The sequence below is a fragment of the Dipteris shenzhenensis genome, chromosome 14 (genome assembly GCF_047967505.1).
Source record: "Dipteris shenzhenensis isolate YYH24624 ecotype China chromosome 14, Dip_SZ_1.0, whole genome shotgun sequence".
Classification (NCBI taxonomy): domain Eukaryota; kingdom Viridiplantae; phylum Streptophyta; class Polypodiopsida; order Gleicheniales; family Dipteridaceae; genus Dipteris; species Dipteris shenzhenensis.
In genome coordinates, this window is record NC_141609.1 from 56,691,201 (window position 1) to 56,763,289 (window position 72,089).

Below are 72,089 nucleotides of genomic sequence, written 5' to 3' on the forward strand. Positions count from 1 at the left end.
AGCAGCATTTGCACACATCCGTGGCCAATGGTACATTGGGCACTTCAATTTTTAATGAGCCCATCCTACATGTGACAGAACGGGCACATTGTCCAAATGAAGGCACCATTCCTCCTTCCACTATTCAATCACTTGGACTATCTATGGGTCTATAAAGCCCAAGTGCACACACTTGTACTTTTAGTGATTCTATTTCACATGTGGCTTAGGTACCCTTGGCCTCTACTAGCAACACCCAACAACGATGATCTGATGTGGGCTTACCTTTTACCCAAGGATACTTAAGCTCTACCTCATCCATCACCCCCGGGGACCTAACAATCTTCTACTTCTTGCAAAAGGAAAAGTCGTTGACGATGATACCCCAAGGCTCCTAGATCCTCTAACTTGAAAAGATCATAAATGCTAGTTCATGAAGTGTTTGAGATCCATGCAGACACAAATGAAGAAGAGCCAAGACAATGCGTTGAGCCCCGACCAACTAGAACCCAGCCCAAGAGGTAACAGGCAACCAGTTACCCTGGTCACCTTTTATAGGAGACCAAGTGGTGAGATCTTCCATGCAAAGAGACTTCGAACAACAAGGATAGGCATCAAGTCACCAAGTAGATGGTCAAATAGGAGCTAGTGACCTAGAGAGGTTCCTGGGTAGAAAATATGAAGGCAATTGATAGAGCCGCCTAGTAGAGGGGGACTTGAGAGCTATAAACTGAATCATTGTAATGTAGGGATGTCCCCTTGCTCTTTTTCCTTTGTGAGCGGTGAGTCGTCTTGTTGCTAGAGTGAGTGCTCTGCCTCAAGTCAAGGCATGTGATGATTCGTGCAACACTTAGTTGTTTGTATTAGCTATGCCCTTTTCATTAATACAAGTGGTTTGTTGCATATTGATTGCTTATCTCTTTGCTCGTAATAACTGCATGCTTCTCAACCCATTTTCATACGATTTCGCCCATGTAGCATCAACCCTTCCCACTCATTAGTTCTTGACATAACTCTGCAACACATTTTCCAAGTAGCTCATGGAATGCAAGAGCATCTTCCTACCAAGTGTTGTGAATGCACCGATCACTGGGCACTGAAGTACTACTCATGAGGGAGCAAAACCGAGCATAAAAAATGGTGCTACCACGATCTTTTGTGATAAGCAAAGTTCCATTGCCGTGTGGCAAAGAATACAAAAGATCATGAGAAGTCAAAGCACATTGATATTTGCTGCGCACCCCCAAGGTAGAGGTCACAAAGGTGGTGGCATCTGAGGTGGTGGAGCTATTGCGTGCAACCTCTAGCCTGCAAGTAATGCAACTCCATAAAGAGTAGTTGTGTTGTAAGATGTCCCAAGAAGTGGGAAGATATGATGGGTAGGCATAGAGGCAAGTAGTAGATGCTAGAGAGCAACCAACCATAGTCTAGTATGGCATGGGTACATGGGGAGGGTGTGACCTTGGGGGAGAGGATACAATGGGTGAGTGGAAGAGGAGCGAGAGCTCGAGACTAGGGTGAGACAAGGGCGGTCATCTGAGAGGCTTGAGGCCTAAGAAGTTGCTAGTGGATGATGCTAAGGACAAGGCAAAGGCAATGTTGAGAATGATGATGCTACAAATGTAGATCTATGCACAGTAGTGCTATTGGTTTTTTTTTTTTTTTGAGAGAGAGAGAGGCAACACGAACACTGAAGCTAAGCTACATAGGAAGCATACAATAGATGCCAAACTCATACATTATATCCACTAACTACTCATTAAATCTTTAGAAACAATAATATTATTTGTTAGCACTACCCCTCACTAGAATCGTCTCTTAGGGCAACCTCTCTAACTTGTGAGTTGTGTGTTTATTTCTTTTTTTTATTTCTTAGCTGGTTTCTTTTGCCGTCTTGGTTACTTAACTTTTTTTATAAAAGCTCTCTTCTATTGCCATTGTTGAGGTATGAACGGTACATGGGTCATGAACTGTTTAAAAGATTTTGCCTAGAAGCAACAAACTTCCAGAGACTGAAAATAGAAGACAGTGAAATGGGCAGCTAGAGAGGGGAGAGCGCAAAAAGGCAATTGTAGTCCTAGAAGCCAGATTTGTTGTTGCATGAGAGAGAGAGAGAGAGAGAGAGAGAGAGAGAGAGATTTTGAATATTGTGGCAACTAAGAAGACCATTGAATGCACTAGTGCCTTACTCTTTCTAGCCGAAATTGCAGGTATATTTTCTGGAAATGTTTCTTTTCCTGGACATATAACAGCAACCAAGATGTAGATTGCATGTGTCAATCGCTTTACCTTAAAGACTCTTTTAAGAATTTCTCTAGAAGCCAAGAGACTGTTAAGGGTACAGGAACTAGGCTTTTTCTATAAACTGTCTCTATTGACTTCCAGAAAGATTGTGTAGCAGTCCTCAGAGAAGATTCCACGGAATAAAAGCCTACTCTAGAATATGCTATGTCCGAATTGCCACCCACCCAAAGATTGCATCTTAGATTTTCTTAGACAAGGCTTCTTGCAGATCTTCCCTTGCCTTTCCCAAGGCATCATGAAGTTTTTCTGGTAATTTCCCACCAGCTTGAGCAAAATTGGGCCTTCCACCACCACCACCACCACAAACACGAGCAATTATACCAACAAACTTCCCAGCATGCAGCCCATGTTGCACAACGTTGGGTCCAAATGCTGCTACTAAGCTCACCTTCCCCTCATCAGGACAGGAGCCTAAAACAATAGCTGACTTCTCACCCAGTTTATTGACTAGATGCTCAGCAGCAACCTTCAGAGCATCAGCGTCTATATCCTCCAGAGCTCCAGCTACTAGACTGCATAATGTCACAAGCTAAATGATATGGTGAAGGCAGCTCCATAGACACAAAAGGGAGTATGTAATCAGAAACATTATTATCACTTTGAAAAAGCCAAATTCATTCTCGCTGTCAGTCTTGTTTGATGCAGATCAAAGAATACAGAAAAATATACGAAACAAGTTAGTTTAAAAGAAAAATAAGTCACACCCCAAGGTCTCCACAATGCAGTTTCCCTGAAATTACCTGAATTGAGAGGAACCCACGAGCACAGCTGAGCTAGCAAGCATCTCAACTTTCATAATGGCAATTTTCTCCTGCAACTCTGCCAATTTACTTCTAACAGACCTTATCTCCTCAAGTAGGCTAGTCACCCTTGCTGGTAGATCCTCTGCCTTAATCTGCTAAATATGCACGGAGAAACAAGGTTGTCAAATAGACATTCAAGCACTTTATTCCTTTCATACAATCTTTATAGCATTTCTTACTCTTAAACCTTACTATAAGATGGCTTCCACACAAGTAATCTATGAGAAACACAAGAATTATCCACCTCTGACTTACCCTGTGCCTTCTTAATTTCAAAGGCAGTTGCAACAAAGAAAATTGTGTTATTTTAAGTCTCAGACCACATTTACATCAGGAAAAGTATTGTGATTTCTGTGAATAAAAAAGCATCTTCGGTTTTTTTAATATCCTAAAAAGTATTTCTTGACCTAACTCCTGTTTCTATGAACTTTTGGTTGGGAAAATTTCTAGTAAACAGCCTCACCTTTAGAAAAGAAGTTAGTTGCTTCACCATGCCATCTCTGGCAATAGCATATTCAACAAAAGCAGGACCTGCAACTGCCTCAATACGCCGGATACCTGATGCTATTCCCTGCTCAGAGATGATCTTAAAACCCTGAATTTCAGAGGTGTTATTGACATGGGTTCCCCCACACAGTTCCAGTGAAATGCCAGGCACCTCAACGACTCTCACCTGTCCATCAGGCATAAAACCCTCAATGGCATGATGTGAAGACAAGAATTTAAATGCCCACACTAATGAAGACAGCATGATTTGAATCAGTTGGCTCAAGACGACCAACCTCATCACCATATTTCTCACCAAACATTGCAATAGCTCCAGCCGCCTTTGCTTCTGTAAGCTCCATGACCTTTGTCTGCAATGGTACTTGCATGCATATCCAATCATTTATGAAGTTCTCTACCCTGGTAATTTCAGTTTCGGTCATAGGCCTTGAAAGGTTAAAGTCAAAGCGCAATCTGTCAAAGGACACTAAAGAACCTGCTTGAGAGGTATCACTTCCAAGAATCTTTTTTAAAGCTGACTGCAGCAGATGTGTGGCAGTGTGATGTGCCTGAGTCAAAACAGTTGTGGGACAAAGGAGAGTAAGAAATGTGTCCAAAGCGATAGAAATTTAGATTTGTGATTACTGATAAAGATTAACAAATCCTTCTGTAAAGATCCTTACCTTTTACTAGAACTTCCTCATGAGTCCTGATTACAAATCTCAAACCGTTTTTGGTCCATTGTTATCAAGAAAGTACATTGAGCATAATTTAATGTCATGCCTAATAACCTCTTGCATACGACACTGGTACTTCGCAAAGTAGCCATGCAAAAGAAAAATACACTGGTGGTCTGTACAAGGATACACACAGTACCTGAGCACATACAAAGATATACACAGTACCTGAGCACGTTTTCTTAGCTTCTCATCCACAGTTGCATCCACACTTGCCCCGATCCAGATCTTACCCTCTTTGACAATGCCCTTGTGGAGAAACAATCCACCGCCAATCTTCTGTACATCCATGACAGAAATACTACAAGGGCCTCCTTCAACGCTTGAATCTTGGATAAAAAGCAATCCACGATCACCATTTTGACCACCTGATTCTGCATAAAAAGGTGTTTTGTCCAGGATTATTTCAACTTCTTCTCCTACAAAGGCCTGATGCACAGGCAATCCTTCTGCTAGAAGAGCTACTACATGGGCTGACATTTGAAGGGTAGTGTAGCCAACAAATTCAGTATGAGGAACACTGGCAGCAATGTCAGCCACAGCACAACCAGCAACAAGCTTTACAGTATTGTGGGCGGCCTGAGATTGCCGTCTCTGAGCTTCCATCTCTGTTTCAAACCCTTTCAAGTCTACCAACACTCCACGCTCTGCAGAAACTTCTTCTGTGATCTCCACAGGAAACCCATATGTATCATACAAGGTGAAGATGTCCTTCCCTGATAACAACGGCTTAACATCAACACTGTCATTGACTTTTGACAGTGCTTCTAGTAGCAGCTCCTCCAAGAGCTTCTCACCTCTCTCCAAGGTTTGGACAAACCGTATCTCCTCTCTGCGCAGCTCCTCATAGATGCGACTAGCATTCCGTTTCACGTCTGGGTCGACATTCACACTCATTTTCACAACGATTTCTGCTACCTTGGGCAGGAAGGCCCCTTCACGGTCACCTTGCCCATCTCCCTTAATTCCCAGGAGCCTGCCCATACGAACCACTCTTCTAATAAGGCGTCGAGCTATGTAGCCTCTACCAATATTAGAAGGGGTCACTCCGTCGGAGATAAGGTAAACTACTGCACGAGAATGATCTCCAATTACCTGCCACACTCTTATACATTGCTTAGAAAAACACTCCAAAGAAAAACCACCAAGCAACAATGTTTTTTACCTTCTTCTAGATGAACAACTCTACAATTAAAACATTATTTTTCTCACTGGAAATAGATAATGACACTGTTTGTGATTCACCCAGTGGGTACTTTTAACGCAGAACTTTAACATACAGGACTGTGAATTGCAATTGTGTAGCTGAACTGAAGAGCATATTCTCAGTGCCTTATCAGTCTAGCATCAGTTTGATTTTAACTCCTATAGGAAACTTAAAACACTTTTCTTAGATTTGAATAATAGCCTTAAACCAGATCCAGGTTACTAAAATGTGGTGAATATAGACTAACTACTCATCATCGCAAACAAATTCTGGTTAAGAAGAGGGCTAAGTTTGCAATATTACTGTGTGAGTTCAAGAGTAAAGCCGAATACAGAGAGAAAATAGCTGCATTACCTTCAGCAGTCTTTTTGTTTGCTCTGTCCCATTGCTATATTTCACCCCAGCCAGATCCGCTGCACGTTCCATGATAGGATAAATCAGATCTGTCTCATAGTTGTTGGGGACCTGCATTGCAGAAAGATAAATTGAGGAATACTCTGCCTGGCCAAATCATAGGAAGAACCAGACAAGTTAGGGTAAAGTATATGAAGGCTTTTATAAACAAAGAAAGAGCACCATCACTGCATCCTTCTTAGTCAAACCACTGCATATCGTTATGAGAGACAGACAACTCTTAAAGAGTGATATTATCATCAATAAAGATGCCATCCTCATGCCTCGCTCAGGAAGCCTTTAGCCAAAACTCTACAGGAATAATCCAAGATGAATAAATTGTACAATGCAAGAAATTGATACATTTAATTTTCCAATCTACTAAAAGCAGAGACATACTATCCATGTATGGGTCTGCCAATGCCTCAAAAAGAAAAGAAAGACAAGTAAAACTGTAAGCCTACAAAGTATAAAAATAGTAGACCTTCTGAAGAATCTGTGCCAGCCGCTCAAGACCTAGTCCTGTGTCTATATTTCTATTTTTCAATGGCTCTAAGCTTCCATCATCTTGTCTGTTGTACTGCATAAAAACCAAGTTGTAAAATTCTATAAACCTCGAACCATCTCCTAGATCCTGCAAGAAAACGGTTCCAAAGGCAAACACAAAACTGTCGTCAATTCATACTTAAATCTGTTTCTATTAAACAAAATACATACGCAAAACAATTCATTCTATATATGAATAAGCCATGTTACCACATCAGCAGTTCCCTTCTCAGGGTGAAAATCGTAATAGATCTCTGAGCATGGTCCGCATGGACCCGTGAGACCACTGGACCAGAAGTTATCTTCCTCCCCCATGCGCTTGATCCTCTCTTCTTGTACACCTACCTGCCATAATATTTTACACTGAGCACCTTCTTTCCGGGCATCTTTGTAGACAAACTGGCTTCTTGTTATTCAATCAAGAAAACATCATTTTCTAGAAATATACATACATACATATATATCTAGGTGAATCCAATAACATGCCCAAACTCATCCTCTAAAAATACAGCACACAGTGCAGTTTCAATCTCATGATATTTTCACTCATAAGGTTGAAAACCATAAACTCCATCACGCATAGTAGGGACTAGCTATTATGACACCCCACTGACATCATCAGAGCCCAACATACACACATACATGTATATGTACACACTTTTTTTTGGGGGGTAAAAGAAACTTTTCATTAAGAAGAATGTATATTTATAGCTGTCCCACAGTGGAAAAGCTACCACTCAAAACTAAAACACACACACACATTTTTTGGGTAAAATCCAGTTGTATTTATATTAGAAAAAACAGGGGACAGCCATCAGAAGATCTTATTAAATGACAAGAAAGCAGGATAATGAAGATCCTGCACATGGAGGCAATCATAGAAGGATTGCCACAAAGATGCCCGGAAAAATGATACTTAGCGAGGGACAGATCATCAAAGACCCTATGATTGTGATCCTTCCATAGAGTCCATAGTCCCTAATAACAAACCCAATACAAGAGAAGATCATATCCTGACAAGATGAAAACCAAACAGCCAAAAAAGCCTACCAAATCGAGTAGTAGGGAAACGGGCTTAAAGATGCTGCAGTAGCAAAAGCAAAAAGTTGCGAGATCCAGGCAATGCCAAAATAAATGTGGCATTGACTCCAACAAGGACAGGCATCAGCGACAAGCCGTGAGAGCAATATGTCGATGAGCTAGGATCTATCCAAATGGAAGAACCCCAAGCAAAACTCACCACCATAAGAAAAAATGTTGCTGAATAGGAACTTTGCAAGCCCAAATTTGTTGCAACCTTTTTTGCCACCACCGAGAAGTACGTGTCATATACCAAAAATGTGATTCACATGTAAAGAAACCCAAGGAGGAGGCAGCAAAATCTTATACAATGATGCAACCATGACATCAGCCAAGAGCAAAGAATGGCAAGCAGCATCATCCGATTGGACGGGGTCTAGAATCTCAAGACGAGGCACTAGCTGAAAGCCATGAAGCAAATGCAATAGGGGTTAATAGTGCTGTCCCAGACTGTACTGTTTGATTGCCTATATCACCATACCAACATCATCAAGCACATCACCCACAAGAGAAATTCCTTTGGACCAAATGAAATAAGAGCGGCAAGGCTCCTACAATGCCAACGGAGGTGTAAAGACCTTTGACAAATGAAGGCTCTCAGCACACAAAGAGTTTTCTGCAAGGGTGTCCTTGCCTTTTCATTTAAGATGTGAGAGTATGTGTTTCCAATCAGAACACAACGAGTGACAGAGGAATGTCCATTGACCCTACCATCAATGTGACTGTCACGAGGGCGCGATTTCTAGCACATGCATGTTGGCCTCCATGTGGGCTGGACCCTGGGAAAACAAGGAGCAAGGGCATGGGTTGCTTGATGTGCTAGAACCCCTAGCAAATTGTGCCTTGGGGGTGAATTTGGGGGTTTGGGCCCAAGAGGGGGCAAAGAACCATTAGGATCCAAAGTTGGTCATTGGAATGGTCCCCATAGAAGGGGCAAGGGGTAAATGTACCTTAAGTTGGTCATTGGTATTGACCAACTAGAAGGCCTGGGGCCAAATTTAAAAACCCTTGGGGGCAATCTAAAACGTGGGCTGCCACGTGGCATGCCCACGCAGATCAAATCGAAAAGGATTACCTTGGAAAGACCTGGGCTGGCCGATGGGCATAGGGAATGGCGTGAGCTTGGAGGCTGGGCGCATGACGAATCCGGACGTACGGGAGCTGAGCCAAAGGTTAATCATGCGGGTGCAAGGAGGAGACCGCCGGTTGCTAACCCGTACGGACAAGTGCTGTGTACGGCCTACGTAAGGGCATGGGCACCCTCGAGGCGATTTAGCGTGCGTACGTATGGACTGTGTACCAGTAGGTGAAGGCAGGTGTGCGTAGTCTCCTCACCAAGGGCTGATTGAACGGAAATGTAAGGTACATCAATGTACGCGAAAGGAGTACGGATTGTCTGCGCTGGGGATGACGATAGCGTATGGAAGCCTTGTATGACTAATCTTGTATGGTTGCTGCATACAAACTGTTTTGTACAGCTGAGTATGGGCTGTTGAAGGTCTTTGTATAGCAGAGTATGGACTATGAGCCGGGCTTGTACGATCATCGTACGGAAGCTGTCCGTGGCTAGCTGTACGTGCTGACATGGCAGCATTTGAGTGCCTTCTCCTTTGGTTGTGACCTGTTCGGAGAGGCCTAGTTGGCAAGGTGGTCCACTGTGGATGCCTGAAGTTCAGGTTCTTGCTTCCGAGGTTATGGGCTGATCAATTATGCGCTTACCCATTGCTTGGGTACTACAGTGAGTCCATGGACACCCGTGGCAGTGAGGGGAGTTGAGTGACCCCGTATGGGTTGCTAGTAACAAATCCAAGCCTCATGCACGTGTACGGACAGAGATCAATGCCTATTGCCATTGGGGTGTGAGAACAGAACCTAGCAAGGTCATTGCGTGGGATATTGATGCCTACTGAGAGGAAGGAATATGCATTGAATGCAAGTGGGATCGAATTCATAGTGAATCCTATTTGTTGGCTTTGGTAGGTAACATATTCCGAGTGGAAATATGTTTTTGGTTTCTCTAGGAGATATGTCACGTGCAAGCAGTGGTTGCTAGGCAAATGGCACATCGTTGGTACACGGGAATCCATGCTTGAAATGGGAAGTATCCCCAGAATCCAAAGTGGGACGATACAGGTGTTATTGCCATAGTGTTTGTTGTGTTGCGATACCAGTTCTCTTAAAGGAAATAAGTTGATGCATCGAGATATGTGCGACCCATAGGGTGAGAGACTATTGGTCATGACAGTCCTAGATAGTCTTTCCTTTTCTGCTTTGAGCAGATAGGTGGTTAATTGGGCACTAGTGACAACTATGGGAAACTGTGTGGCCAAGTGTGGTTACTAGTGACAGTTTCGGGCTGTGTGCAAGCTTTCTAGAATAGGAATGGAGATCTATTGCCAAGAGGTGAGAGTAGTGAACAATAAAGGCTATGCAAGGTATGTGGAATGCCGCAGAGGTAAGAAGGAATGTGCCCTTTATGTAGCCTGCAATTATGGGCCTCTCACTTATTTAAAGAAATACCAAAAGGGGCGCCAAGGTTTGGGGGCCAATCTATGTCTTTGTCTCGGTGCAGGGGCACTCTAGCTCCCAATCTGTTGGTTATACTTTTGTTAAATTGTCATTGTAACAGTGTAGGCTGGTTACTTGTTAGTTTTACTGCCCTTTAATTTATTGAAGGCCACTTTCAGTGACCTAGAAGAAAATCCCATTGGGTCAGCTTCCAACAACCAAAGACTACAAAAGACACGTGCAATAGCAGATGTTGCATCATATAGACCCATGGCTGATCGCCCTGCATGAATTGAAGCATCAATTTTCCCCTTGTGAGCTACAATATGCATATAAATATTGGGAGTATTCAATCCGCCATGCATTTTTTGTGAGCAAACCTGATCCACAAAAAGTAGCCTGAGGGCTTTACGTTGAGAACGTGATCTTTGAAAAAGCTCCATGATATTAGACATGAAATAGGAGATATCCTGCTTAGCAAGCATCATCAAGGGCAAATAAAACTGGACGTAGGCAGCCAGAATTGAACTATGTGAAAGCGGACATGTAATGGCCGGATGGCCAGCCTCCAATATTTCGATTTCTTCTTCATCTTGTGAAGCACCCAATCCATTTGCTAGTAGCAAGTGATTGTCCACCCCAATGGATAACCAAGATGATGTTCAAGTAGCATGGGTGGAACTATCTCCCCAGTCATAAAATATGATGCCAATCTTTCCCATGCAAAGGAAAAAGATTAGACTTTTTAAAATGTACTTGTAGACCAGCTACCAAACCATATAAAGATAATGCATGCATGAGGCATGAGAGGTCCCTTTCAGAAATTCTGAGGCTGAAAAGAAGAAATCGTTGGCATAGACTTGTGCAATCAATGGCTTTCTTCCATGTATCTCCAAACCATACAAGGCACCTATCGCTACTAAGTGATCCATATATTGAAGCACAGTATGAGTAACTACGGCATAAAACAAAGCAAGAAGAGGGAAGCCTTGCCATACTTAACAAGAAATAGTCCATTGATCAATAATATCACCAGCCGGAATACCAGCAACTGTACTGACTTGATATAACCAAATAAATAACATGCTACATTTTTTCCCCAAATCCCAAAGATTCATAATCTAAGAGAAGAAATCCCATTGTACAGTATCAAAAGCTTTAGCAATGTCCACTTGTAGTAGTAGAACATCCTGCTCAGTGTACTTCCCATATTCAATCCCACATGAGCATTGGCAATATTATCTGTAATAGGAATGAAGCCATAATGAGGAAGGTGTAAACCCTGAAGCAAAGAACCCTTGATACAAGCCACTATCGTCTTAACAACCAACTTACAGATGACAGGCATGAGTGTAATGGGCCTCCAATGGGCCTCCAATCTGCAAAAGACTCACACAAACATTTCTTGGGGAATAGTTTGATCAACCCTTTCTTCCAACTGGCTGGCATTTGCTGATTTCCCAGCATGGCTAACCATACATAATAGTGCCAGAGAAATGGCATACCAATATTGCAGAAAAAACTCCAATGTAAGGCAATCCCAACTCGGGCTTTTCCATCTCCCACATGATCTGATGGCATCTTTCAATTCACTTCCCTTGAAAGGAACTTCAAGTTGCATAGCTTGATGAGGAGACAGACTTGAAGTGACATGCTGAAGAAATTCCTGCCGTGCAGACATGAAAAAATGTGACTGAGAATCAGTCTTCCCAAATTGCCACCTCTTGAGAAAGGCAAGGGGATTATTGATTCTACTCCTTCATCCATAGGGATCCTCCGCACACCTATGCTAGGAGCATCCTTGAGGAATTCTTTTACACTTCTGGCAGACATGGCAAAGTTTGATTTAGAGGACGAGTTTGTACCCTCTACCCTTGGGGAGCACTTCATTCACAACACCATGGATAGAGCTTCCCCCTCTAAAAGCGTGGGAGTTCTTTCCCCAGTTGACTTCCCTTCTCTTCATAGGAGGAACTTTTTCCAAGAAAGGGATATCTCCGCTACCAGGTCGGGTAGAGTTTTTCATCCGGCCTCTTCCTCTCGTCGATGAGAATTGTCAGTTGGAACATTCAGGGCCTTGGAGGTGTACCTCACTGCCGCCGTAGGCAACTGATTCGTAACCAACTTCATCCAGGTGTTACTGGGGGGCCCATTGATGTCCTCATGATTCAGGAACACAAACTGGATGTCAAGGATTATGCTAAGCCAGGTAAGCTTCTTTCAGGGCATACTTTTTTGTCACCCGCCTTGGGCACCATGGGAGGTACTTGTATTTCTCTTTCTTCTTCTATGCTACCCTTGGTGATTGGACATGGGATCATAGTTCTCTCTAGAGCTCAATGGGTCATTCTTTTGATTGGTGGACATAAGGTTTGATTTCTTAAATCTTTATGCCCCCAATTCAAGAGGGGACCGTTTCCTTTTCTGGAAGGGGTGCTTTCTTAATCAGGCGTTGCAGAGTCTTGGATCATTGGGGGTGATTTCAACATGGTTGAAATGCCCACAGACAAAAGAGGTGGTAGGAAAGGTGGCTTACATTCCTTAGAGAGAGCAGCCAGGGATGCCTTCCTTTTTTAGTACAATGCCAGAGATGCTTGGCATGATGATGCTTTTCACACTCAGCCACATTCACTCCTCTTTTCTTGGTCGAACAAGAGGGTGCAGATGCCTATCCATGCACGAATTGACAGATTTATGTGGATGATTGGGCTCTCGACAGAGGTGGGACAGTATGCATTACACCTGGGGTGTCCACTTCATATCATTTTCTAGTTGTTCTGTATGTTTCAGATCCTGAGGTGAGAGGTTGCTCTACTAGTATCAAGATTCCAGATGCATTCTACACAGAGGAGGGCCTCACAGAGGCTGTTTTGCAAACTTGGGTTTCTCACATGCACGATGGGCTGCTTTCTTCGTTAGATATAGCAGCAGCCCTCTCAGATATTAGCGACTTTTATCACTCAGTTGCTCAGTTCACAAGAGGTGAGATTCTTAGGCGAGAGATAGGTATCTGCCAGCAATTGGTTGCTCTTCAGAGGGAAGAGCAGAAGAGGCCTACAGATGCTTGGGTTCAAGAATGCTTGGGTTAAGGAGCGCCTTGATGCAGCAAGAGCTCAACAGTATTCACTGTTGGATCAGGGAGCAGAGTATGCCTTTCATGCCAGGGATTCATTTTGGACCCAGACGGGAGGTAGGGTCAACAAGCATTCTTCTCTACTCTTGGCCCTACACATAAGGGAGAGCTTTTCTTAGATTGTTGACTTAGACGGAGTTTAGCAGACACATCCAAATACCATTTTGCAGGTAGCTACGATTTCTATGCCTCCCCTCTTACACCAGATCTTGACACTTAGGCCAGAGATGATGCTCGAGGTATTATTTGGCAACATTTACCTATGTTGGTGACTGGAGATATGATAGTCTCACTTGATGCACCATTCACTAACATAGAGTTCAGGACTGCTCTCTGTGCCCTTCACAAGGGAAAGTGTCCAGGTTCAGATGGCCTTGCACCCTCTTTCTTTATTTCATTTTGGAATCAAATTGGGGATCACACTACCTCAGCCCTATAGGGCGTTTGGGACTTGGGTGAGATCCCAGACTCACTTACTAAGGGCCTCATTCATCTTATCCCTAAAGGGAGTTGCAGGAATTTAGTGTCGTAGTGGAGACCGGTCACTTTGTTGCGTACTTTATACAAAATCCTAGCAAAAGCAATCAGCTTACGTCTGCATCCCTTTCTTCCAGATCTTATACATGATATGCAGACAGGTTTTGTGCATGGCAGGAGCATCTTTGGTAATATCTTCTCATTCTGGGAGGCTTCTGAATGGGCCATACATAATGGCCATAGGCTTGCCATTCTACTCCTGGACTTTGAGAAATCTTATGATAGAGTAGACTCGGGTTTTCTAGAGGGTATCCTCTCCAATGGCTTTTGGATTAGTGATGAGGACACTCCAGAGTGGGGGATTGACATAGGATTCACTTGAATTCAGAGGGGTGTTTCCATCATGTACTTAAGATGCAACGTTGGGGTAGGCATCTCTCCAGCATAGTAGTTTGCTCCCGTGCTGGAGAGCATCAGAAGGAAACTCATTTTTTGAGTTCCACCTGATTTGACCTTGCATCTAGGGTAGTGGTTGTGAACCAGGTATTATTGGCTACTGCTTGGTTTGTTTGCTCTTGGTGCAGATCTAGAGGTTGTATATCTCAGCTCATCAAACCTGTCAGGAACTTTCTTTGGAGTGGCTTAGATGGCACCTCAAATGTTGTAGCCAAGGTGGCTTGGGAGACTCTCATTCTCCCAACAGGGGAAGGAGGTCTATATATTATTGATCCGAATTTGCAGTGTATGGCCTTGCTCTGCAAATTAGTAGGAAAGGATTTTTTCCTCTGCACCATTCAATCTTATACACCTTCTCACGGGGGAGATTGGATGGACAGCTCCAGATGGATTTTTACTTCAGCCCATCTTAGGTCTCTCCCTCTTCCCCTCTCATGGCTTCCATTCTGAAAGCTTGAAGCAGCTTGAGAGACTCTCTTTGGAGAGTTACACCCTCCTCTCGCGAAGAAATAGACAAGCAGCCAGTTATATGAAATTAATCCATATTGGATGAGCATGGTAGAACACTGGGCGTGTCAAATTATTTGCAATTGTCTAGATGGGAGAGGGGACCTGCTTCCACTATAGGTGCCTAGAAGGCTTTTAGACAACTTCTAGAAGATTAGAGACTCATATCAGGTGGCCACCTCAGAGGGAGTGCAGTCAGGATGCAGCAGATAGAGGCAGCCATACCAACAGAGTGGATAGATACAGATGACTTACCGATCACAAAGTCCACTTGCTTGGGAGTCTTTTCGAGGACGGGTGTTCCTTTACAGGTCATTGCCTCTTGCACAATGCACATGAGGAGACCCTTGTCTTTGATGTTCAATCGGGAGGCAGACTTCTCATATCCTCAGATGATATTCTTTTGGAGGTTGCCTTCCAGTCTGTTAGAATTGCAGGGTACATGGAGTGAGGCACGGATTCACAGTGGTATCTTGATCTTGACCCTGTTCCCCTGGTACTTGGGTCTTGGAGACTCTGGTTATATGGTGGTCCTCCCATCAGGTTCTTGCAGTGGGACCCAGGGGAGTGGGAATGGATTGATGAAGAGCACCGAGAGAAGAGCTTCCCCTTCTTTCGCTACACAGTTAGAAATGCCAGGAGATTTCAGCTTAGCAGTAGAGGTTGGAGGCCCTCCAGAGCTCCTGATTGGGATAGTTTCATATTTCTACAGAGGTGCAAAAAAACTTTTGGAGGAGGCGGTGATGCAGGCCTGTCTGAATAGAGGATACGCCTCCCTTGCCCGACTAGAGAGACATTCACATTTTCAGGACCCATGGACCAAGGTTCTCCTTTTTGACTCCTTGGTCCAACTTGCGGGCATGTACGGCAGCACTTGCTAGGGGTCTGGCACAGAGTGGACTCAAGTGGAGAGATTACACGTTCTCTTGTTGTCACGGATGATCAGCAGCAAGCCATATGTCCCTAATAAGATCATTCAAGCTAATTCGGGGCTTCCCCACTACAGCTAGATGCGGCATTTAGGACTATCAATTATCTATACTGTGTGCGAACATATGGCTCCTGTACTGCAAGGCAATGCAGGATACCTTCGTTGGCATTAGCATCTTCTATGGCATTGGCAGCTCAGGGTAATCAGAGATGCTGGTATGCACACACATGAAGATGGTTTGAGAGATTGGGTTTCCATAGAGACAGATTGCCTCCCTTTCAGTATAGCATTGATGCCCTGTTTGTCCCATTTCGGGGCAACGAGTTCAACCCAATCATCCGGGAGGATCTCTTACAGCTACACACATTGAGGACCTAGTTGACACAGACAAAGCTTCTTGTGAAGCTTAGTTTCTATCGAAACCACTACTTGCACAGTTATGAGGAGGGTTTCATTATCCCACCATACACCCAGATCCACCTACCACACTCGCTCAAGATTGCCACTCGACAGTTCCGTGTGTCATCGCACCGACTGCATATCGAGAGTGGGTAAGCAAATGGGATCCCAAGAGAGAGTCGTATCTACACACTATGTGATCAGCATAAGGTGGAATCATAGGAGCACTTCTTCCGTTGCCCAGTCTACTATGAGATCCGTGGACGATACCACTACCTTTTCAGATCCTCTCCAGACTCCTCTCATACCCAAACAAGAGATGCTTGGCCGCTTTCATTCATGAGGCGGTCCAACATAGGGAGCGCCTCATCAGATCACGGAGCCATGAGTACCTGGTCCATCCTAGAGTATGATCACAGAGTTCTTCCAGTCTGAGCATGTTACCCCCCCGGTCACACATAGTACAAGAGGCAAGAACCCCAAGAACAAGATGCGGCACACACACCCGACAGAGGACAGACATATAGATCACACTCACCGACATTTCTAGGGTACGGCCGACAGGGGTTACCATGACACTCGTAAGGCATCATATAGCTACCAGGAGGGCACGACGTACCCCTCATTCAGATAGCAAACAGCAATCTATCACAAGCTTCTTGCCTAAACTATCTAGTCCATCATCGGGTGTATCTTGACACTTGATCAGACTGCATCTTCCGTGGAGATGTTGATGCCATAGATATTTTATGACTAGGGTGACATGTATGATGATATCATTGACCATGTCTACACAATTTTCCGTAGCATGGGTTAGGATGCTCACTTAGTAGCTCCACCCTTTTGCTCATTGTATCAGGTTTTTCTATCAGTCTCATAAACCCATCAGTCTTTAGCAGACCTTAATAAACTTTCTTTCTTTCTTTCTTTCTTTCTTTCTCCTTTCCAACTCAACTCTGTTTCTAGGAAACTTGCACTTGTTACTAGTACCTCGCTCTGTATCTCACTACCCTTTTCACTTCTTTCACTCTTCTCCTGCTTCCCTACTTCTCCTCGCCCCTTTTCCTACGCTTCATTTTTTTATCTAGAAGTCATTCAATAGTATAGGGAAGGCAATTTAATGACACAAGACTAAACAAGGACTGCACCAATGAGACTAGAGTAGAATTAAAGCTTTCCATGAAATAGAAGGAGGTATCGTATGCTCCGAGTTCACCCACAACTATAACCTCTAGGGACTAGGACAGTTCAACAACTTAAGAACCTCATCTATTTACCCCTGCACATAGGCTACAATTGAGACAAGGGGCTAATTGTGAGACCACTACATAAGTTGACACACTAAGAAACACATTCATCTTACGCATAGGAATATGGTATAAAAATATGCGGCATGCTATACTACCCTTAGGATAGTAACCATGGGATATAACCTTTAAAATTTTGATTTAATGTGTAACTCTCGCCCCTGCCTTTCATTAAAACAAGAACGTGAGGGGCTGGGAAGCTATCATGAGCATGCAGGCCATGAAGGCTTGCCTCATCACGCCATATTATTAGCGCCTCATCATCATCCCTGAAAACGCTCACCCATAGGTGCTCAAGCGGCAGTTCAAATCTGCAGATGAACATAAAGCCTTATCAAATAAAGGTTTGCGCCTCTTTGTGCCTCTTCATCATACACAACATTTTTTTCATACTAGAGTAAATATAGGTTTTAAGAGCAGCCACCTTTCATATGAAACTAAATCTTAAGTTACTTACTCCTCAGTAGCCAGTTCCCATGCCCATCTGATTGCATCACGTTTAAAGTAATCACCAAAGCTGAAGTTGCCAAGCATTTCAAAAAATGTGTGATGTCGTGCTGTCCGGCCCACATTCTCTATGTCATTTGTTCGTAAACATTTCTGCGAGGTTGTGGCCCGAGCAACTTGTCGGGGAACCTGTGATGACACAACATAATCAATGCCATAAACTATTCATCAGCATATTCAAACATTGCTTGTGCCAAGTGCTCCAAAAAGATGCAGCTCGTTAAGCAAGCTGCAATCATTGAAGATAGAATAAATGATTTGATCAAGTTTACTATAATCATGAAATTATGGCTTGTTTTTATATAATAGCATCCAAAACATAAGTCAAACCCAATCCATGAGCATTGCAAAAAGTAAAAGTGTGAGGTGAGCAAACTGAAGTGTAAGAAAGATAAACTCTCCAAAAGTGTGAACCTGGCCAAGGAATATGGGCTTGAATTGAAGCATGCCAGCTATAGTGAGGAGAACAGTAGGGTCATCTGGAACAAGAGATGAACTAGGTAGAATCTTGTGCTCACGTGCGGCATAGAAATTTAGAAACCGTCGCCTAATGGCATCACCAGTCACTGATGGATCTATCAATCCTCTGCTGTCTGTATGCTCGTCCGTGGTAGTTTCAATAACAGCCAAGTCATCTGCACAATCAAATGATTACAAAAAGTAAGTCTGGCCCAAATTGCTTCACTAGTATACTATACATGTTTATGTCTTACAATATAGGACAGCAATCGAGGTCAGAAGGAATCTTTTCTCATAGTTCAAAAGAGGGAGCCTCACATACCTGATATGTTTCCAATCACAGTTTTTGATTTTTGTATATGGCTACAAGAATAGACTGAGGACTTTTTGCAAGTCCTCGAAAAGTGGTTAAAACTTGAAAGGAAGGAGCTTGCTTCAAGTGGACTCAGTCCTGCACAACACATATAGTTACTAATCATCCACTATCTAGTCAGACATTTCCTGTGCAACAAGAATCTCTCAGAGGTAGAATCAAGGCAGCACAATGACTGTCATTGTTACAAGAACTTTGAGACATGACCACATGCTTAGAATGTACAACAAATATTTGAAGGAAAGGTCTTGATGTTCTGGAATAAAAAGAGTTAGCCCAAAAATGCACAGTGCATTTGCTATGGAGGAAAAATAGCCCAAGTGTCAGACTTAAATTTCTTTTTTTTCCCAAGAAAATTACTTCATTAAGTATGAACAAAAACAAGGCGGAGGCTGAAAATGCCACCTCAACCCTGAAGGAGACTCAGAGAAGAAGGGAGATCCTCTCCAAACTCTGAAAAAAGTAACTCTCCTGGCAGTGGCTGCTCTAGAGGATCCTTGCATGCTCGCCCAGATGGCCATCAAAGTGTGTACTATGTCGATCCAATACTGACCATAGCTTGGGAAGGGTGAACCTAGGTACCCTCCATCGCCTTTGTACACCTGGCTCTCCAAATATGCCAAGTTGCAATGCTAGCCAGAATCTCCCATGATGTGTCTGCTGAGGCATGAGCAGGTCTGAAAGGAGTGAAGGGAACAAGACTCCATTGAGTGTCACCGTACAATGAGAGTTGGACCTGGATCATGTCCCTCGAAGAACACCTGAGGGCCAGTAAGAGAGAACCATGCTACAGAACCCCAGTTCATATAGAAAGGTGATGTATGAAAAATCCTGAAAATCCTAGCAACACCTTTCCAGATCATCCTCGCCTGTCTGCACTCCCAAAGGCAATGTTGTACTGACTCAAGTGCAATGTGGCAACGAGAATAAGTAGGGTCAGCCCCGAACCTAGATCTCCACAGGTTCACTGCAATCCCTCCATGAATAGAAAGCCAAAAGAAAAGAGTGATATTTCTTATTCCTGAGGGATTTCCAAAGACTACGTCAAAAGTTTTTCCACACAGCTGTGGAAATCTGAAAGCTATCACAATGAGGGGCTCTAGAGGGCCTCCAACCTCTACTACTAAGCTGAAATCTCCGGGCATTTCTGACTATATAATGAAAGAAGGGGATGCTCTTCTCTCGGTGCCCCTCATCAATCCATTCCCGCTCCCCTAGGTCCCACTGCAAGAACCTAATAGGAGAACCATCATATAACCAGAGTCTCCAAGACCCCAGTGCAAGGAGAAGGGGATCAAGGTCAAGAAACCACTGTGAGTCCGTGCCCCACTCCATGAAACCTGCAATTGTGACAAGTTAAAAGGCAACCTCCAAATGAATACCATCACAAGACTACCTCTCGACTGAACATCAAAGACTAGGGTTTCCTCATGTATATCCTGCAGGGCAATAATCTGTAAAGGAATGCCCGTCCCTGAGAAAGCTCCCCACCAAGTGAACTCTGTGATTGGCATATCATCTATGTCTATCCACTCTGCCGGAATGGCTACCTCTACCTACTGTATCCTGACTGCACTCCCTTTGAGGTGGGCAACTGCTAAAAGTCTCTGATCCTCTGGAAGTCTCCTAAAGGCCTGCCATGCGCCTACTGTAGAAGCAAGTCCCCTCTCCCATCTAGACCACTGCATATAGTGTGACACTCCAAGTGGCTTGCCATGGTCATCCAATATCCAGTCATTCGACATGACTGGCTGCCTGTGAATCTCTTCACGAGAGGTGGGTGGAACTCTGCGAAGAGTTTTTCTGAAGCTGCCCCAAGCTTTCAGAATAGCAGCCATGAGAGGGGAAGGGGAAGATTTGAGATGGGCTAAAGTACAGATTCATCTGATGCTATCCATCCAATCTCCCCCATGAGATGGAGTACAAGATTGAATGTTGCGTGAGAAGAAATCTTTCCAGGGCTCCTGTCCAGGCATCAATCCACGTACTATGAACTTGCAGAGTAAGGCCATACACTGCAAGTTCGCATCAATAATATTGAGACCTTCTCCAGTGGGGAGAACGAGGGTCTCCCAAGCCACCCTGGCTACAACATCTAAGGTGCCATCTAAACCGCTCCATAGGAAGTTCTTGATAGGTCTCATGAGCTGAGCGATACAATCTCTAGACCTGCACCAACAAGAGCAAACGAACCAGGCAGTAGCCAATAATACCTCATTCACAACCACAACTCTGGATGCAAGGTCAAGTCTGGCAGAACTCCAAAAAATGAGTTTCCTCCTGATACTCTCCAACACTGAAGCAAACTGCTATGCTACCCCAACCTGGCATCCCAGATATCTGACAGAAACACCCCTCTGAATCCAAGTGAGCCCTATGTCATTCCCCTAGTCTGGAGTGTCCTTATCACTGATCCAAAAGCCCTTGGATTTGTTCTAATTAATGTATGCACCTGCCGCAATGTGAAACAAATCCAACGCCGTCCTCAATGATGTCAGTGTTTGTGGAGTGGTATCCAAAAAAACAACCGTATCATCTGGCAACTCATTGTCTAAGAGCTCATCCTCCTGCCTCAAAGGAAGCCTGAGCCCTACAATATCAGCTTGAGCTCTAATGTAATAACTCATAGCTTCATCCACAAATAAGAACACGAAGGGGGCGAAAGGGCATCCCTGGCGGACTGATCTGGTAATCTCAAACCTGTCCCCCCTAACTCCACCAATAAGAACCTGGCTGTGGGCTCATCTGTAGAGGGCTGACACCCCTCTGATCCATGCATCTGAGAAACCAAAGCGAGTAAGTGTGCCCTCCAAAAATCCCCAAGCTACCCTGTCGTAAGCTTTCTCAAAGTAGAGTAGAATGGCCAGCCTGTGACCATTATGCAATGCCCAATCAGAAGACTCCCAAAATGAGAAGATGTTGTCAAGATGCTCCTGCCATGCACAAAGCCCGCCTGCGCATAATGGATAAGATCTAGCAGAAAGGGCTGCAAACCAAGACTGATAGCTTTTGCTAAGATTTTATACAAAGTACCCAGCAAAGTAATTGGTCTCCACTGAGACACTAAATTCCTGCAACCCCCTTTCAGAATCAAATGAATGAGATCCTTCCGTAAGTGAGTCTAGCATCTCACCCGAGTCCCAAACACCCTACAGGGCTGAAGTAATGTGATCCCCAATCTGATCCCAAAAAGTAATAAAAGATAAGGGGGTTAAGTCCATCTAAACTAGGACACTTGCCCTTGTGAAGGGCAAAGAGAGCGGTCCTAAACTCTAAATTGGTGAAGGGTGCATCAAGTGGGACAGTCATATCCACAGCCACTAACCCAGGTAAGTGCTGCCAAATAACCACTCTAGCATGATCTGTGGCTTGAGTGTCAAGATCTGCTGTAAGAAGGGAGGTACAGAAATCGGTAGCAACCTGCAAGACCGCCTCCAGATCTGTCTAAAGAACTCCGCCTGAGTCAACAAGCTGTGAGACGCTCTCCCTACTATGTCTGGGGCCAAGAGTAGAGAAGAACTGCTTCTTGACCCTACCTCCCGTCTGAGTCCAAAATGACTCTCTGCCATGAAAGGCATACTCTGCTCTTTGATCTAAAAGTGACTGCTGCTGGGCCCTTGCTGCAGCAAGACGCTCCTGAAGCCAAGCATCTGTAGGCCTCTTCTGCTCCTCCCTCTGGAGGGCATCCAATTGCTAACGGATACCTATCTCACGCCTTGAGGATCTCACCCCTCCTGATACGAGCAACCGAAAGATAAAAGTCACCCTCCTCAGTCTAAAAGGCATCTGGAATCCTAACAATGGCAGAACAGCCCCTCACATGAGAATCCAAAACGATCAGAATGACTGAAAAATGATCCAAAGTGGACACTCTAGCTCCAATGCTAACTGTACCACCTCTGTCAAGAGCCCAATCATCCACATAAAATCCGTCAATACGTGCATGGATAGGCATCTACAATCTCCTGTTCGACCAAGAAAACAGAACAATGAAACAGTCTACCAAAGACCTAAAGACTACGACATGACAGGCCTGACATTGTTTTAACACACACAAGGACCGGAGATATCCCCTCCCTACTCTCTTTCTTGGGGAGACAAATGATGGGAATGATAGTGGCACTTGCTAAGCGGCACGCTATTTCTCGGCACCCACAGAGGAGGAGAGTAAGGCACTAGTCCCCAACAAAACGTAACCAATTCCCCAATTCACAAGTGAGCAACTGCACTAGCCTTTGGTATGAGTGCAATCAAATGAAAAGAGCTTTAAAGACAAAGGAGCTTACTATCGCTTGCAATTAAACACGCTCTATTCCATAAGTAGTCAAGCAACTGGTCCAATGTCAGTATATATCGAAAAGAGTCTTTGTCATAAGGGTGTGAGTTTTGAGCTTGCAAGTGGGCAGGACCCTAGAAAACTAAGTGGGCAAGGCCATGGGATGGTGGTGTGCATATGGATTAGTACCTTGGGGGTGAATTTGTGGATTGGTCCAAAGAGGGCGCAAAGGACCCTTAGAATTCAAGTTGGACCATTGGTAGGGTCCTAAAAAATTGCCCCACTAGGCAGGGCAATGGGGGCAAATGAGAAGGGGATGATACGTGACATTCCCCCATGGTTTGATGGATTTGGCAAGGTTGCCAAAGGAAGCACCTAGAGAAAAATCACAAAAGAAAGGCATGATGGACAGGTCGACAGGGCACAAAACCAAGAAGAGAGAGTTCGCATCGCATGTGGTGGTACGGAAGCGTGTACCGACCTCTACGTACGGGATTTTCAAGGGCAATACGGACAGCAAAAGCGTGTGTGACTGTACGGGTAACTGAGAGTGTACGATTGTACAGACAGTAGCGTGTACGACTATATGGACAACAAAGAACCTGTGCGGGTGTACGGACAGAGTGTGTATTGCTGTGCGGACAGCTGAGCTTGTACAACTATACAGACATCAGGATTTGCATAGGGTCGCACGATCTCCAAGGCTGTACGAGCGCTTATGATGAGTACGGGCCGTACAAAACTATGCGTGCACCGGCTGGTAGTACATGGTTGTACGGACAGCTAGCTGAGTGGTAGTGTGGAAAGAGTGCTCTCCAATTGGTATGTCATAGCTTGCTCTATAGTTGTCAGCTAGTCATCTATGCTCTCATCTCGGACTTTGAGCACATCATTGGTTCCGTGAGCATTTGTTGGTAGGTAGGGGAACTATGTCAGCATAATGAATTGCTAGTTACAGTTCCGGGTTTTTATGCAATTACCTGGGACAGATTTGGATGCTTATCGTGTGCTTGATAAAAGCAGACCCCAGCAGGGCTGGGGAGAAGGGACATTCATGCCTAATGGAGTGTGGAGTTCTCTGAATGCAAGAGGATTTGTGACTGCTGTGTAATCATTTTCAGGGAACTCCTAGTAATAAAGAAATACCGAAAGGGGCGCCAAGGGTTTGGGGCCAATCTGTGTCCTTGTTCTTGAGCACGAGCACTCTAGCTTCCAATTCGTATTTGAAATATTTGCTGAGTATTAGTAATGTGATAGCATTGCCTCGTTAGTTGTCTATTACCGGCCTCTTGTTGGCCTTGAGGCCGGTTTCATGGTTCCGTTGTCAGGACATCACCATCTTCTTTAAGGAGGTGAGCCTGTTGAAGTATTGCCCACTGTAATTGGATTACAGCAAGGAAAACTCAGCAAATATGTCTTACAATGATGAAGATTGGGATATGGAAGGGCAGTCCTCTCATGATGAGCAAGATGAGCAATCTATGCATGAGGGTGCCTCTCAAGATGATCTGGATGTTGAGGCACAGCAAGCTGTAAATCCTTTTGGTGTGAGTACCTCTCTGTCTAAAGGGTCAAAAGAGGCTGGGGATGCAGAAGATTGTTTAAGGTACAATTGATGAGTGCCGTGGGAACACTCACGCAGCTCACATAGGACCCAAAGTTTCTTGAGTTTATGCATGCTCCTTTGACGTCTAAGGACAGAAAGAGACACTCTCATGCAGGATAGCCCACTGGGTCCAAAAACAATCACTTGGTTTGCTGCCATTGAATGGACAGCCCTCAGTTCTGCCAAATGCACAGAGTGCTCCATTGCAACAATCTTTTCATGGTCTTGGTATGGATATGCATGGCCAAGGGAATAATTTACAGAATGCAAATCAGGGGCAGCAAGCTTTTTCCCAACCCTCTTTGCATCCAGGGTATTTTGATGGTGGTTATGTGTTCCAGGCTATGGCTGGTCAAGCTGTAGATAATCATGGAATGCTTGTTGACTACCCAATAGCTTCTCAGCCTGGTATGCAAGGTATGCAAGGGTATGCAAGGGGATATGTCTGGGGGTATGCAGCCGGAATGCATAGCATAATGTATGGGAATATTGACATGCAGCCAGGAATGCAAGGTAATTTCGGAGCTCCCACAAGTATGCTTGGAATGCATGGGGCTGGTTTGGCAAACCCTCCAATGGGTAGTGGCAGTGCAGGAAAGGCTGGAGGTAATGCTATGCATCCTCCATTTTTGCAGCCACCTGTTTATGACAATCCAACACCTAAAGGTAAGGTGAAGGATTACAAGGAAGGTGGGGCAGCAGTGAATTTTAAGACCTTCAACGGGGCCATTGTTGCCTACGTTTGATGTACGGAAAATTCTGTACGTTCCACACGATCCGTACAGTCCCATTCGATCACCTATGTAGTATGGATTAGGGTTTTTGGGCAAAAACTAACCCTTGCAGATTCAAAAACTAGCTGTTTTCTGCCATTTTAGGCCTCCCTCTCCTCCAAACCTGCATACAAACCCCTCTCCCCATTCTAAGCATTGAATGTCCATTCAAGAAAAGCTTGTACAAGTACTTACTCTGGCCCAAGTTGGATGTAGCCAACTGTAATAACTTGGATGAGTAAAATAAAAAGTTTTGAGAAGCCCTATTGCCGGTTAGCTCTTCTTGGCATGTGCCTTTGTTGGCGTAAATTGAAAATATTGTTGTGGGCTGCCTAAAGAAATCAGAGACTATTGCACAAAGACAAGGGTAACCAACATGTCTTAGCTAATTGAAAACGCAACCATAGCTGATGTATTGTTGCTTGGAAAGACCAGCGGATAGAAGAGCAATGAATCTGATAGCTTTAAGAAAGCAGGGAAGCCAAGGAATGCTTCCAAGGCTACATTCAATAAAGGGAAGAAGCGTGATAGGCCAGGCTCTAATTGGCTGTCACGTGAGGAAAGGAAAGCTTTGATGGAGGCCAATAAATGCTTTCATTGCAACGAAGAGGGGCACGTGGCACAAGAATGCCCAAAACGTAAGCTCAAAGGGAAGATGGATGATAGGGATGAGCAAAAAGGCAAGAAGCCTAAGCCTTCTACACGATTGATGCCTGATGTTATCAGTGAGCAGCTAAATGGGGATACTAGGGAGCTATGCAAGGCATGGGGCAAAGTGAAAGATCGATGTCATTGATTTTCTTTGACCCATGGGCTTGTGCGACCTTTATCTCTCCGAAGTTGGCAAGCAAACTTGGAATCTGTGCAAAGGAGATGGGGCCTACGAGCGAGGCACGCTTGGCTTGTCCTGGGTTTAGCATTCCGGTCACCCCTATCATTGGAAAGATCCACTTGCACATTCAAAGCTTTGTGGACAGCAAGGAATTTTATATTATGCCTCTTGAGGGTTGTGATGTTTTACTAGGTATGCCTTGGTGTCACAAAGTTCATGCTTTGGTGGATACATATAATCGGAAGATTACTCTGGAGCACAGAGGGAAGACGCATGTATTGGATGTCAAACATCAGGGAGGGTCAGTCCCTATTGTATCTCTTTCAGCTATTGCTCAGTAATGGAACATCATATTTCTGGGTATTTAGTTTTGCAAAGGGTACTAAGTCTAACGATCCAAAATTTGTTGTCTCTAAGCAGTGTTTTTCTAACTCATTGCCAAGGGAGCTTCCACCTGAGAGGCCCGAGAATCATGGGATTGATATAGTCCCAGGCAATAGTCCACCAAGCAGGCCACCTTACAGGGTGAGTGCAGCTCAGCAAGAAGAAAACATGAGCCAGGTGAGGAATCTTTTAGAGAAGGGGCTGATTCAGCCCAATTCATCCCCTTACTGTTCACCAATGCTGTTACTGCAGAAAAGTGATGGTTCATGGGGAGAATATCCATCGACTATCATGCACTGAGTAAGATAACCAACAAAAACAGAGTCCCCATTTCAAGAACACATGATATATTGGATAGATTAGAGGGATCAGCTATCTTCAATCGCATAGTTGTATCATCACTTGGGACATGTACTCCCTCTGATTGACTCATATAGACTCATCAACCCCCAGATCACAACTCGCAAGGACTAATCACTTATTTTTTGCTTTCCAGAGAGAATATTTTCGATTAATGCTTGAAGAACCAACCATAGAAACCAGCAGTCTAGATGGGAAAAAGAAAAAACTAGCTGTCATGACAACCCGTCACTTGCCAAAGGATTGAGCTCATCACCTAAGGGAACCTTTGAAACCAAGGGCTAACAACTAAGGTAGAGGTTCACACATCCAACGAATACCTTGCTTGGTAAAAACATAAAATATACCTGCAGGCCAAGCCTTGCAGGTCGCCCTTGATCAGGAAGTCCCGCGCTCCCAAATGGCCAGCAGTGTATAAATGATATCTTGTCAAATGGTGACGAGGGTGGATGCTGGGAGAACCTGATGGCTTGCCATCACAAAGCTGCAGCAGGCAACCCAGATGTTCTAGGCAGCAATGCTGGACGACGTCTCGTACACTATCTTTGGGGAAGGCAAAGGGCATCAGTTCTATCCTAAAGATCCACTCGCCCTAATCGTGTAGGCTGAAGAGGCTGGATCAATGGAGAAGGCATGACCCCCCTCTATTAGCTATGCCGCCATCCCCAGGTGAAGTCTCACTGTAACCTCTACATACTTGCAACAATCCAGAGGACATCCATCCAGATCCTCTGCACTATGGCAACCCCATAGACAATGCAGACCCACGGCTTTCCATAGAATCCACCCTCGTGTCAGTGTCAACAGCTACACACCTGGAAGGTTCCAAGCACTCCATACTATCCTTCACCTTCACAAAGGCATCTGACTCCTCGTCGACCCAACTCTCTATGTCAGACATCCTTACTGTGATTTCGGGATCAACATACCTGACCTCGGTAACACTCGGTGATGTCACCAGGAACAATTCTTCAATTACCACATTAGCTTTGGCCTTTCCCTCTGAATCTAGGTCAGACTCCTGTTTGTTTTTCAGATCCGCCTTTTTCTTTCTGCAGTCCTTTGCAAAATGTCCAGGCGTATCACAATAGAAACACTTCTTCTTGTGCTTCCTCTTCGAAGTCCCCTCGTCATCAGAATCATCTTTATTGGACTTGCCACTGTTAGGCTTGCCCTTTCCCTTACCTGCGGAATCCTTCACCAGCATCGCCTTGTCATCTTTGTCCCCGTTGTAGAGCTTCTCCCGAGCTTCCTCCTGTAGCAGTAAGGGACACAACTCCTCAAATGTCAGAGGTTTGGTCCGCTGTCCTGCTGTCTCATCTCCATATCTCTATCTGTGCAACAGTGGCAAGACCAACCACCCCTTAAAGAGTCATCTACAAGATCCTCCCAAGGCGGCAAGCAATAACCATTGCTATTGGCCGGTCTACCCAGTTGAGAAATCACCCCAGTGCAGGAGGGTTATAACTCTAAAACTTTTGTAGAAATTTTTAGGCAACCATTGTTCATGAAGAATTATATCCGATAGAAGCTTCATGATTGTATTTACAAAAAGTAACATTTCAGACTCCTGAAAGCCATGAGAGAAAGCATTCTTTGTAAAAGAGATTGACAGAAGATACGGTCTACATATGATTGTTCCATAATAAACCTAGGCAAGTAATAGGCATCACCAAAAAAGTATGATCCTATGCCACTCACGATAAGAAGAGAAAAACATTCATGCTGATAAAATTACACAAGCAACAATATAGCTCCCTTAAAAATTGGATTCAATAGTCCTTGTACAATACCTTTGATAAGGTACCCAAATGAGTTTGAACTAATGAATGGAAGTCTGTAAACATCAGAAGTGACTGTTGTAAGTGAGGCCAAAGAAATATTTGTCGCCATACCTCCTCCCACAGTTCTCAGGACTGCTTTCTGTTGAGACGAGGTGAAACAATCAGAATGGAGCTAGTAGAGCTTGAAATTACAATTGGAGTTAGTAACAAGAGGATAAAAAATCACTTTCAAAAACAACATTCAAAATATTTGTGCAACAGTGTGTTAAGCACTGCATACACCAATGCTTTTTATGCATATGTACACACTTCAGTTCACCTTCCCCACGAGCATAATAATTGCACGTACAAAAGGTATATCATCAAAGAAAACACTCACGCATACTTTAGAAAACAGTTAAAAGATAAAAAAACACAAGTTGTTGATTAAAGACTTCCATCACCTCAGCATTTTTACTATAAGCTCCACACAGTTCGCTATTCACTTACATACTTTTACCATAAGCTTCACAAATTAGGCATACATCCTTGTTCGATAGCTTGAATTGGTATTCGATGCATTGGAAAACATTCTTAAATGTTAAGTTGGCCATTATCAACACAAAAAGTGGAATAGACATTGAATCCTTGACATTTCTGTTAGAGAGGCATGTTGAGCCTCACCCTTCATGATGGCACATATAGAAACCAAGGGGAATAGTCCTCTCAAAGTATAGAAACTGAAGGGACATTAGTCCTGTAAACAAAATAGGCGATTTATAAATGTGTTGAAATGGAGGGGACATTAGTCTCACATACAAAATTGCGTAATCGATACACCAAGAATATAAAGAAGGTTGAGCCCCCATTGACCATCCCCCCCCCCAAGGACTTTTGGTGGTCATTGGGCTTTGACACACAGCTATGGGATAGGGTGTGAGACCCCTATACCCAATGCCCTCCTTTGTCAAAGCTTCTAGCTAACCCGACATGGTATCAAAGCTTTCCACAATGTAATGCATGGCAATTGTCCTGTCTCGCCAGAGTGAACTGTGGGTGTGCTGCTTGTCTACACCTACCCACAGCTAACACGTGGTGAATGTCCTTTTGCTAAGCAATTGTGCATGTGTGACTAGCGGCTGATGGTTCCATGTGCTATGATTGTGGTGGTCGTGTACTCCCTAATGTGGAGTTGACCAAAATGCTACAATTCAAGTGTATCCGCTCATGGGGGGTGTTGGAGAGCCTTAACCCTCCTGATGGAATGTGTAGAAATTTAAGGGTTAGTCCCATATACTAGTTGGGCAACAAATGTATAAAGAAGATGTTTGAGCCCCCATTAATCGTCCCCCCGAGGACTTTTGGTGCTCATTGGGCTTTGGCAGGCTATGAGACAGGGTGTGGGACCTCTATACAATGTGCCCACCTTCTGTTGACACGAGGGCAGCTTTTGGTTGCCCCAACACTCTCCATATTCCTCTATAGATACATTGAGCTTGGGAGTAAAGAATGTAGGCCATTCTATGGGCTATCCATAGGTGCCACTCATTCCTTGGTATGTGTCACTCATTCCTTGTAGGCCTACTTACAGTCAATTAGGTCAGTTGGTACAGTTAGTACATGTATCACTTAGGACAATTAGGACACTTAGTCCAATTAGGGCACTTAGCCCTAGGTTTTGGCTCTCTCTTTTTTTTTTCTTTTTTCTTTTTTCAAAGAAAGGAACCTTCTTTAATGCTTGAAAGACTTCATACAAAACAGCAGCCCCAAAAGTGTTTAGTATTTTAAAAAACCGGAAAAGCCTGAAAGAAAAACCGGCCTATTCCAAAAAAACCCAGATCACTGGGATCTCTGGTACTCGGGCTAATAGCCAAGTGGGGGGACTATACAACCAACGAATCCCTCGCAGAGTGAAGATGTAGAAAACTCCTACAAGCCAAGCCTTGCAGAATCAAGCATGCCTCTCAATAGTCGCTCTAAAGCCTGGAGTCCCACGCTCCCACGTGGAGCATAGAGTGTAGATGATATCTTGCCACATGGCGACCATGGTAGCCGAGGGTGGAACCAGATGCTCACCCATCACGAGACTACAGCGAGCCACCCAAATGTTCCACACGGTGATACTGGCTATCACCTATCCTCTGGAGGACAAAGGGGAGCTAGGCTATTAGGAGGGACTGCCTCATGGAACACTATCCTCTGAATGCTCTGACACTGTATCCGATAGGCTGGGAGATCTCATCAATCTGGAATGGTGTCCTCCCTAAGTCAACCAGGCCACCATCCCCCAAGTGTAGTCCCTCTGAAGACTCTGCATACGGGTCATGATCCTAAGGCCTCCCATCCAGACCTCGCTACTCTGCGAGACAGCTCCAAAGGCAATGTGAAATCATCTCCAAGAAACCACCAGAGTAACAATGGCATTGCCCCTCCACTCGCATCTGCTCCAACCATGGTCCGATGGGCAAGCCTCCGTGGGCAGCCAGCCAAAAGTAGGATATCTTCCTTGGCCGCAAACTGGACCATAACCGCGTCCAAAACCTGGAACAGACATCCTGGGGCACTCTCTGGGTCACCCAATGCTGCTCCCTCGAGGGAGTCCACCTCGAAGAGTCCATCTGAAGCCTCTTGCCAATCCGTGTGGTGTAGGAAAAGAAGGGCATCTCGTTTACCTACTCGGCAAGGCCGCCCCTGGAGGGCCAAAACCACTCTCCCGGATCCCACTAGACCTCCCTCAAGGGTCTACCCTCCCACAGCCAGAGGCGCCATCTCGGGGCATCCTGCTCTGAGATACTGGGAGGGTCAATGTGCCACTCCTTCCCCAAACGTCCCACCACTCTGATCATCTGCCAGTGAATCCCATCAAGACTCCCATCCATCTCAGGGTCTCTCTCACTGAGCGGATGAAGTAGGCCTCCAAGTCCTACACGGAAGAAGCTGGGGTGCGTGCTGCCTCACTGCATCATCATCCTCAAAGGGACACCAGTCCAAGAAAACTACCCCAACCAAATGTTGTCCCTCCAAAAGCAAAGTCCCTCCCACCAGCACTCACGGATGGCTAGGTCGATCTCTCTCATCCACTGCCCTACCCCTCACAGATGCGCTACGGCGCCAAGCCTCACCTCTGCCTCCATGGGTAATTTGCTCTATCTGCCAAAAGACCCGGCCGGACCACTGTCCCACTGTGCCCAACCAATGTGCATCCACTGTCCAAGCATACCCCCCTCCTAATATCGGATCTCTAGGTGCCACATAAGGGTCTAACGCTCAAACTCCTCTCTACATCTGGGCGGAGCACGAATGAGACCCCTACTAGTCTCTGCCAAACCCTGTGAAGGCTCCTCATCAAGGAAAAACCCTTCCCTGTAAGGAGGGCCTCTGAGAAGATCCACCTGTGTGAAGGTTGCCACTGTCCTCCGGTGCGTGGGGTGTTCCTGAGAAGCCCTCGCTATAAGAGGAGCTTCCAAGGCTCTGCACCTGGGGTGAGGCCGTGAACAATAAACTTGCCCAGAAGGGCTCTGCTTTGCATCTCCGGATCTATGATACCTAAACCTCCCAGTGCCTGCGGCATGATCACCGTCAGCCAAGCAACTCGGGCCCTAGTATTCCGCGTGCCATCTGATCCTGCCCAAAGGAAGTTCCGAAGCAACTGTCGGAGCTGTCCAATGCATCCTTTGTTAAAGCACTAGCATGAGGCAATATACCAGGCCATGGCAAGGACCTGGTTTGCCAATAAGGCACGCCCTGCTAGGGAGAGCTTGGCCGAGCTCCAGTAGAGAAGCTTGCACCGAACACTCTCAAGGACCGAGGCAATCTGCTGCTCTACTGTAATGTCAATACCAACCTGTTACCTGGCAAACCAAGGTATCTTGCTGTCTGGCCCCGTGGTATTCATCTGAAGCCAAAGTCACTACCCCACTCACGAATCTCCTGTGTCTCCTCATAGCCCGTGAAGAAACCTATAGACTTTGTCCCGTTGATCCGTGCACGCGAGGCCTTGCAGTAGATAGCCAAGGCTCCCCTGACTCTCTCTAAACTCGCTGTGGTGCCCTCAACATACAAGGCCGTGTCATCTGCAAAATCCAAGTCAAGCAGTTCCTCCTCCTATCTGATTGAGAGCCTCAACCCTGTGAGGCCCACCACCTGTGATCTCAAGTAGTAGCCCAAAGCCTCCACCACGAACAACAAGAGGAAGGAAGCGAGTGGGCAGCCCTAGCGGACCGAGCGAGTGAGAGAAAAGGCCTCGCCCGTGTGTCCTCCGCCGATAAGCATTTCACTAGAGCTCCCCGCATAAAGCGCAAAAACTCCTATGGCCCATCTGTCTGAGAAACCCAATCTCCACATAGTGCCCTCTAGGAAGGACCACTCAACCCTGTCGTAGGCCTTCTCAAAATCTAAGAGGACGGCCAATGGCTCTAACTCCTCCCTGGACCAATCCACTACCTCCCAGAATGTGAAGATGTTGTCCAAGATGTTGTGAACCCCGTCTATGTGTCGTGGATGATGTCAATATGATGGGACCGTAACCGCAAGCTCAAGACCTTGGCGAGGATCTTGTAAGCGGTATCAGGCAGAGTGATCGGTCTCCACAGCCAGATGTTTGACCTATCTCCCCCTTTCAGAATCAAACAAATCCACCCCCTGCTCAAGGACTGAGGGAGAGAGCCCGTGTTGAAAATCTCCTGGCATGCTAGTCATAAAGGGGTGGAGATAATCTCCCAAAAGTCTGAAAGAAGGCTGGCGTCAAGCCATCCTTGCCAGAACACTTCCGGATCAGGAGAGCCTTGAGGGCTTCCCACAGCTCCTCATCCGTGAAAGGCTTCTCCAGCCTGCTGCAAAAGTCCTACGAGACTATTGTCAGCACATGATCCCAAACTACCTCTCACAATACCAGTTGGAGTCATCCTCTCCGTCTGAAAGAGCTAGCCGTAAAAACCTGTGGTCAAGTCTAATATCTCCTGCAAGTCAGTGTGCATGATGCCTTGCGGATCCTAGAGACGCTAATGTGCATGTCGATCGGGGCCCAGTGGTCTGGAAGAACTGCTTGTCATCCTGTCCCCCTGTTGTACCCACCGGACCTGGGAAGATTGATAGAACTCAGCCCTCCGAATCTCCGTGTCCTGAAGCTCAAGGTGAGCGCTCTCGAACCTGCCGCTAAGCCACTAAGAACTTGGGTCCTACTCCCTGAGCCACTCTATGGAGGCGAGTTCTGTCCTTAAAGCCCGCTCACGCTCTTGAAGTGTCCTCCTCTGCCTAAGGGCGTGAACCTGTAACTCCTCACTGCTCCTCTCGATCGCATCGGCACCCACGAAGCCCAGCCCCCGCCCAGTGTCATCTCTGACTGCTCCCAAATCCTTGCCATGACCTGCTGGATCTCCTCATCCTACAGGACGTCCTCTGGAATGCAGACCCCCTTCTGGGGTAGACCTCGGCGGGGCTGATCTAACTGAAGTACTACGGGAGAGTGGTCTGACATCGTGGTACCTACCAAAATCCTGGTAGAGCCACCTCTGTGCAGTGCCCAATCCCCAACATAGAAACAGTCTAGTCTCTCAAGCAGTCCATCGTGTCTCCTATGTCTGAAAGAGAAGAGGAGGCTGCTAGGTGTCCTGCTGAAATCTGGCTTTCGCCATGGGTCCCTGCCATTGATCATGAAAATGAACTGCTCCCAGGTGCTACGCTCTACTGCTGGCATCTTAGAGAAGGAGACGCTACCCTACTTGTCTTCCCCAAACTCCAAGTTGATGAACATGTGCAACCATGACATTAAATATTCAAGTATCGTGAGCCATGTCCAAGATACTTCAACCCATACGATGGAGGGGGTTTTGTAGGCCATTCTATGGGCTATCCATAGGTGTCACTCATTCCTTGGTATGTGCCTTGTAGGCCTAGTTACAGTCCTTTAGGTCACTTGATGCAGTTAGTACATGCACCACTTCGGACAGTTAGGACACTTAGTCCAATTAGGGCACTTCGCCCTAGGGTTTTGTTATGTTGGCTCTCTCTTCAGCCTCCATACCATGGAGGGGGGTTTGTAGGCCATTCTATGGGCTATCCATAGGTGCGACTCATTCCTTGGTATGTGCCTTGTAGGCCTAGTTACAATTAGTTAGGTCAGTTGGTACACTTAGTACATGTACCACTTAGGACAGTTAGGACGCTTAGTCCACTTAGGGCACTTCGCCCTAGGGTTTTGTTATGTTGGCTCTCTCTTGAGCCTCCACTCAGTTTTTGCACCAATTCAATTCAGAATCTCATTTTTTGTCTTCTCTCCTCCATTTTGAGCTTCCATTGCTTGTCATAGCCTACAAAGAAAATATCACTCCACACATAATCCATCTAATGAAGGAGCTGCAAATCAGATCCAAAACTTTTGAATGTAGCACAAGCATGTCTCCCAGTTGATGATGGAGGGTTAGGAACCTTTTTCTGGGTCACAGACATTCCTAGACAGATTCCAGACTACAAATCTCAAATATTTTCAGACACCAGGACCGTCAATGGGACCACCATCGCACCCACAGAGAGCTCGAGCTACTCACGACAAATAAGACACATGATATGATAGGAACCACTCTTGACTATTAGAGTCTTTCGTTCTCTCGTGTTCCTAAATTCATGAATAGCCTTTAAAGATGTCATAGATACCTCATGTTGCTCCCACAAGTGTTGCACTTCCATGTTTTCAGTTTTAATGGCTCTCACTTATATAGATGTAGGGTGTCTTAGGTGTCTCTACCCTAAGACCACCCTTAGTGTACCGAAGGTACCACGTGTCCTAATTGTCTCAAGGTTAGAACATGACACAATAGGTTAAACTAACCTCCATAATACTAGCCACATTATCTGCACACGTGGATACGATAGTGGGCCATTCGATGCCTAGGTATATCAATCAGCTCTTGAGATACACATCAATGAGCATGCTGAGAACACAAGCTTGCATGCACTGAGGCAGGTGGGTTTCAGACAGGATCATTCCGCACTGGATCATATCTTCACTCTAAGAGCCCTCAGCCAGATTCTGAAAACAAAGTGTATTACTGCTTTGTGGAATATTTGAAGCCCTTCTAGATAGTTCCATACTGGATCATATCTTCACTGTAAACAGAGTGTATTGCTGCTTTGTGGACTTTTTGAAGCCCTTCTATTATGTACCTCAGGCTGGTCTTATTGCTTTGCTCAAGATTTGGATATGACACACGATGTTGTGTGAGCAATCATGGCTCTATATGAGAGGGTTATAGGCAGGGTGCGCACTACACATGGGATGGTGAAGGAGGTGAGCAGCACCATTGCAGTGAAGCGGGTTGCCCCCACCCTCTTTGGCCTTTAAATAGATGAGTTACCTCCTTTGTGGACACACTAGGAGGGTGTTGATCGATCCTAGAATAGTCGATCGTACCTATTGTCTATATGCAAATGATGTGTTGATATCTAGCACAACAAAGGGGCTACACATGCACCTAACAGCTTTCTAGGCCTTTCGTGAGAGCCGCGATCCTAGGTAAAACCAAGGTCATGATCTTCAATACTAATGAGGCTCAAATCCAATGGGAGTTCATGCTTACAAAGGAGCAAGTAGAGATAGTCAAATCCTATACTTAGGATGTATTTTCACAAGCCCCAAGTTTACCATGAAATCAGTAGCACACATAGAGTTGACCAGAGGGCACACTTCTTTAGCAAAGCTAGAGAGACAATGTTTCTGAGCACAATTCCAGCGTGTTAACACGAAGCCCCTCCTTTTTTGCTCTCTAGTTCAACCAGCGGCTCTCTATGCAAGAGCTTTCTAGGTAGTGGATCTCCGGGAGGATGAGTGTTTTGGAATTGAGATATTCCAGGTCATGATGTCTTCGCGCATGATTCGAGGGAAGAGATGCACACCACATGACATTGTTCTTACAAAGTTCACAGCAAGATCTCTCTACACAGATGCCTTGTTTCAGATCATGAATTACTTGGATCAAGTTACACAGTTGGGGTGGGCAGATGCATGTTGGCAAAGACTGCCATATAGGGAGTGTTGGTATGCATGAGTATCTAGGTGGTTTCGGTCATAGGGTATGTCAATTGATCATCTACCACCATGTCAATATTCATTAGGTGCCCCTTTTTACGTCTGACTCTGCACAGATCCATCAAATTATATGGGATGATCTATGGCAAGTATACATTCATAGGACATAAATATCCCCCTCGCAGCCACACACAACCAAGATGGCCTTCTACAAAGAGCAATTCCTTCAATTAAGCAAGGATGCTTTCATACAGGCTCTCGGATATCTGCAAATCCACCTCTCATATGACCATACAGACTCTAGGATATCTGCAAAACCATCTCTAGGATGGTTTCATACAGGCTCTAGGATATCTACAAATCCATCTCTCACATGACCATGGGACAGCTCAAGACGTCAACCCACCAATTCCAAATTGAGGTAGGATGGGAGTCTGCACCCATGCAACATCGTAGAGATCTACAACTTTGCAATCTTTGTGACAAACACAAATAGAGACTGAGGAGCATGAAAACGAAACTGCAATCAGCCTCAAAACCCTAAAAATGAATCGCTTCTTCTAAAATTGCAGCCACAACCCTCAATTCACAGAGGGTGAAATCAGATTCGTTCCAGTCTCGCACCAGAGAAGAATTCGATCCACAGGAAAACACACATCCAATAGCTTTGTCTGATGAGAAATAGCAACAAATTCTTTCTGGGAATCTAAACAAATTAATAGAGGGGGAAGAGGGAGTAGAGAACACACACACACATTAGGGGCCAAAAATACCCCCCCCCCCCTCTCTGAAGGTTTTTATTTTAGAATTCAAAAATCGTTACAAAGTTCAGCTCATGCAGATGCTATAGCAATTCACAATTACAATAGAGCAAGTGCTCTCCAAAATTCATTCTCTAGACTAGTAGAGGCATGAAAAATTCCAATCATGGCAAATCCTGCTAAAATTAGCAATCTTGAATATATGGTTTCCTTTGGCACTTTGGACGTGCAGTTTGCATGCCATTTCCCCTTGAAACGTGGGGAGTTTAGCCCTCTCTGCCACAAATAAAACATCACCAAGCCATTTTCACCCGTTAACAGTTAGCTTATGCATGCATTCTAATTCTCTAGACTAGTCCTAGTCTTCTGTGAGTGTACCCACCATGCAACTAAGCAAACACAATCGAAAGATAGAAACTTGTTTAGTCAACTCACTTTGATGAAGTCAATACTCAAGTTGTTGATGCCTTAGTTCAGCCTATGGCTGCTCTTATCACTCAGCAAGAAGTTGAGGCTGTTGTGGCACAAGAAATTTCAGCAATGCAGGAAGCTAGGACAGTCCCTCGCTGGCTGCTCCGTACTCTCCAGGAGAGCCTCTCTCCGCCCCTTGGGTACACATGTCGTGACACTAGAGACATTGAGGATCGCCTGCTTTGATTCAGCTTTGGCCAATAATTTGCTGGAAATGGATGAACCAGATTGTTTTGATGATGCACGTTGCTAGGACAGTCCCTCGCTGGCTGCTCCATACTCTCCACAGGAGAGCAAGCTCTCTCCACCCCTTCCTAGATACACACGTCGTGACACTAGAGACACTGAGGATCCACTGCTTTGATTCAGTTCTACTTTATTATCTTATCAAAGTGCTAATCAACCACATGCAATGTTTTGACAGATGTTTACTACCAGAAATGACATGAAATATGGTGGAGTGTGGTAAGGTGTACTTTACATCCATAAGAGCACTGCCTACAGTGAGACATTAGAATAGAATTAGCAATCACACACCTTAACAGACAAACCATCTCTCAGTGTAAGGCCTGGCTAATTACGAGATCAGTTTCCTAGAACTAGGGTGGTAGCAATGTTTTATCATCTACTTAACTAAGCTGCTTAAAAAAGATTCAAGACAAGCACAAGTTCCATTAAGATAAGTGAAAAATGAGTGTGAGAATTCTCATGCAAAAGTAGCCTTAAATAAAATAAATTCTAAAAAGCAACTTTAGCCATCTCGAAGAAGCTGTCTGTCAGCAAACAGTAAACAAAACCTTGTAGGGCATGAAGGACTGTTTACTAAATACCATAATGATCAAATCTGGATAATCAAAGAAAGTGATCCTGTACTGATTCTTCGTCTTTTCTGTCTGTCTCTCTTGTTGGCATCTTTCCTCGAAGATAATTCATAGAGAAAACTCTGTCCCGTCCAAGTGTGCTACAAAAAGAATACATTTAGTAAGAAATCCATGCCGGCAATTGATACAATCCAACGCACCATTGCATATGCTGCCTTGAGCAGTTATATTGAGTTTTACTTTAATTCTGCTGCCTCCATAAGAGGGCACCCATAGTATAAATTTCTTATTGTAAACCTTGGTCAGATCAATCATACCATTCTGTCACTTCTGCCTTAGACTGCCTCAAAAATAGTACATATAATATGGACATGCATGAAAGATTCCTTTCAAAAAAATCAATATGATCAACCAGCAGATTTAAGAAGCTCAACTTGACAGAGAAAATGACATTGCAAACTTATCACAACGCCGCAGGAACCTTCTGTCTAGAACTATTTGAGTTTGTTATGCAACTTCTTTTCACCAATTGTGTCAGATCTAGAGTGTTTGACTAAAAGCATTTAGAATAGCCTGGCAGACAATAACATATGGATCAAATCTAAGATCTATTCCCAAACTTTAGACTACAAATAAAAATGATGTGTTCAAAGTCCACACAGCAATGGCAGAAAAGTGTTGTCCAGAGTTAAGACTTATGGAGTGCTGTTATACCAGCACATGCTGCCAAGGAAAATGTCATTTCTTGCTTCAGAACAAGTGTCAGTAATGTTTTTCGGATGTTTTGTCTCAGAAAGAGTGTTGTCCAGCAATGCGGATTAAGCTAGTGAGGAGGTGCACTTTGTCTTCAAGGGTTCCTCGGCTGCTGTTAATGTGCTCTTAAAATTGCAAAATAAGCCGTCAAATTTGTAATGATAGCACGTGGAGGGGATGACTGAACTATAAAATGGGAGATTTGCAAGGTGAAAGGCAAAGATCCAACGTGGTCTAGGACACTATGACCACCTCCATGTGGTGGGCACCATGCATGAGTGGTGCACATGTCCACCGAGAATCTCTCATATTGTGTAATTGTCTTATGTCGCCATCTCATATTGTGTAAATTGTCTTATGTCGCTATCTGAATGGCTAGATGTCTTTATAGATCCAACGTAGAACCCCAATGGCTATGCTTAATCCATCTAATGAACATGAAGTTACCTCACCTATCCATAAAGACTATGTTGTTGTTTCCACCAGCAAGGCCAAATTGGCCATTGCAAAGGGCCAAATGGGCCAAATTCAACATCAAGGGAGGACTCTTACAAAGAGTATGACAATTTTCCACTCCATAAACATAATGTAACCAACTGTTTATTGATCCAAAACAAGATTCAACAATGTGTTATCAAAGATGCAATGGAGTCTATCAAGAAGACAAAATTAGTGAAGGCATTATGATCAAAATTAATGAAGGCTATTACCCACAAGTGTCCCCTTTTGGAGTCTCCACCCAGCCAAATGCAACCTCACACCTCTGTTGCATTCCAAATCACCCAGCTTGGGTGATACAACTACAAAACATGCATACATTCAATTGCAGCATGTCCCTAGAAAGCTCTGTGCTATTTTTAGCGGCTTGCTAAGCCATACCCCTCCCCTCCCCATGCATCTTGATCAACTAAGACCTTTTGGGTCATGAACTAATTCATTAACACAATTCTTGCCCGTAGTCAAGTATCCCTAAGTGTGTAATTAATGAATAAACTAATCCAAACCAATGTGCATGAGGACCTCATGGTCTTCTCATATTGGACCCTAATCATCAAAGACCTCGCAGCTATATCCTTGACTAAATCCTTATAATATATCAAAACAACCAACTATATATACTATACAAATTACTATTGGTCTCTCTACGGACTTTGTATCACCAAACCATCCAATGTCATGCCACATTCGGACTAGAACGTAACATTCCTTCCCTCTTCAAACATCAACATCCTCGATGATGAAATCTGTGAATGCCCTCCGTATTTGCTAAACGGATTTACGGGTAGCCTCAAATAGAGGGAGCCCATACCAAGCAATGCAGCACCGTAGGTATCTTCTGGTCTCAAATAGTCATTTCTCCCCGGTCTAACATTCTTGTTGGCTTGCGTGCTGCATTTTCCTCTAGTTCCTATAACATAACGATCCCACAATTAAGGAATCGAATGGTTGCAAATTTCGTTTTAACGAAGACACATGAGACATTGGATGCACCTTGTAACCTTGTGGTGGTGAACTCTAATCTATAGGCGACCTTGCCTGTTCTCTTTAGAATCAACCACAGCCCACAATATCGTGGAGATAACCTCATGTAAGAAATCCTAGATTTACTATATTTAGAACTGTGCTAAGGAACAGAAAAGAGACTGATATAGCAGAGAACAAGGAATAACTGTATTGCTTGAATATCTGTAGGGTGGATGTGATTGTCATCCATACAATTTGGCCTCTCTTATATAGAGAGTGAAGAGTCACACATGAAAAGGTGTGTACTCCAAAGGGTATGTGCATGAAGAGGTGTGTACCCCTTGTGAAGGGTGTGACCCTTGATGAGAGGGTACATTACAATAGGAATGTCTCTTCATTAGAATGTCTCTTGTGAAGGGTTGTGCCTCATTAGGAAGTGTCCCGTCGAAAGGGCAAGTGTCCCGTCGAAAGGTCATACCCTTCCACAAGTGTCCATTCATTAAACCATCCATAAGTCTAGAAAGAGAAAGGAATACGTCACAGATCGTGACATCCCCTCCCACTCAAAAGAAGACCCTGGTGGAGATAATGAACCGATGTAGAAAATATCATGGTAGATTCTGAAAATACTGCTGTAAAAGATCAGGGTACTGCTGTAAGTCTTCATCAGACTGCCAAGTAGCGTCGGAGTCGTCCAGATCTCGCCAAAGAACAAGGAATTCCGTGATAAGTTGATGTCGAGTCTCTCGCTGTCGATGGTCCAGAATACGCTCAGGAATAAGGAGAACATAATCGTCTTCGATTTCTGGGACATAATCACCTGCAGGAGGAACTGCTTCATCGCCTGGAATGTACGTCTTTAGCCAAGAAATATGAAATGTTGGATGGATTTTACCCCATGATGGTGGTAATTCCAATTTATAACTTAAAGGTGAATTTTTCTTGACGATCCGGAAAGGTCCATAGTATCTTGGTCGCAACTTAGGAAACACAGACTTAACCGTCTTATAGCGATGTGGGGCTACAAATAATAGCACCATGTCACCAGTGTTAAATTCCAGGTGACGTCTATGTTTGTTGGCAGACCGTTGATACCGCTCTTGCGCTTTTCGCATATGATCCCTGACTTGCAGTAGAATGTCTTGCATTTCTTGAACCAGTTGATCAGCTAGGGCCACTCGATGTTGAAGCACAAAATTTGTTGGTACAATCGGAGTGTGTCCATAAGCTGCTTGGAATGGAGTCATGCTGATGGCACTATGGAAAGAGTTATTATAAGCAAACTCAAGGAGTGGTAGATACTCTTTCCAAGCTGCGAGGCGTGACTGAACATAATGTCGAAGCATTTCTTCCAGAACTTGGTTGACTCTTTCAGTCTGGCCATCTGATTCGGGGTGGTAAGCTGAACTGAACAGTAGAGTAGTACCCAAAGATTCGAACAGGGAAATCCAAAAGTGACTGGTAAACTTAGGATCTCTGTCGGATATGATATTCTTGGGTAATCCATGGTGTCGAAAGATGTGTTGTATAAAGAGTTTGGCTATGTCCGGGGCCTGTGCACTGCTTTTGCAAGCAACAAAGTGTGCCATTTTGGACAATCGATCAACAATTACCATAATCTGAGTGTTACCTCGGGAAGATCGTGGTAGTGTTGTAATGAAATCCATGGAAATACTTTCCCACCTTTCAGTTGGAACTGGAAGAGGCTGAAGAAGTCTTGTTGGAAGTCGTCGACTTGCTTTCATTTGTTGACATGATAAACAAGATGTAACCATGTTGATGACATCTCTTTTCATCTGAGGCCAGTAGTATGTTGCACTGAGTAACCGATAAGTCTTATTGATGCCTGGATGGGCAGCATAAGGAACTACATGATGCTCTTTTAACAAAAGACGTCGAACATCCTTGTCATGTGGTACACAGACGCGATCTTGATAATACAGAAGGTCGTCCATATAAGAAAATCTTCTGTTCGGAAGTCGAAGGTTGATCTTTTGAAAGAACCTGTACTACGGTGCCGAAGTCTTTATCATTGAAATACTTTCCTTTGAATGAGTTCGGAACATCCACAGATAATGTAGAGATTACCATGGCTGATGCTAGAGGTAACCTGCTGAGAGCATCTGCAACTACATTGCGTAGTCCTGGTATGTACTCAATGGTCATGTGAAAGTTGGCCAGAAACTCAACCGAGCGTGCTTGTCGAGTGTTCATGACTGGCTGAGTAAAGATATACTTGAGAGAGTGGTGGTCTGTTTTGACCACAGAGTCGGCACCCATGAGATAATGTTTCCAAGAGCGATAAGCATGTACAACAGCAAGAAACTCCTTATCATAGACCGGATATCGGGTTTGGATATCAGAATGTTTATGGCTGTCAAAAGCAATAACTCTGCCTTCTTGCATCAAGACTGCTCCTGTAGCGATGTCGGAAGCGTCGGTCATGACCTCAAAGGGAAGATTTGGGTCAGCAATAGCCATAACTGGTGTAGTAGTGAGTGCTTGCTTGAGTTGTTGGAAACTATACTCTGTTTCGGGAAGCCACTAAAAAATTGCTGTGCTTTTCAATAATTCAGACATAGGAGCTGCGATTTCGGAAAACTGATAGACCTTTGTATGGTAGAAGTTTGCCAATCCGAGCAAAGAGCGGACATCATGAACATTTTTAGGAGTAGGCCAGTTTCGGATTACCTCGACCTTCTTGCGATCCACAGAGATACCTTGAGCAGAAATAACATGTCCCAAATATTCAAGTTGGGTCTTGAAGAACTCACTCTTCTCAATGTTGATGTAGAGAGAATTTGCGCGGAGAACTTCAAAAACTTGGTGAAGATGTTGTTTATGCTCAAGTAGGGATCTGCTGAAAACGAGGATGTCATCGAGGTAAACGATGACGAACTTATCGAGGAAAGGCCTGAAGATGTCGTTCATTAATGTCATGAATGTGGCCGGGGCATTGTTTAACCCAAAAGGCATGACCAAACATTCATAGTGTCCATACTTTGTTCGAAAAGCTGTCTTGTATTCATCGCCTTCTCGTATACGAATTTGATGATAACCTGAACGAAGATCAATCTTGGAGAAGTGTGTTGCATGTAGAAGTTGATCGAAAAGGTCATCAATGCGAGGCAATGGATACTTGTTTTTGATAGTGAGCTTGTTGAGGGCTCGATAGTCGATGCAGAGGCGCATAGACTTGTTCTTTTTTTCCACAAGTAGTACAGGAGATCCGAAAGGGCTGCGACTGGGCCGAATGTGACCTTTGTCGAGTAGCTCAGTGACCTGTCTTTGGATTTCTTCATTTTGAGTGTAAGAAACCCGATAAGGAGGTTTCGACGGTGGATTACTGCCGGGAATAAGTTCGATTGGGTGATCCACTGGTCGTCGAGGTGGTAACTGCTTTGGCACTTCCTGTGGAAAAAGACCCAGGTAAGGCTGGAAAAAAGGTTGGTTGAGGTATTCAGGAGGATCCTTTGTTGGTGTCTCCTCGACTGCCGTAACCAACAGAAGTGAAGTCTTTGCTTGGCGTTTACAAACCCACTTCTTTACTTGTAGGGTAGAGGCAACTGGGGTTGAAGGAGAGTCCCTAGAACCAGTTAGCTCAATAAGTTTTCCCTGGTGGACAAACTAGATAGTATGGCTGCGAAAACTGATTGATGGATCATAGTCGTAGAGCCATTGTTGTCTGAGTATGACATCGTACCGAGAAAGAGGCATAATGTCGAAGTTCAACTTGTCCGTATAATGTTGGATGCGAAAAGACAAGTTTTTAATCCTGGTGTTGCACAAGAAAGTTGTTCCATTTGCGAGTTCAATCTGATAGTCCATGAGACTAGGACTGGTGGTCAACCGAAGTTTTTCGACCACTGAACTGGCTAGGAAATTATGAGAACAGCCACTGTCGATGAGGATGGTGACCGTTGTTCCACGAATCGATCCTTGAACACAAAGTACTTGAGTGGCCAGGGAAGGTTCGGGGTTGCTGGCAAGGCTCAGGTGGATGGTATTCGCCATTCGAACAGCTTTGCCTTTCTTGTCTTGTGCTGAGGTAGCATCTTCTTTTTGGGAAGTGCTAGGTTCCATATTGGAATTTTGCTTTGGTTGCTTGGGACAATTGAACCATCTATGGTCGCCGGTACAGATGGTACAAAGTCCTTTTGAGCTGGAGTTGTTCTTCTTGTCAGTGGCCGCACCTTTATGTTGGGGCTGTCGGTAATGACTTTGTGAAGAAGAAGAAACACGATCCTTGGGGGAGTGCTTCTGTTGGAATCCAGCAAATGATTTCTGAGGCTTCTGGGGATCTTGAGACTATCGCTGACCTTGATTACCGAAGTTTTTGCGAAACCTGGTGTTATCTTGAGGGCGAGCACCTTTGGCCATAGGAGAGTTCTGTGCGATTAGCACTCTGCTTCCCTGTGTTTAGGAAATCTGTAATGCGCTCTACGTAAGCAATAGCGCCATCTGTGGTGGTGATATTGGCTTTAAGAACATCGATGCGTAACGAGGGTTGTAGGCCTGAGATGAAAGCATGAAGGCGATCATCCTCAGTTAAACCATCAATCTCTAGCACCAATGTGGTGAACTAAGTCCGCATTGGCAGGTACAAACTGCTTACGGAGCACGTGTTCAAAACGTTCCCAAGTTAACACACTTTTTCCGTCCTTTAAGCGTCTTTGCCACCATAGAAATGCTGTATCCTTCAGGAGGGAGGCTGCCAAGGCGATCTTTTTGCCTTCCGTGAGGTCAACAGTGTCAAAATACATGCGCATTTTAGCGAGCCATTGGTCAACAGTTCGGCGATTACGTTGACCAGTGTAGGCTTCCGGAAGTTTGACGTCAAGTCGTTTTGTTTTGGAAGCTTGAAGTAATCGGTAGAGAGTACGCAGTTCAGTATTTTCTACCTCGGGGGGGAAAGAGTCCGCATCGTCGTCGGGTTGCGTCACGTCGTCCTCTGTATGTGCTGGACTTCGAGAATCTTGGAGTTGTTGAACTTTTTGAACCAGGTCGGAGATGCTGTCCTGAAGCTGAGATATTTGAAGTTGCAATAGAGATTCACTTTGGGTGTTGCCTTCAGGGGTCTTTTTGGGACTTGATTCTTTAATCTCGGGAGAGGCTTCACGCGAGCGGTGTGACATGTCGGAAATCCCTGTGAGAGAGGCGCGAACTTGCGCTCTAGTTTGTACCATCCCTGAAAGAGGATTCGGGCTGCTCCCTGAGGTTGCTCATATTGGAGGGGGCAGGCGAGGCAGGATGGAACCACCCGTGGAAATCTCGTAAGGGAGGTCCTGTCGGAGGTAACACTGGAGATTCTGAAAAAGGTGTTACTGCTCGTGATAAGACAGGGTTAGGTAGCAGAGTCCACGGATCTGAAAAAGGATAAGGAGCTGCTGTCGGAAGAGGAGGATATCCAGGAGAGGGAGTGCCTTCAGGATGTAAATACTGACTTGGAGAAGGTACACCCTGTGGAAGAGGATATCGGGGAGCTGAAGGAGGTGGAGAGTACCCTGGGGATGCCGAAGGTGAAGGGTAAAACTCTCTCCAAAAATGAACAGCAAACTCCTGAGGAATATCGTGTTCCGGATATCTTCGTGTCTCGTGGAACACAACCTGTACTGTGCTGAGGAAATAATGTAATTGAAATGCCTCACGCAGAAGGTAGAGGATGTGATCGAAGTCACTCGGAGGGCACGTGACACAGAAGACCCAAGATGCAAAGGGTCCAAAATGGGCTGGCTGTGCAATTTGAACACGATATTGTGTAGTAGCAGGTGCCTGAGGTGTCCTTGAATGGCCGGGTGAATTACCAGGGGTTTCCATGCTTTAATGTGGATTCTTTCATTTGCTGTAATTTGTTAAAAAGAATCCTGAAAAAGCAGATTGGAAAGACTCCACCTGGCAATACTTTAATCTGCCAAGTGATTGCGTAGAAGAAGGCTGCAAATCGTTGTCCGGAGGTCCATGTTGCAGTGTTTTGCGAGGAGTGCTCGAGGCTGGTCTGGTCCGGGCTGTCAACGGGCTGTCTTCATTTCGAGAATGTGGCAACTGGTGCTGAATTGGCAGAGTGTAAATGGCGAACCAAGGAGTGTGCAGCAGACTGTAAGGAAAGCTGGTATGCAGGGATGCAAATAAGGAATGGACTGTCAGCGATCATTGCGAGGCAAGGGCTGGCTGGCAGCGCAATGTCGAAAGAGGGCCGGGCAGCGTAGGCTGAAGGAATGTACGGTATTGTCCGTACGGTGTGTACGGGCCAGGCTTGTACGGCCTGTACGGCAGGCTGTACGGCCTATACGGACTGCCTGTACCAAATTCGTACAGACGGCCTGCTCGAAAAATCGTACGGACTGAATGGCGCTATGTACGGCTGGTTGCGAAAAGGGGCGCAGATCAAAATGACGCAGGAAGGTACGGCCGTACGGCTGACGTAATTCTTGCGCAGGCTGGCTGTCCGGATTCGTACGTTGCAGTTTTCTTGTTTTGGCTGGATGGTACGACGATTCGTTGGGCTGCCTAAGGGTTATTTGCCCCAAATTAAGTTATGGGTTAAGTTAACCCTAGGGTAGTTAGGGTAAACCTAGGGTTAGGGGATGGGTTTAATTTTTGTCCCTTTTTACCCCTCTAGGTACCCTTTTGTAGGTACTTGGGCCTAGGAGGTGTGCCTATTCGAAGGGGTGTGACCCTTGGAATAGGTGCACCTGTTCATGAGGGGATATGTCCCTATTGTTAAAAGGGATGCGACCCTGCATGAATAGGTATGTCCCTTTGCCCACGATGGGGTATGTCCCATGAGTGAGGAGTCGAGACTCGTCACCAAAAGGTGTGTCCCATGGTGGAAAAGGCGCGTCCCTTGGTTTTGGGACAGCCCAAGCACCTTAAAGGACACGATTTTGGTCGTGTCCATTCACATCAACTTGTGATGTGAGGGGGATGGAGAGGCCAGGATGACTTTAGGCGTTTAAAAATTTTACGCTCATCCTCTCCATCTCTTCCATGCACTATGTGCACGGATATCCTTCTAGCGGCAAAAGTGTATCAGATCAGCGCTAGAAGGTGGAGGGCATTTCCTACAGGCAGGAGCGAATTTTGCTCTGATACCACTGTAAGAAATCCTAGATTTACTATATTTAGAACTGTGCTAAGGAACAGAAAAGAGACTGATATAGCAGAGAACAAGGAATAACTGTATTGCTTGAATATCTGTAGGGTGGATGTGATTGTCATCCATACAATTTGGCCTCTCTTATATAGAGAGTGAAGAGTCACACATGAAAAGGTGTGTACTCCAAAGGGTATGTGCATGAAGAGGTGTGTACCCCTTGTGAAGGGTGTGACCCTTGATGAGAGGGTACATTACAATAGGAATGTCTCTTCATTAGAATGTCTCTTGTGAAGGGTTGTGCCTCATTAGGAAGTGTCCCGTCAAAATGGCAAGTGTCCCGTCGAAAGGTCATACCCTTCCACAAGTGTCCATTCATTAAACCATCCATAAGTCTAGAAAGAGAAAGGAATACGTCACAGATCGTGACACCTCACGTAGCTAAGAACTTAGCGAGTGAAGGAATCTTGAGAAAAACTTTCTTCCCTTCTTCAGACTCTCTGAAAGATCTTTTCCCATCTGCATATGTCTTAGCTCTATCCATAGCTTGGCGGATGTTTGATTTAGTCAGTTCCAACATCCTGCATTTGAATTATATACTCCATAGCACAAGGTACCTTTTGTGGAACTCCCACTATAGTTGGATTAGCTGGTCTAGATCCATAATTCAGTTCAAAGGGCTCATCCCTGTGAATGAGGGCTTTCCATCATTACAAGCAAATTCTACCAATGTTAATCACTTGTTCAAAGGACTTTGCCTTAAGGAACATCTAGCCTCATCATATCTTCTAGAGTCTATTTGACTCTTTCAGTCTAACCATTTGTCTCAGAATGATCCCCACTACTCATTCCTAACTTAGTCTTAAGTGCATTAAACACAGCAATCTAAAACTGACTAGTAAATCTTGTATCCCTGTCTGATACTATGGATTCCGGTAATCCATGCAGACAAAATACGTTAGGCACTTACTGACTCTCTAATCCGAATAAAGTGAGCAATTTGATAAGATGGTCAACCACCACAATGATAGAATCCGAACCTCCTTGTGTCTACAGCAGCAGATCAACTATAAAGTCCATGGAAACGATCTCCCATCTACCTGATGGTATTTCCAATGTTTATAAAAGGCCATGTGTCTTCAATGAAGTTTCTTTTACTTGGGCACTACTCGACGTTAGTCTATTGAAGATCTAGCTGCCTTCCATACAGTGTTAAACCAACCATGGCAAGGGTTCAACAAAGAAGATAGCTTCGAATGGCAAAAAGACAAATATAAATAAAGGTTACTATGAAACCGAACCATGTGTCATGGCTATGAAAAATCCCGTCAACAGAGCAAGGAGTAGTGGCTACGCACCTAGTAATCGCCTGCTTTTAAACAAAGAGAACAAAGCAGCAACAGCAACAAGGTTAGGGCAGACGCCCCCTTCTTGCTTGCCTCCATTTAAGATAGAGAGGCAATTACTGTTTGAGCCCCCGCTTCCTACCCACAAATTAAAAGCAATTTACTTGCCAAAGTAGATCTTCTTGAACCAGAGTACACACTAAAATTCAACTTGCACGGGAAATCCTTCTTCTTAAGATCTTCTCCACTATCTCTCTCACAAAGTCCTTTCAAACTGCTCCTTTTCTTTTATTCAAGATCTCAAGGTCCTATTTTTTCTCTTTTTCATCTTCTTTCTCCTGGAGTCTTCATACCATGCTTCACAATGAGTAGTAGAGCCATACAAATGAGTTATCTTCTCCACCATAGGTTGAATTAAAGAGCTCTACAAAAAGAAGTCCATCAATACAATTCCCTCTACAACTTTGGAGTAAGAGGTGCAAGCTTGGAGCCTTGTATGCTCAAGAAAAGATGGAAAAATGGAGGTTATACTACTCACAAGGACAGGCCTTGTTGGAAGGCAAAGGTGTGAGAATGGAGTCAAGAGAACATGCCTCCTTGGAAGGCAAACACAAACTCAACTCAATCTAATTGTGAACACACAAGTAGAGGCCTGTTGAAGGCTCTGATACCATGTTGGAAGATCGGGAGAGAGAGAGAAAGAAAGAGATGGAAAGAGAGAGAGTCTTCAAAAGACGTGGGGCCTCTAAGCGGGCATCACAATGAATATAACATAATCAAATCTAATACATAAGAGAAATCTGGGACTGTGGCCAAGGTGGGTGTCGGTAGTAAATGAGGCTGCAATGACAAGAACCTCTGAGCACTAACAGTGGTCTATGCTTGCGGTCCACTGGGGTCTCCTAGCAACGGCCCTGCGTCTAACAAGAGCCACTATAACGTGACCCCAATCTAGTGAACATGGAGGGAAGATCCCCAAGCATGCTCCACGAATCAACCAATTGTCGATTCTGTCTATCACTGGCTCTGGATCTTGGACTCACCGACTACCCGTGATCTCCTGGTCCATATGATCTGGCTTCATGATTATGCACTTATATATATCTAGATGAATCTAGGAACATGCCCAAACTCATTCTCTAAAAATACAAGACATAGTGCAGTTCCATCTCATGATAGTCACTCATAAGGTTAAAAACCATAAACTCCATCACACATAGAAGGGACTAGCCACTATTACATTCCCACTGATGCCATAAGCACCCAATAGTAGGTGTAGACCATAGTATAAACATATGCTCTCACACATACAAATCCACACACCCACACATACTTGAGCATCCATTTATGCAAAGGTCTTCATATTGAGTTTCTGTTAGCACTCCGGAGTTGAAGGGGAGACTCATCCGTGACAAAGGCTAGCACTAAAGGAGAAGGTTAATCAAAAAGTAGCCTATATTATCTTCATGCGCACTGGGTAGAGTTTGATTGTGTGCCCTAACCCCTCCTCTGTAACTTAAGCAAGTACTCTCTGCGTCTGATGATTTTATGGATGAAGGCAGCAAGGCATCTTTGATCTGGGTAAGAGAGGAGGTTGGAGAGGGGCCCGAAACCATCTCTGAATGGATAGTGATAGCAACCTCAAATCTCACAGTTTATAGGTCACCTAAAAGTTAAATGCTCCTCCGACTCAAATCAATTAATGAAATCCGTAGACAATGGTCCCTATAGAAGATGAGCTTCACTGGAAGCTTGCCGGGTGCCAACCAAGACCAAAATGTGTGTAGCTGTAGGAAGTTCTCTCGAATGACGTGGTTAACCTCGTGGCACATGAGCGAGACTGGTGGAACCTCAATGCTATCTTGGAAAGGAGGTAATCTACCCACGTGGAGTCCCAAACTCTCAAAGCAACTACATGTGTACACATACCAACATCTCTAACCACACAAGGCCAACCACGTAACGAGCCGTACTCCCTAACTCAGTAAAGGTATGTGATGACCCGACATGCTGCATCAAGATGTAGTGGAGATCACAGAGCTCAGCCAAAACAATCTGTTGCAGGGCTGATGGCTTGGTGCGGATCATTCGTGACAGCAAGAGGACTTGTAGACACTATTCCCGAGCCCCAATCTGCCTCAGAGAGAGAGAGAGAGAGAGAGAGAGAGAGAGAGAGAGAGAGAGAGAGAAGTGCACACAAGATAGCTAGATGTGCACTATTTGCAAATGAAGAAAAATGCCTTAGGGTTAGGGTTAGGGTTAGGGTTAGGGTTTTCCCATATCACTTTTACGATCCTCTCTGGACCTTAGTATATGGTAAAAGCGATACCATTGTCAACAGTAGATGCAACACTTCTCCGACAAAACCCTCCAGCTAATGTCCACTCAAGCGAACACAGCCAAAAAGTATCAAGATAGCAAAATGATAGATGACACCAAAATAATCTCCTAGGAATCGTAAGCATAGAAAATGGCAAATTGCAAATCTTCCATAACTAACAAGAAGTAGTTGCCACATCCAAATAGGTGCTAGTGCCACATGCAGTGCATAACCCTCCACACTCAGTGCTAACAAGTTCTAGTGCAAGGAATAGGTAGAACCTCCCTTTTCCAAGTGTGAGTAAGCTAGAACAGAGGCGAAGATGGCCTAGAAGATACAAGTGAAATCATTAAGTAGGAAAGCCTTATGTTGAAATCGCAATCAGCTTTTGGCTCACCTTGAACATATGCCATCAAATAGAGATGGGAAACGAGTGCCAAAAGTGCACGAGTAGCACTAGGAACAAGTCCCGGTAGAAGAAGATGCATCAGGAAGCTCTAGGCATGCGCAAGCTGTGGCGGAAGATGAAGGTAGCTGGTTGGTTTTACAAGAGTAAGCTTCTCTCTCCTTGCCATAATAAACAAGAAAGAAGATGGCCATCTATTTCCAAGTAACTACAAAGCAGAAATACTAGAAAAGGAAACTCCCTACATTGACACGCACACAGGTTGCGCCTCTAGGAGTGCACACGGCTCATGGCCCCGCAATAAATGCTCGGTCTAGCCCAAGCACCACAACATGTAGGCAATTGCTACCAACACAACTACTACGAACTTGAACCTACGACTCCGCACTTTTTGTGCCAGACATGTCCTCTATGCCCAAGCCCAATACCTCTCATCTATTCACTATGCAGAATGTGCGGGCTGCACTTCGCCGGCTCCACAACCGGAAAGCACCGGATCATGAGGGCCTTCACACAGGAGGTTCTAGCACTGATTCTTACACATAAGTTTAACCTTGCAGTTTGTCACGGCTTCCCACTAGCATGGAGCACCACCACTATCGTACCGATACACAAAGCAGGAGACCTCATGGACACCGGGAACTATCGCACCCTCATGATTGGCCACACATTGGCCAAGATCTATGGATCGGTACTCGAGAGGGAGATCAGCAGTCATTCAGAGGCGCGGGGGCAGTGAGCACTAGGGCAGGCAGGAGACAGGAGGCAGCACTCTACTCTAGACCACATTTTCACTCTGAGGGCTGTCATTGAGGAGGCGAGGTTCAGACATCAGAAAGTCTACACATGTTTCGAAGACTTTCGTTAAGGCTTTCGACACTATCCCACGATCCCGCATGATCAGGAGACTACTAGGAGATGCAGATTCCAAAGACGTTGATCTGGGGTGTGATGAGCCTATATGAGTCAGTCAGAGGTAGGGTCCGTGCTCCTAGCGGTCTATCGAATTGGGTCGAGAGCACCATTGGGGTGAAGCAGGGCTGCCCTCTCTCACCGACACTCTTTGGACTCTACATCGATGAGATCACATCTTTCATAGATCGCCTAGGGGGGCGAGGGTTCATTACTAGGTGATCTCCTCATACAAATATTGCTATATGCTGATGATATAGTTCTTATATCCTCTTTGGCAGAGGGGTTGCAAAGAGATCTGGAGGCATTAGAGGTGTTTTGCAGAGAGAGAGACCTGACAATCAACCTTGGAAAAACTCAAGGTCATGATCTTCAACACCTCACGAGCAGTGATTCGTCGACTTAGTTTCACCTATCGTGGCGAGCCAATGGAGTTAGTGCAGTCGTACACATATTTGGGAGCAGTCTTCACAAGACCCATCTTCACGATGACCCATGCAACCCAAGCACGGCTCACATGAGGGCGTAGTGCTTTGGCTAGACTAGAGCGACAATGCTTCCAGGTGCACTTCCAGGATCCATCGACGAAGGGCTGGCTTTTTGACACACTGGTGCGACCAACTGCCATGTATGCAGCACCGTTCCTGGGGATGCAATCTTCCGAGGACAGACTGGAGGAGCTTTGAGCGGCTACAGGTGACGATGGGGTCCAGGATGATCCGATGTAAGCCCTCAGTCCCACATGAGATACTATAGGCAGAGTTCGCCATGACCCCTCTCCAAGTTGATGTCATCTTTTAGGCAGTGACTTTCATCCACAAAGTCTAGGACTTACCCCACTGGAGACTTCCGAGGTTGGCCCTAGAGTCATCCAGACGACTAGCAGAGAGCGGGGCAGACACATGGTATGCACGCATATCCACTTGGTTTGCCAGGTACGGTATCCTGATGGACAGGCTTCCCCCCTTTTAGTACAACATGGATGCGCATCCTGAGTGGATCCCACGAGATGAGATCAACCGTATCATACGGTTAGACCTCCTCCACTTTCATACATCCCGGACTTGGGGGGAGGAGCTCCCAGGAGCGGGAGCTCCCCACCAACCCAGTTTTATCGCAACCACTTCCTAAGAGTATCAGAGGAGGGATTCATCATCAGACCCCAATATCTCGAGGACAGAGGAGTCTCCCATGCATTGAGGATTGCCATTGGTCAGATGCGGGTTTCGTCCCATCAGCTGAGGATCGAGGCAAGGAGAGCAGCAGGTATACCCAGAGAGCAGTGGGTCTGTACGCTATGTATGTTGGGGGCCGTTGAGACAAAGGAGTATTTTCTTTGTGTTTGCCCAGCCTACTACGAGATCCGGGGGCGCTACCACTCTCTCTACCGGGAGGGGAGTGGCTTCAGCCCTTTGTCGCGACTGATCCATTTCCATGACCAGGTCTGTATCAAGCGTCATCTGATGGAGATGCGTCGGCATAGGGAGACACTTCTATGACAGACCAGCAAGTAGCAGGGGATGGCCAGACCACCACAGGATATAAAGGATGACCGGGCATAGCGACGCTACACAGACTTCTATACATTTGAGTTAGCCCCAGGACACATTGGAGTGGAGGAGGAGCTAACCGACATGAGAGCAGTCTAGATGAGCAGCCAGCACAATATTACCGAGAAAGGGGCGCAGAGACCACATGCGCAAGAGAGCATCCCCAGAGTACACTCTATTGAGGTCCGACCTATCACAGCTTTCCTCAAGGGGGATTGACAAAGACAAGGGATCACTCTGGACATAGCTCAGAGAGTCCACAGAGCGAGGAGACCGCGTCCCCCACCGCAGCGCGAGACAGCTTGACAGACAAATAGTAGCGAAATATTAACGCAAGTATAACCTGCTCAATTTGTCTGTAGAGGCACTGCACGTATCAACGCAAGTCTTCGACTCTATGCTTCCCAATAAATTGCAACTAGCATCTAGCCAACTGTGATCATTAATTATAACATGGACAACCAGCAGATTGTGTGCCCAATAAAAAGGACTAAACCAAATCACAAAGATACCAGACTTTTTTATTATTCATTATCAAAATTGAACGCCATATCGTCATACACTCTAGCTAAAACTGTAAATCTAGCTCAACCCCAGACTCAAACAGATTGTGTGCCCAATAACGAGGACTAAACCAAATCACAGAGAGCTGACTCGTACCAACTACCACTGCAAAATGTTAATTATTCATTATCAAAATTGAACGCCGGATGTCTAGAGAAACGAAACGACTCTCTAAGTTTGCAATATCTTAGCTCCAATATCTATGAAACCTCTGGAAGCTTTTGCCTTTACAATCACAACCTCACACCTGCATGGAACTAGCTAGACTCGTCACTCCGTACACCTGTAGCTACCTTAGCTGCCTCAATCCTCGGATGTTAGAACAAGTTAGGTGAGATCAATTCGAAATTTCAGTAATTGGAGGCTGAAACAATAACAACCACATTGCTCACCGCTGGCTACGCAACAAATTACACTCTTTGCAAACGAGCAGATGAGTAAGGCCTGCAAGCTAGAGTGTAGAATGATACAATCAGGGACTGCTTTGCCATGCGCCTCCAGTAGTGATTCACCGATCCTCACATTGACATCTCTTTCGTTCGTTCTCTATCGTTATCAATCCTTGATGAGCTTGGTCTTTGTTATTTTCGTGAAGGAGGAGATTTCGTCAAAGGCTTGCAAAGCAAGCACGAAGAGTGAAGGCCGTGAATTGTGAACTATAGCTTGAAGGCTAATGTGAACTCAATGGTGGGCGAGAGAGCAAAGAATGACCATGAGACTCAGGGGCGAGTACTAAACCCATGCTTTGACCATCCTCAACCACTCCCCATCTGAAGGTGGATGTTTGATTCTTAAATTTTGGCTAAGTCTTAACCCATGGCTTTGAGACCTTCTATCTCCTCCTTTCATTCCATTAACCTTCCATCTCCTCCTTCCTCCCGAAGGCGACCTTCCATCTCCTCCATTCCATTGACCTTCTATCTCCTCCTTGCCCCTAAAGCTGCCTCTTGTCTTTCCACCTCGTTCCCAAAGCCTGCCTCTTGTCTTTCCACCTCCTCCCCCCTCTAAGCCTCCATCCAAGAGCTGCTTCTTTGTGACACATGGCAGGCTCTTCTCCTCCAAGCTGCCACGTGTCCTCTCCTCTTTTTTTTGGTATCCGTGGTTAATAGGTTAAAGATTACGCATGAAAAATCAATGTTATTTTTCCATATGGTGCAAAAAATTTAGACTTGATCATATGATGCATACTATTATTCAAAGAAGCTTACCTGGTAAAATTGTGTGTTCGATCGTGCTGAGAATATTCAATTGAGCTAGAGTTATTCAATAAGTTTTTCCTGGATGCACATTACAATCAGCACATCATTCATTATACTATGAAGAACATGCAAATTTAATTGCAATAATGCCAAAAGAGAAAGAGATTAAATATTTATAAGTTCAACCAAATACCTCTCTTTTCTTTTAAGAATGAGGTCTAACAACCCCCCATAGCTTTCCTTCATAAGCAAAATTATTTAAGGTGGTGACTCCATTGTTTGTGCAATGCCCATGGCAGACAGCCAAAAACCACTTTTAAAAATTGCTTAAACAGCTAGAATTTTTCTTGTACTTGAGCATCGGGGGCAGCCACATCCTGTAGTTACTGGGTTATATGCAAGATGAGAAGCTCTTTCCATTCATGCACAGATTTTGGGGTTGATGAATCTGGCCAAAAGCAAACTATTTGTATGATTGAACAATGTTTACATGCTGCCTACTTGAGCATCGCTTTCTTACCTCTCAATCTCGCCTTTGAGATGATCGAATTGTTCAAAGTGAGGAGGCGTCACAATTTGCTGGGTCTCGGCATCGAAATTCGGCGTCAGAAACTTCTCTATTCAAATCTGCATGTGTTTTTGGGTAACTCTCACCCAACACCTTCTCAAAATTTTGATCTCTTTTACATGATGTTTAAATGGGTGTCTAGATGACGTCTCTTACTTTTCAAACGCTTGATAGAGTAGCCTAAATCACATTTTCATGTTGAACTGCATGTCTCAGCCAAATTAATCCAACTGCGAGGGTGCACGTCTAGTTGCAGCTACGCCTTGGGGTGGGTTGGTGAGCTGATATGCTCAGAGTCATAGCTACTGTTCAACGTATGAGGGGTTTCTACATGGAGCTTACTTTCCTCTTCAAAAGTTCTGTCATCCCCTTCATCGGATGCATTGCTCCTTCTGATGCATACCGCATTTGGAAAAGGGATTCTACCTCTGAGCTGATATGACCGTTGCTGGAGTGTGAGGCTCCCCTTTGGAGAGACCGTTAAGAGCCCTCCGATAAGTAGCAGCAGCTTGCTCATACTTTCCAAGAGCATTTTGTACTTCACCCAGCAATCGGAGCACCTCCACATTTGCTGGAGTTGCCTGTGACTGCTGCTCCCTCCAAAGCATTTAAATCATCGGGATGAATTTTCAAAATCGCTTTATAACCTTGCAGCCGTTCCTTCAACTTGCCTAACTCTTCCGTGCTCATTTCCCCATTCGTCACAACCTTCTCCTGCACCACCTCTCCGGATGGAAAAAGGTCCCCAAACGAAAAAACAACACCAAAAACAACTACTGCAACGCCTATCCCAACTTTCACAGGGAGACTGACGCCTTCTTTCGCATTCGGTTTTGAGACGGGAGCATCATAATCTATCGGTCCATACATCTTCTCTTCTTCCGCCCTCTTGGTTGCTTCCGCAGACATCTTTATGCTGCCAGGCGTTCCTCGAAGCTATTGGAAGTTTCCTTCCTGCTATTGGGTTGCGAATCCAAACCCACAAACAAATTGGGTGCATTTGTATCGGATAAGTCACCGGATGAAGTGTCTGTGTTTTCTTCTCCAGAACCTGAAGCTGTTTGCTTGGCAAACTATCGGATTGGCTTTACTTTTGGGACCATGAGAAACTGCTTTACAAAACTTCCAGGAGCTACCTTTTCTACTTCCACGAGCTACCTTTTCTCCTTCGAATGTTGCCAGGCTCAATCAGCAACGCGACTTTCCTACTTGAGTAGAAGCCAAAAGCTCGCACGGGATTACAAAGAACTGTATGCACGGGATTACTTGAGTAGAGTGATAGAGTCGAATGAGCAAGAGCATCATACCGGATCACAGAGAAGCAGGAGGAAGCATGGTCGAACTGGTTGGAGCAGCTTTGCAGCACAGCAGCAGGAGAATCAGCGTCCAAAGCAGCAGGGTCGAATTGGATGGAGCAGCTTTGCAGCACATCAGCAGGAGCATGCGTAGGTCACAGCAGGAAACCGTTTTGCAGGTTTGAATCGCATGCAGGTTTATGGAATGCAGGTTCAATCTTCTTCAATCGTCGTCATCGTCAATCGTTCAATCTAGAATGTTGACACGTGGCAACTCCTCTCTCCTCAATCCTCCATTTTTTTTCCCTACTAATAGGTTAAAGATTTAATAATCAATTTCACAACATTTATAAGAAAAATAGTTTTTTTTTGTGTAAAGGTCCATATTGGCGCTTTGTTGCTAGTAAGTCCCCTGACATTGAAACAAGATGAATGCTCATAAAGCATTCAAAAGGCCTGCCTCAAATGAGTAGCTTGGAAAAGAGAGAGAGAGAGAGAGAGAGAGAGAGAGAGAGAGAGAGACTACTTCAATGTGCATGAAGGAGAAGAGGGGGAGAGAGAGAGAAAGGGGGAGGGGGGGTGGGCTTGCCTTCAAATAGGAAAGAGAGAGAAAGAGGGAGGAATAGGTGGATGGGCTTGCCTTCAAATAGAAAGAGAGAGAAAGAGGGAGGAATAGGTGGAGATAATCAATCATAAAAACAAAAAGCACATAAGTGGACCGATCAACAATTCATAATAAAAACTTTTAAGATTTCTAAATTTTGCCCATCTCCAAAGTGAAGCCTTCACTAAGGCTACCTACAGCAGGCCAAAAATGGAAAATTCCTATTAATTAGTTGTGAAGAAAAAAGGGGTGAAAAGGAAGAGGGGCCATGATTAAACTAAGAGATAAAAGGGGAGGCGAGAGTTTCAATTGAAGCATAATGGAGGGTAGGTGGCATTATTGCTAGTATGAACACATGTTCGCACTTAGTTCAAAAAGTCAAGTTGATTTTTGTTAGGTGTTAGGTTTGTTTGATAGGAAGTCAAGGATTGAGGTCAATGGAAGAGAAATCTCCACAATCCGATCCAAGGTCAAGGCCCTTCTAGATTGAAAACCACAACCGGAGCAATGGTAAACACCCAACCAAAAAACCTAAACACCATGAAAAGACGACATGTGAGCAATTTTCAATGAAGACAATGACCCGAGACAAAATTGCGAAAAGACATACGGCGTGGGCTGACACACATCAGAACTAAATCATGACGCATGCACCGTTGTGACAAGTCACGTCATCTGCAGAGTCTACACACCTGCGCCATATCATCTACTCCTCGCAATGCCATGTCATCTTCATTGTGCCGACCAAAGTAAGGCATAAAGCAATCTTCTGACTGTAGACCCAAAACATTTGCATGTGCTTGTTTTGGCTCTTTTGTCAAATTCAATTAATTAATTAGTGTGATAAGTTCCCCTCAATCCCCAATTAACATAAGTGAGATCGCCAATTAACGTAAGTATGATACCTCCAATCCCCAATTAGCGTAAGTGTGATTCTCTCAATTCGCTAGCTCTCCCCTTCATCGCCACTCTCAACCTCCTCCATCGACACTCTCTCCCTCCCTCACCTCCTCACTCAGCCTCTGCCGCACTCACCTTTCCACCCTCTCCTCTCCTTCCCCCCTCTACCTCCCTTGACCCAACACTCGTCTACTTATAGACCCTCCAGCCAAACCTCTAGAGAGTTATGCCGCCAGTAGCTTTTGGAGAGTTCTTGCAACTTGCATTGTACATATCGCCTTCGATTAATCACCCTAATTAATTTAGCCATTTTGCCTTAGGTTAATCGCCTCCTCCACAATGACTAATTAATTAATAGAGTTTTTTCTTGCTGGGGTGCCCTATTCGCTCTGTGCTTTTCCCCTTTCATCTAATCTTGCGAGCGTTTGAAGTTGATACTCACACTAGTGGCATATTTTTGGAGATTCTTGGGCCATCTTTGTGATTTGATTAAAAGATATGGGTCAATGATGATTATTCTCTATCTTTGTACTCTATGGGTCTAAATTTCCTTCTAAACCTCAACTTTTAGGTGGGAAGATACTATGATCACTTTTGGTCATGGGCCTATAAATATGTGCTCGGATCTCCATTCTTCACAAGCTCACCTCTATAATTTGATGTTCGTATGAGTGACAGGTGCTTTGAGCCTTTTAATAGCAATTTGAGATGGGTGAGATTGAAAATTGTGTCCTCTCCGTTCTTGATTTGTTTTATGCGATCTATCCATTGTAGGATGTCGAAGTTTTTAGGAGGTCTCTCTTCTTCATATGTTGTGGAAAGAATATGGATTGCATTTCCATTTACCGTTGCTTCAAAGTTCCTAGGCAATAGTAAATGCTACAACATTTGGGAGGACATGGTTTGCTTCAAATAGGATTTCAATGTTTCTTCTTTAGCGGCATTGAGTTTCCCACATGCTTTCCAATCATTATGTAGTTGAAAGTACATGTTAAAAAATTTCTTCTACAAGTTGTTACAAGACCTCTTTGGTGTTTTGAGCTTGTTGTTGTAGCGACTTGCACATCTTGGTCTCCACTATAGCTACCATTCGCACATTACTCATGCCTTTTTTAAGAAATCTTGAGTTGTTGTTGTAGTCCATGATTTCTTGAGAGTAGCATCTTAATAGCTTTACCTCTAAGCTCTCTTTCAACCTCAAGTAGCATGCAACTCCTTGCAAGCTTTTGTGTGGCCATCTCAAACTGAGAAGCATCTCTCTCTTCCAAGGCTTCTTCCAAGCCTAGCTATTTGAAACTTCCATCAATCTCCCTTGTTCATCACATGACTTGCTTTGCAAGCAAGTTTGTACATTGCAGACTTATGCATTTCTTCTAGTTATTTTGTAGCTTAGGTGTCAAAAATGTGCAATGTGCCTTCTTGTAAGGACCTTGTCTACTTTAGTTCGAATAGTTGTGGATCCATTTTATATGATGTTTGCATTTGCAGCTTCATTTTTTAACTGTTCTACTTTGAGGTTTTAGCAAATCTTTGAGAACATCAGATACTCATGACGTGGCACAATTACATTGATATTAGAACATCAGATACTCATGACGTGGCACAGTTACATTACTATTTGCTGGTGACTTTGTTTACAAGATTCTTTGTATTTTTTTATGAAGGGTTTCATATCTCTTGGCTTCAAACTCTTTCCTTGTGGGTTGTGTACTTTGGATGGAGGTGCATGCACAAGTTGTTACAGCTTTGATATTATTGATCATATTCAGAGAGTTGCTATAGTTCAATTTTAGGAAGTTTTAGGTTGGTTACATTGTTTGCATGTGCAAACTATAGAAACTATGTGATTTGAAAATACATATCCCTTTCCTTGTGGGTTGAGCACATTTGAGCAACCTTGTTCAAGCTATTATAGCCTCTTTAAAAAGTAGCCTAATATTGGGTAATTATATAACATTGCTATATTGATAGCATATTAAAGTCTTAAAAGTGGTGTCATTGCAGGTTCACGACTATACTTGATAGAAGTTTGATATCAAAATGATATGTCAATAAATCTATTATTATTGCTTTTTTGGATGTTAATATCTTTCTAGGGATAGGAATCTCATACTCTCAACAAATATTTACTTCTATGATAATTGGATATACTTTCAATTTGTGAGTATATAGTAGCAATAGCTTCTTCTAGATTTAATATTTGTAATAAATGGCACAAAGAATTCTACAAGGATTTCAATATGTTTGCAATTGTGAAACATTATGGATATGCATTTTGTAGCATATCTGCTTGCAATGCAGTTAGGTTTTCTCTTGAAGTGAGATATTAGGGGGGAAGGATATCATATTTTATATCTGCACAGTAAATGCAAGGAAGATTTCTACAATGAAGATTTTTGCAAGGATTTTAGAAGTCCAATGGTTGCGCAGCATTTTGGATATATTTTTTGTAGCAAATCTTCTTGCACTACACTTAGGGTATTCTCTTGAAGTTGGATAATGTGGGAGAAGGATAATTATTAGAGTGTTTTTCATGTATTTTTCAATTCCATATTTGTCTTCCTAAAGTATTAATGAAGGGAGCATAATGTACCCTTTTTTTATGTGTACATAGGCTAGCATATGTGTTACTTATATTTAACAGATTATAATGTTGATGAAGGAAAATCTAATATTATTTTGTCAAATGAAGCATCTCCCATTAGTGTGCACAACACAAGTCCCTTGCATTGCATCATTGTTAACTTGTTCATCTCCTCCTTCATAAAGGGATCCCCTAGTGATAGAATCTCGTCGTTGTCACTATCTCTCCCTAGTGCAGGTTTTGAGGGTGTTGGTCACCTACAGTCATGTCATTGCTCATTATAGCATAGGTGTACACAAGTGTAGCATAGGTCCTCGGGTTGTATTTCTGTGAGAGGTGTAGGCTAAAGTGTGAAAAGCGGATCTCAGGTGTGCGTGGGTGAGAAGGCGGGATTGATCACAACTATGGATGGAGGCGAGAGCCTTCACGGGAGCTCAAGGGTTTAGAAGGAGGTTACAAGGTTCAAAAGGGGACAGTGTTGAGAGAGTTATCTAGGAGTTCCAGGGTTCAGGGAGGGCTCCAGGGTTGAGGAGTGAAGAGCTAGTCTCCTTTGCGACTTTGAGGGGTAAGGGTTATGGAGGAGGGACAAGGGAGGAGGGAGGAGGGAGGAGGGGGGAAGAGGAGGAGGAGGAGGAGGAGGAGGGAGGAAGGGGAAGAGAGAGAAGGATGAGGGAGTACAAGGGTAGGGAGTACTCGCAAGGGTGAGGGCATGCTAGAACGCGATAGTGTAAGAAAGCATGGATGCAATGGAGATCAATCACATGATCACAATAGTGAGCTAAAACACTTAACCCCAAAGAGTGGAAGCTTCATTCCATTGAGATATATTTATACATGGTCTCTACACAATCCATAGGTACCTTTGTGGTGGGACCTCTTTTGTAGGAGACTTTTAGGACAAGAGACCCTCCACTTTTTTGGAGGACCTTTTGGGTCTCTACACAAAGTGGGAGGACCTTCGAGTCTCTGCGCAAAGTGGGAGGACCTTTTGGATCTCTACACAAAGTGGGAGGACCTTTGAGTCTCTACACAAAGTGGGAGGACCTTTTGGGTCTCTACACAAAGTGGGGGGCCATTTTGGATCTCTACACAAAGTGGGGGGACCTCAAGAAGTGGCTTTTAGTCTTTCTCTCTTTAGATCCTCATTTTGTAAGTATGATTGGATCTTTTCTAGAGAGAATTTTGGCTATCCTCATCCTTTAAGATTCATCATACCATCTTTCAAGCTCAAGATATTACAAGCAGAGCTTTGCCGCTACTCTACACACACAATGATCTCATCATTGTTGCTCTAGACTACTTTTGGCCCTTGTTGTTGCAGGGTTAACAACTTCCCTAGACTAATTTGATTACCCATCCTCAGGTCATGGTTGAGTCTACAGACGATGTTGTGTTGCGGTTGTTTTGATCCAATGAATATGGTAAAGATGGCATTGGTGATAGATGGATCAAGCTTGTTGTTGATCTTTCCTTTGTAGTCCACGAACATTATAGATTGTTTGCTCAGTTTTTAAGAAGCAAGTGTTAACCATTTCTTCAAACAAACACACATACCGCCCTTGAAGAGATATGGCTCTTTGAAAGAGGCGACTTGTTGTTTGAGCATCTATCTATTGATTTGGGTTGAAATTGAGGTTGGGTAAATGGTCATCAATGGTGAGGGACACCTCAAGAATTAGTGCTAAAGCTTCATTGTATTTTGCACTCTCCTTGAGCGTTTTGTCATAACTTCCTTGCATAATTGATGCATGTTTGTCCATGCAATTTGTTGTTGATGTCTGAAGTGATTTGCACTTGGAGAATACTCATTCAAATTCTGGAGAGGTCCCATCCTCCTCTTACTTGCATATCTAGGAATTGCTTCCAAAAATCACCAATGGGATTACCCGGCATGGGAATCCTGTCTGTATCCTATTGCAACTCTTGTGTGGGTGTGTCATTTGGATTATCCAATTCGTGAAGCTCATTGATGGAATCATTAATGGTTTCTTCCATTGAAAACTCAAGTGAAATATGAGGAATATGTGGTCTTGGGGGAGAGGAAGAGGTTATAGGAGAAAAACTTGAGGTGGAAGCCAGTAGTGAATTTGAGAAGGTAGAAGTAGGGATGTTGGTGGCCTGGGGTGCCAACTCCCTTTAGTAAGAAAACCTATCAAAATCTTGATTATGAAATGAATTTAACAATATGCCATGAGTAGAAATTATTCAAATTAATATTATTGTGTTTTACACTAAAAGAGCTTTAAATATGTCTTGACACCTTGCAATTTGGGTAACACATGAAAAAGTTACATTAATTTGAAAGGAGATGGGTTTTCACATTTTACTGTATTTTTTGTTTTACCCCCCCTTGGGCGTCACATATTATGAAAAATATGTACAAATCTTAAAATCTTGCATATTTTTCAAGGTATACACCTTATATTTTGGGGGAGGGATTCTCTATAAAAAAAATATTTTGTGGGAGGGGGGACATTAAATTTTCATATTTTTTACTTGCATAGTTGAGATTGGGTTCGAGGGTAGTAACATATTACATATTGAGTTGGCACCCCAAGGTTGGTGGAAAGTGGAGGGACAACAGGACAAATGGATTTAGCAACTTGATAGTCCTCAAGGGAAGGATTGTCAAGTGATGGAAAAAAGTTACGTGTAATTGCATGGTAGGAGTTAGATTCTTGGATCAGGAGGTAGTGTTGAGACGCATGGACGAAGAGGCACGCAAGGAATATGGGTTAGCGTGGATTTCTAGAAAGGTACGAAGGATGATACTTGAGTTAGGGAGGGATGTGAGAAGAATAGAAAAGAGAGTGTTAAGATAGGAGAGATGGAAGGTATTCTTATATGAGATCTTTGTCGCTTCTGGTAGGCATTGTCAGCTTTAATGTAGGATTTTTCTGGGAGTTATATCCCAAGGAACTTGATAATGATTGTTGTAGTAAGGTAGGAGGCCGGCGAAGAGGAGGGTTTGCACTCATATAGCAGTATTGCATCAGGCTTTAACCGTATGAGATTTGCATGCAATAAGAGACAGAACACACTTCTCTCATGTTCATCCATCTACTAATATAGATCCCGAAGAGTCTTTGTGCTCATTGTCCTGGTCCAATCAAGACCAGATAATGCATATAACATCTTGATTTGCAAGTGTTTTGACTGAATGTGTATTCTTCCTTCAAGATGATCCTCTTGTTGGAGGACTGCAACAAGCTCTTGGTATAATGTAATGATGCCTTGTAGCAACAGATCTTGTGTTGACCCGTCTGCATCATCATCAGCTTGACTTAGTAGTTGAAGTTCCAACTTGGAAATTATTGCCCTTTGATTTTGCAATGTTATGCACTTTTCTTTATACTTACCCAATGTTGAGGTGTATGCAAGCTTTAGACTAATGAATTGTTGAGCTGCTTTTGGTTGCCCTAGCAATTGATCATTAAGTACGTAGAGTTGGAGTATATCTTGTTCTTGAGTATCCAGTTCTGCTTTGGCATTCACAGGTGTCTCCCTTGATGCTATGCAATTCCTTCTCTAGTGCTTGAATTTGATGTTTACCTTCTTTGAGGTTGTTCTGCAACTCATTTTTTATGTCTATTGTGGCATGGATTTGATTTTCTTTAAGTAGCAGGCTTATGTTTAAGTGCACCATTTCTTTTTTTAGATCACCACAAGTGACTTGCATTTGGGATAGGGAAACCTCAATATCTTCCTTTTTGTTCAAGGCATTAGATATCTATAGGTGCTTTTCATGGAGAAAAACTGTGGCTTGTAAGGCATCCTTTTTACTTTTTGCTAGAGCATTTTGTGCAAGGAGCTGTTGCAGTATTTTCTCTACCATGCTTTCCTTGAGCTTATGAATTTCCGTCTCAGCACTTTGCAACGTGGTTTGGAGTGATGGAAGGATCTTTCTCTTTCTTGCTCATCTGACGCCATCGTAGCAAATAACTGTGACCATTTTTGCAATTGTTGATTGTGATGTTGTATGATCTAGATTGTGATATTTCCTTGCTTCTATTGATCTTAAAATTGACTCCCATGCACCCACGTGGAATTTTGATCTATTTCTTGAACAACATTCTATTGTATGATGCCACTTGAGACATTTGGGAGTTGTGACCCTAGAGCCGCGGTGTCGTTAATGTTGTTGACTTGTGATTCTTGAAGAGGCATGCTATTTGGCTCACTTGTAAAGTCATTGGGTGGCATGGTCTCCTCTTGGATATCTACCCTTGAGTCCTATTGTGGTAGTAATATTGAACTGAGTCGCAGGATTCTTTGGTAGAGTTCCACATTGTCATTCTCTGGAATCTATTTGGATTGTCATCCATCCATGTTATCTGCATTGAGAGTAGGTGGAGGCTCTCATTCCCATTCCGGCAATAATATCAATTTTTCATAGTATTCTATATCTTGTGTTGAGAGGGGTGTATATGCTTCCTCTTACTGTATTGCAACCCCAATTATAATGGCCAATAGATGGGTAGTGTAGCTTTTGCCATTATGTGTAGTGGATACATAATTGGTTAGTAGCAAGGATATGTGTTGAGCCCACTCTTATAGTTTTTCCCTGCCAAGGAGTGTAAGAGTTTTTACTGACATGTAATTTTTTCTCACTCCTATATGATTGAAAATGTTAGCGAGACACTTGGATGCCTCTTTGTATATTGGATCCAGAATTATATCATGGCATATGCCCCCACTTTATGACTTTGTGTTAGGTGGGAATAAATCTTGAATCTCCAAGAATCTTGCATCCAAACGTTTCTTTGGATAGTCTTTTGGTGCCTCTAAGAATGAGAAAGCTTCATGCATTATGGATCTATTGAGGTAGATTTGTAAGGGATTTTCATTATACGTTATTGTACCATACTTGTCCTTGTTCAAGGTAGAATCATCCCTGAACACTCAAAGATTGTGCTTTGTCCACTATTGACAAAAAACACAGTTGACAAAGGTTGGATGACAAAGAGCAATCCAAATATAGTTTCTCATCAAAGAACATCATTCAACATTGGAATAGCAGCAAATCTACATCTTTTCCCTTTAGGAACATGGATAATTGTCTTGTAGCTTAGCATAGGATCAACCTTGAGCTTATCAAAAGGAATATGCAGGTCGAATACTGTCAAACAGTAGCCCGACTACTACATATCAAGAACCGTTACAAAGAAGATCCCAAAAGGAGTTATACTTGCCCACTATGGTTCTTTGTAACTGCTAGTCATGTATATGACTTATGACCTTCCAACTTCCAGATAACTTTAACTTAGCCTAGGTGTCTAAATACCCCTCAACACCTGGCACTCCCGGTGGATAGATCTTTTTGGAACAAAAACATGAAGACTCGAACCCTTCCTAACCTCCATGGTGTAGGTTTTATTGATTACAATTCTACCATTTCATGGCTACATGCCAAGGCTGGGAACCCATGAAATATAATGCCATCCATGCTAGTTCATACAAAATGAATAAGTAGAACTATGCATGAATCAACATGTTCACATTCCATTGGCATGGAATGGATATATCGCTCCGATCAAACAAAAAACAATATGCCAATGAAGCTCCAACATCCACAATATGTGTTGGTGTCAAGTTCTCAAAGAAATCCATCATTTTTCTCTAAATAATTTGCATTTGATTGAACATCCCAAATTATGAATTCTGAATCAGCTTTAGTCCCTTGGCTGAATTCTGATTTCTATCTAGAATCTGCCATAGTTTGGCTATCATCGGACTACTTGTCCATGTTATGGCAATTGTATGATCATCATTTTCTCCATAAAATATCACAAAAATTACTATTTTTGCATCCTTCAGACCTGTTAGACTGAAAATCCAACTTTCATATTGTGTCCAACCTTCAGAATGCATCCAACTTCTATCAGATTGACCAAAAGTGTCGGACTGCTTCCTAACTACTTGCTGAGTTTTTGATTTTTGTTTTTCCTTTCCCCAAGCTTTCATTTGCTGGGTAGTTTGACCTTGAACACTTGCCAAGTGTCTCCATATTTTTGGTATAAAGTAGAGGTGGTTGGGGAACTCCTCTAGCTCTTTCGGCTCCATTTTGGTCTCTTTTGGCTCCGAGTTAAGCTTCTCCTTTTACCCTCATCTTTCATCCTTTGTTCAATATCAACATCAGAAACATTATGAACTGAAATAGCATCTTCATCATTGGCATCAATATTTTGATTCACTGTTGTCTCCGATTGTATTGGATCCATTGGTTCATACAAAAGAGAAAAAACACTTGAGCTTTTTGCATAGTGCTCAACCTCTTCATCATCATCATTGCACATGAAATTTGCATTCTTTGCATAATGAAGTGAATAATTAGCAGAAACAACATTAGCTTTATTGCTTTGACATACTTTAGAATCATTGACTTGAATCAGATCAGATATGTGCCCCAAACCTTATTTGTTGTATGGGCTCCTGTAGTCAGGCTCATCAAAGATTGCACGCGGATTGATCTTCTCTTGCTTCCATGTCACATCAATGGGAAAAAATGGTGCAAAGGCATAGCATGCACACTCATAATATGACTCTTCTAAAATTTGATCACCTTATGTTAGAATGCAATCATCTTTTGGATCTTTATCATCATTTGATGGATCTCTTTCTTGTTGCTCCATTTGTCGAGGAAGAAAACGAGAGCTTATAGGCATTAGATAGTCTTCATACAGATCGACCATGTTTTCAAACTTTGTAGAACTTCTTTCCAAGTAGTCAGACTTGTTGTCCAACTGTTTGGGCTGCTTACTATCGGACTTGAGTTAGATTGTTATTGAACTATTGTCCAGCTGTTTGAATTGGATGTCCAATGGGATTTTCTCTTAAACATTTGCATCCATATGATTATGAACAAATATATCATTGTTGTAAATCTAACCACTATCTTTGGAATATGAGTCAAAGTTGTAGTCAGAATCAGATTTATTGTCCTCTTCATGAGAGTACTTGGATAGCAAAACCCTTTGTTGTAGCTCTAAGATGTCATTAATATGTTGATTAGATCTCCATTTACCCCGATGGAATTTGGTATGCTAAGATTTTGCCTTCTCAATCAAAGCTAAAGATTCAACAATTATGTCTAATAGTTTGTTGACCTTTCGGAGTGATTGTGCTTCACATATTTCCAGAAATATTTCATAGAATTTCAACTCCAATAGATCAATGCAATATTTCCTTCAATGACCATGTTGCTTGCAATGCTTGCACAAATTTAGATAACAATCTTTTTCTTTATGATCAGCATTTCCAAATAACAAACAATGCATCCTCCGACACTTGTTTTGCTTTGACTTTGCCATGATGTGATCAGTAAATGAGAAAAGTAGAGATAATTGTACCTTTTCCAATTCAGAATTCGAAAGCATATCCTGAAAGTTGATACAATGTAGAAACATGCTGTCAAGTCAGATTATGAAAAATAGGTAAAAAATAGAAGAACAATGGTCGGAATTCTATCGGACTACAGTAGGTCAGATTGTAGTAGGTTGGACTTCTATTTGACTGTAGTAGGTTGGATTGCAGCAGGTCGGGGTCGGCGGATTGTCAAAACAGGGCTGCATGTGATGTTTGAAAGTCTGAAACACTTCCAGCTTTTACTGTGAATCATCCCCAAAAATTTGATCTTTGTCATTAACAATGTGTCTTATTTGGTCATCAAGCAAAGCCTCCAATCCTCGAATAGAAAGCAAGTGGAGCTTGAAAATAATGCGAAAGATTATCTTTGCAAGCATACAACTCTCAAGTTAACTCCACGAACATGGCCTTAAACAATATAATCCCTTTCTTTGTTATTGATTCTTCAAGGAGCACACCACTTATGTTCCTGAGGGACGGAGATTTCCCGTTGTGCAAGTTGTCATAGTTGCACGTCTTTGAGACTCTTCCTTTTCAGTTGGCACATTTTGTTGATCTCTTCTGCTTCCTGGCAATCTCCTTCCATCCAATTGTAGCAAAGGACTCTTGAGCAAGAAAGACAAGAAGAAGTCGGAAGATGAATGGATCACGAGCAGATTGCTCTCAGAATCGAAATTGACTGTTGAACAAGTTTGATTATTTGTTGTGGTTTTCCTCCTCATTATTCATCGTTCAAACTAAGAGGGAAGGAAGGCACTGCTTCCTTCATTTTTAATTGCTTCGGAATTTGCCATGTATTCATTACCACTAGTTGGAACTTGCAAGTCGACGTATCATTTTCGAACCTCTGCATCTGCCCTTCGTTTCGTGGAGGCCTTCAATGCTTTTGTCAAATCTTGTTGCATCCAGTTTGCTGCCCATATGCTTGCACACAGTTATAAATGACCTGTGGCAATGTTATTTCCCTCTGTTCTAGCCCTGTATGTTATCATACAAGAGAGAATTGACCTGTAGTGTATTTTCTTGCCCCAAAATCTCCTAGTCCTTAGGGGAGTGTTCCGAAATTTCTGTTTGCAAGCCACTCCCATCTCGGCTATATTGTCGCAAATCCGGTTCAGAGAATCTCAAAAGCATCCAGCGACTACAGGTTTAGAAGAAGGTTGGATTTACATGTTTACCCATAACCGATTCCGTCACTTAGTCACGTTGGGGAAGATGCGAGAAAACATATGGGTGGCGAGCATCTATACGAAAAGTCATTCAGAACGAAAGTCACCTTTTTCCTTTTGTATTTCAGGTCAAGCTTATGAATCGAACATGGAGAGTCTTTTATTGCCACAAAGGAGAAACTCATCTGTTGCTCCATGTTATTGTCCAGTCTTTTGCTGCTTGAGTTGCTTCCGCTCACAAGTTGCTCCACGTTATGAATGATTGCTGGCTAAAAATTTTCAAAGATGGTTGCGAATCATCTCTAAATTTTATCTCCTTTGGTTCAGCGTCAAACTAATTCAACAGCACTGATCAAGCCGTCTTCAGATTCATGGTGTTGCTGCAACAAGGACTTCTTGGATGCAGTCACGATTAATATGCGTTGAAGTTTCTCTAGGCTTTCCATGATTCTCATGACGAAGTGTTCTTCAAAAAATAGACCTTCTTGTGTTCTCCCACGATGAAGCTTTAGATTCTTTGAATGCGACTTCATAAAAGAGTGTCTTCTTCGCAAGCGGTACTCGCTGGGCTGAAGTCTTGGGTTTCTTTTTGCAGAAGCATGGCTATGGTGACGAAGCAAACCTCTTCAAAAAATTGAGGCACTTCGCGAGCTCTTGCAAGGCTAGTTCTTCGTAGCTCCAGCTTTGAATGATACTCCATAAAAATGCTTGCGTTGTCACAGGTGCTCTGTCATTGTAATTTACCACCATCGTAATTGTTGCACAAAAATAGAAAGACGAAGGCTTCAAGAATCTGCTCCCAAATTCATGCTATTCTTCAAAGGCAGGTTGCAATAATCAGATCTCTCAAAGAATCAAGCCACTTCCAGCGCAAGAATTTTTCATTGCTCAAAGCCCTTGCTCAAAGCCCAAGCCTAGTGAAAGATACGAACCAATGGAAAGTGCATATTTCTTTCCAAGAATTAGCTTTGTTTTGTCACCTACCCAAGGAGTATTTGCACCATCATCAAATGTGTTCAAGGTAGAATCATCCCTCAACACTCAAAGATTATGCTTTGCCTACTATTGACAGAAAATAGAGTTGGATCATGGTTGGCAGATCGTAGTCGGAAGACAAAGAGCAATCCAAATATAGTTTCTTATCAAAGAACAGCATTCAACATTGGAATAGCAGCAAAGCTACATCTTTACCCTTTGGGAACATGGATAATTGTCCTCTAGATCAGCATAGGATCAGCCTTGATCTTGCCAAAAGAGATATGTAGGCTGAATCTTATCAGACATCAATCTGATTGTTACATATCAAGAACCATTACAAAGAAGATCCCAAAAGGA

The 72,089-nt window shown here is 43.9% G+C and overlaps 1 protein-coding gene across 2 annotated transcripts; it reads right to left on the reverse strand.

Moving 5' to 3' along the window:
• Positions 1 to 2,161: 2,161 nt before the first annotated feature.
• EMB1030 (Alanyl-tRNA synthetase, class IIc) lies at positions 2,162 to 58,326 on the reverse strand. 2 transcript variants are annotated; one of them, XM_087384419.1, is made up of 16 exons: positions 58,145 to 58,326; positions 56,279 to 56,347; positions 38,672 to 38,802; positions 28,617 to 28,746; positions 18,542 to 18,670; positions 18,175 to 18,395; positions 17,711 to 17,889; positions 17,486 to 17,564; positions 6,666 to 6,800; positions 6,394 to 6,543; positions 5,871 to 5,981; positions 4,478 to 5,404; positions 3,869 to 4,141; positions 3,550 to 3,759; positions 3,024 to 3,178; positions 2,162 to 2,795 (listed from the first exon to the last, which is right to left on the reverse strand). In XM_087384419.1, exons 3-16 carry the CDS (start codon positions 38,672 to 38,674, stop codon positions 2,462 to 2,464), a joined length of 3,036 nt encoding a protein of 1,011 aa, XP_087240545.1. In that variant the 5' UTR covers positions 38,675 to 38,802; positions 56,279 to 56,347; positions 58,145 to 58,326; the 3' UTR covers positions 2,162 to 2,461. The 2 variants fall into 2 exon arrangements, with proteins under 2 accessions (XP_087240545.1, XP_087240546.1); XM_087384420.1 differs by lacking the exon at positions 58,145 to 58,326 and adding an exon at positions 56,463 to 58,034.
• Positions 58,327 to 72,089: the final 13,763 nt, after the last annotated feature.

Coding starts and splice junctions, on each gene's coding strand:
- EMB1030 (XM_087384419.1), bottom strand. Junction 18,671..28,616: donor ATTTGGGTACCTTATCAAAG/GTATTGTACAAG, acceptor TGTGTTGTGCAG/GACTGAGTCCACTTGAAGCA. Junction 17,565..17,710: donor TGGGAACTGGCTACTGAGGA/GTAAGTAACTTA, acceptor GTTCATCTGCAG/ATTTGAACTGCCGCTTGAGC.